Source organism: Schistocerca piceifrons, chromosome 1, assembly GCF_021461385.2.
Source record: "Schistocerca piceifrons isolate TAMUIC-IGC-003096 chromosome 1, iqSchPice1.1, whole genome shotgun sequence".
NCBI classification, from domain to species: Eukaryota; Metazoa; Arthropoda; class Insecta; order Orthoptera; family Acrididae; genus Schistocerca; species Schistocerca piceifrons.
This window is the reverse complement of record NC_060138.1, coordinates 763,238,316-763,310,404: the sequence shown is the minus strand read 5'-3', so window position 1 is coordinate 763,310,404 and position 72,089 is coordinate 763,238,316.

The following is a 72,089-nucleotide window of genomic DNA, read 5'->3' as shown; positions in this document are numbered from 1 at the left end:
AAAAATACGAATATGGACTAGTGATATTGAGGCATCTTTGAACGGGAAATGCTCATGGGAGCGTTAGTGGATAACAGATAATGTTCTGCGAAACGGACACGGATTGTCAAAAATCTGAATGTTGTGGGAAAACTGTAAACTGTGTAGAAAGAAGTGTATAGACGCAAAATTATCCTGATTGTCATTTGGAAAAAAAGGAACTAATAAGGCAGAAACTTGTGATCAGATTACTCTAGCACAATACGCACATGAGAATGAGTAATGAGGTATCGGCATTATTCTGAATGGGATGGAAACCATCTGATTTCATTTTATCATGCTTGCCTCGGAGCTAACGACTGCGGAACAGTCGTGTCTCAAAAAAATAAAGTTTATTCTGCAATGATTAACACAGAAGTTCATGAAATTTCGTGTCTAGATCGCAGCATTTTGCGAAACTGTAGCGTGCAAATTCCGTAAACCGGAGAAGAAACTAAATATTAGAAACGTGATGATTCAGAAAACTATAGAAAATTAAGTGAATAGATTAAGTATACAAGGAAATTGTAATGATAAATGAACGAGAAATGATCTTTATGAAAAACCGGTATAAAAAATTGTCCTTGACGGAAGTAACTGAGGGGCCAGACGTACTACGTGCATAGAGAATTTGCATAACAAAGAGAGAAGTAGACAGCTGATAAAGCTGACCGGAAGGTTGATTATCTTTGTAAATGACGATAGATCTGAAACGAAAGTGTTTGAAAAATGACTCTTAGTTACAAATGTTGGAGATGGGAAACTTTTTGTTTGTAATGTTGTACTATAGGCGAGCACAACATGAAAAGACAAGTTCAAAAATGCGAGATTCTTCTAAAATTACGTAAGGAAAATCTAAAATTCAGTCGTAGCCTCACGAATTGGACTTTCATTGTGACTTAAAAAACAATAATAGAGGGGCGTTTGAATTGTAAATAAGAGAAGAGGAAGGCCACATGTGGTCCAGATTATAAAACTAAGACGACGGGACATACTGCTACGTCACTATACAAGATCGACACCTAGGTGGATGAGGCTAAACTAATACTTTCGAAATTGAACCACTGGAGCAGTAAATACTTTTTACATAAATACATTAAATTTTTGATCCAATTTAGGACTATAATTTATGAGTTCTTGGAAGTTCCGGGATGTGGTATTGTGTCTAGGAAAAACGCGAAATTGCTTTCAAAGATATCTCATATAATTGAAACTATAAATCCCAGGTGTCTCAAAGTGAAGCCACAAGTTTAAAACAATTAATTGTTTAATCTTTTCCAATTTCTTCTAGTTGTCGCTGTTTACGATGATAATAAAGATTAATTTTGTAAAAATTTTAATATTTAATTCCATAGTGAAACCACCTCCTTAAGAAAAATTGATTGCTTGCTTTTTGCCAATTTTATTCTGGTAATTGTTGCTTACACAGTTTTGTGAAAAAATTTAAAATTATTTTTTTATTTTGGTGGGACTGAAAGGGTCTTAGGACGGTAATATGAGGTGTATTCGAAGCAGAGAGCTGTCATTGAGTTTCTTTTGGCAGAAAACCAGAGCATCGCAGGTATTCATAAGCGCTTGCACAATGCCTACGAAGACCTGGTAGTGAACAAAAGCACGGTGAGGCGTTGGGCGAGGCGCCTGTCATCATCGCAACAAGGCCGTGTACAACTGTCCGATCTCCCACGTGCCAGCCGGTCACACACATCTATCTGAAATTCCTGCAGTGTTGGACTATGCAGACACTCTCATAGGTGAGCGAAGGATCACAGTCAGTGATAACACAAGGCCTCACACACATCTGTGCACCGAAGAGAAGGTCACGAAATTTCATGGAACTGTTCTTCCTCATCCACCCTAAAGGTGAGATCTCTCACCTTTCGACATCCGTCTGTTCTACCCAATGAAGGATACACTCAGCGGGGTGACGTGGAGTTGTTCATGTAGCAAGACATTGACTCCGACGTCGACCAGTAGAGTGGTACAGGCCCTCCCAATGGGGTGACATAAGTCCATGACATTGTACGGAGATTATGTTAAAACGTAGGATTTTGTAACCAAAAGAGTGCGGAATAATGTGTTGCTTTGGAATCCTTAACAAGACCGACCTGATTTCACAAAAAAAGTGTTGCAATACTTGCTGAACGCCCTCGTACAAGAGTATACCGCTGGAGTGACCTGCGCCACCTTCTGGAATAAAACTGGCTGAGCACCGTTGGGACTATTTGGAATTTGCATTCCGTCGTCGCAGGAACTATCCTCACACCTCGTGTGACCTCCGCAGTGCCGCCGTCGAAGAGTGCGACAGCTTAGAGCAGTAACGTCTCGATCACCCTGTGACAGCGTGCTAGTGCGGATGTAAGCATGGAAGAGTTCACGTGATGCAACAGCTCGGTATTCAGAGCTACCCAGCGGCAGGTTTTGATATAACTTTCGGCCAATGATGTGCACTTTCGGTGTAATGTAATTTCGTAGCTAAATTATCTGTTTAGTGTCCTAAGGCTTACTCTTTCATTCATTGTCGCTTTCGGTACACGTTTGCAGACATGCTGATAGTGTGAAAGCTTTTTAGAAATGTAAGTAACTTTCGCATGATGTACCACTGTCAAATGGTATAGCACAATGAAACTTGGACCATACATAGAAAGAACTGCAGCAGTGCGATACAAGAGGCTACCGAAAGAAATACGAGGGTAAGTCAAATGAAAACCTTAAATATTTTTTTAAATATTATTTATTGTGCAGAAGTGGTACAAAGCTGTATCACTTTTCAGCACAATCTCCCCCACGTTCAATGCAAGTCCTCCAGCGCTTACAAAGTGCATAAATTCCTTTAGAAAAAAATTCTTTTGGTAAAATTTCCAGTGACACGTCAAAATCTAGAGGAAGATTTCCCGCCAACAGAGCTAGAAATTCATGAAGCCATCAAAACACTCAAAAACAGTAAAGCAAGTGGTGAAGACTGCATTACAGCAGAATTATTGAAGTGTTCAGAACCAAAAATCATAAAGGATCTACAGCTGCTTTTTGAGAACATTTGGAAAACTGAAAAGATTCCAGTTGAATGGAAAACAGCATTAATCCACTCGCTACATAAAAAGGGAGACAAACAAAATGTCAGTAATTGCAGAGGAGTGTCACTTCTGCCAGTGGCATACAAAATATTATCAAAAATTCTCCTCAACAGAGTGGTAGATACTTTAGACAAACAACTAGGAGAATATCAGGGTGGTTTTCGAAAGGGAAGATCCTGTGCAGAACAAATTTTTAACTTAAAGTCAATAATTCGCCATGGAATGTTAACCAGCAAACCAATACTAGTGTCATTTATTGATTTCAAGAAAGCATTTTATTGTACAGATAGAGAAACGATAGATAAGGTCATTAGAGAATTTGGTGTTAAATCAAAACTAGCAAAAATATATCGTGAAATACTAACAGGTACAATATCTAAAGTCAAATTTATGGGAGAAATATCTCAGCCTTTTGAAATAAAAACTGGTGTTAGACAAGGTGATGGTTTATCACCTTTACCGTTTAACTGAGTTCTAGAAAAAATTGTAAGGACCTGGAATTCGGAGCTAAAAAATCACAAAATTGAACCAATAACTCTGGGAAGGAAAACAAATGGAATTAAAGTAAACTGCTTGATTTTTGCGGATGATTTCGCAATACTTTCAGAAAACTTGACAGAAGCAGTTACTCAAATAAACATTCTGGAAAAATTAGCAAACAGAACTGGTCTCAAAATTTTAGCTGAAAAAACAAGCCGGCCGGAGTGGCCGTGCGGTTCTGGGCGCTACAGTCTGGAACCGAGTGACCGCTACGGTCACAGGTTCGAATCCTGCCTCGGGCATGGATATGTGTGATGTCCTTAGGTTAGTTAGGTTTAATTAGTTCTAAGTTCTAGGCGACTCATGACCTCAGAAGTTAAGTTGCATAGTGCTCAGAGCCATTTGAACCATTTTTTGAAAAAACAAAATTCATGACAAATATAAAAAATGCAACAAATACATAGAAACACAAATAGGTAAAATAGAGCGAGTAAATAAATTTAAATATCTTGGAGAAACTATACAACAGAATGGACTAGAAAAATCTGTAATAGATGTAAGAGTTAACAAAATGGAAAGAGCATATGGTTTGGCCAAAAATATTTACAACAAGAAATGTATGTCTAGAAAAACAAAACTAAAACACTCCACCACAGTGGTACGACCAGAATGTTTATATGGATCTGAATGCCTAACGATGAACTATAAGATGGACAAACTAGAGGTACTGGAAAGAAGGATTATTAGAAAAATAATGGGTGCAATGAAAACTGCAGATGGTTGGAAAATAAGAAGTAATGAGAAGATCTACAAAAATATAGAGAAAATTTCTGAAGTAATGGCCAAACGAAGATTAACCTTTTTAGGACATCTCTACCGACTGGGTTGAAATAGACTAACAAAACAAATACTCCTATATTTCTGGAAGAAGAAATGGACAATAGCATGGATTACAGAAGTAAGAAAAGATCTTTAAAGAAACAACATCAAAGAATCAGAAATAGCAGAAATAAACCGTTTTAAAAACAAAATACTAAATTTGGAAGGCTTTCAAAGCAGAAGAAATAAAAAATCGGGAACAACATGGACAGAAGAAAGGAACAGACTTCATGGGGAGAAAATGAGGGAATACTGGAAAAATAGGAAACAACAACAAAGGAAGAAGAGGAACTGAAGTTGTTAACGTGATTCTAGTTGGTCAATACGATTAAAAAAAAAGGAATGTCTAAAATATACTCACCATGTTAAAAGGTCATACGCATACCCATCGCTTCTAGTGAAAATTTACTCTTCAGTGAATGCAGTCAATACTGTGGCGAGCGAAGGTTAAAGAAGACCTACTCCATTCTTTAAAATTTGCGTGCATCTAAAAAGGAAAAAGAGAATATTTTTTAGTGAGGGTACGCTAAAAGTTTTTAAAAAGGGCCGGACTGGCGATAAAACATTAGTCGCGGCACTGTGTAAATTACTATGAGGAGTGTATCAGGTGGCTGTGTCTTACAGTATGACGGCAGGGCAGCTCGGTGCAGGGCAAAGCAAAAGACGCCCGCACGAACGACAAAGGGAAAGTAGGTGGCTGGCGGAATAGAAATCATCCACGTGAACAGTGTGACGTCTTATACTCATAACTAACAGCGCTAGGTCACTATCTTTAGAAGCGAGAATAATACAGAATTTTATTACGTATTAACACCTAATATACAAACAATAAAAATTAGACAGGATACTGTGGTGCTTTGATTCCAGTTGGTTATTCAGCGTGACTGTGCGTTTTCGTTTACGTATCTAAAAGATTCTGCTTCCTCTAATTCAGAATATGGCTTTTTATTTTTTATAAAGTGTTTTTAAATTTTCTGAAGGGCTTGTGATGCTGTGCCCCTCTTTGCGTGAGTGCGTTGTTAAAACAGATCGAAAAAATTGGCAGACATATGAGATCTAAAAACACTATTTCAGCGTATTTTACGTTTTCAGATCCAGGCAGAAAACTGAGGAACAAGGAAAAAGCTGTGGTAAATAAATGTAATGAAGCGGGTATATACTGCATTACACGCAATGATTGCCCTAAAAAATGTATAGCACAAACCAGTAGGTCATTTCGAATAAGACTTCAGGAACAATTAAAACTTAAATAACCCACGATCTACATCTGTCCGAGCTTAGCGGCCGGCCGCACACCGCTGTGACTCCTGCAATGTTCGGACAAACGAGGTGATCGACGGCTCACAATCAAACACCTCGCTGCACAACTGGACGTCTCTATAGGTAGTGCTGACTCACTCGTATTCAAAGGTGTTCGCCCGCTGGATTCCTCCACAGCTAACAGATCATAAAGAGCAACGAAGGACCATCTGTGCGGAACTGCTTGCGGGTTACGAGTCTGATCTTGACAATTTTTTGTCGAATATCGTCACAGGTGATGAACCTTGGGTTCATTAATTCGAACCGGAAAAACGGCAATCCATGGAAAGACGCCACACCCCATCTCCTCCGAATAAAAAATTCAGTCACACCCTCAGCAGGTAAAGTTATGGCAAGTCTGAAGGGGTTATTCTGTTTGCTGTCCTCTCTCATGATGCAACGATCGACTATGAAGTGTACTGCGCTACCCTCAGAAACTGAAGAAACAACTTCGGCGTGTTTGTCGTCACAAAAATGGAAGAGAACTTCTCCTTTCCCATGACAACACAAGGCGCCACACAAAAAAAACCCTGCAGTCAGAAGAGAGATATAAAGGAACTGATCTGGTCCGGGATATAACAAAGGCTGTTACGAAAGGCAGTGATCAGCTATTAATGTACGTTTCAGTGCTCTAGGATTTGACGGTGGTGCCTCTATCACAAAATGCAGATAAAAATGAAAATACATCGGAACCAAGGGACTCGTTCGAAACTTTCGCACTTTTACTGTTTTAAATGATGGCAGCGTTTGGCATAAGTGTAGTCGTTGGGATAAGGGTAATTGTGGGAATGACGTGAAAACATCTTTAAAAATTAACCGAACTACATGAAATAATAATCATGAATGTATGATACACCCTTGTATGTAAATTTCCGTGCATTATTGCTTGTAATTTCTAACTTTCGACCACAATATTTACATTTACGCATTATTGAAGAGAAGTTTAACGAAAAAAAAAGAATGTGAAATGCAAAGTAGTAAACAAATGCGGAACGTATAGGCTAGAACGTAGTATTCGCTTCTTACGTGGTGTATCACTAACCCCACGATAACCTCTAACTGTATTTTGAGATTATAATTGCACTGAGTACTTTATGTAAGCACGTAGTAACAGTAGGGGGATCACAGTTCAAGGGGACAATGACAAATGTGTTTGTCGTTTCGGAAAGTATATTCGTTTAGAAAAGGCGACTTGTACGAAGGGCAGAGATAATAGTCTACGACAGTAGTCACGGTTATTATCTATGAGAGTACTATACACAAATTATCCAGTTGATAAGTACTTTAAAACAAATAAAGTGACATTTGTTATAATTTAAAAAGGGAGTGTCTTATCCGCGATTAATAAGTTAGCTTTGTAAATGAAAGGCATGAAGCCGGACGTCCATGATGCCATTTTGTCTATAATAGCTAAAAGTCTCTTTTATATTTAAATTTTCTACAAATAGTAATTTTTCCGTAAATACGGTATACAATGTCAGACTACGGTTAAAAAACCTTTCTAATGATACCTTATTCATACCTATACGATTAGTACATGTTGAGAAAAAAGAATATTGAGTTGAGAAATAAGGTACATGACTAGTTCAGTACGGCAGTGACGAAATATTTTTGTTGCATGGGATGCCCTGAAGAGCTGGCAGCGTAAATCGAACATTCCATAGATTGGTCTGACAAAAATTAAACATAATAGTTCGCTGACAAACAGTGCTATTAAACTACAGGTAACATTAAGTAGTTTACAAGAACAGTTAATTTCGGCGCAAGCATTGTTCATTGACCTGATAATATTCAATATCAAATCTTGAGATATCCATCAAACTGTGGTGAATATAAACTCCATAAGATCCTGAAATGAATGTGGTTAAAAAATGTAAAGCCATTGCATATGAAAATCTCATATTTTACTAAGTACTCGAAATGATTATCAAACTTAGACTTCAGTGGTGGTCCGGCTGTAATAATTACATTCGGAAACGAATTTTGTGTTCCGTACAAGCAAAAGTGTGGATGATACGCAAGTGTACTTCACAACACATACGCTGCTGATCATCTTTACAATAATTATTTCATTTCGGTATACATAGACACTGAAATTTTTCACCGACAGTAAATATAATTAATGGTACTTCAGAAAACTTTTGTGCTAGGCTCATAAAGTTAATGTCTGAGAGGTAGCTAAATGCTACTGTATTACATATTTATCGAATATACGATGAATGTACTCATGTAATACAATATACCGATTATCTGTTCTTATACAGGGAAACCACGAGAAACGCAAGCTTGAACATAAATGCAGATACTAGCTAAGCCTGCACGTTGCGCTGTCGCATTTGACCACGAACGGCACCTACGCTGTGTCCTCAATATGTTGCGTCTGTTGTCTGAACACTATTCTGTGCATTATGTCGGAGCGAAGTGAATTATAACGTGGCTAAATTGCTGGTACTCTCATGGTGGCTGCTTCCGTGGCCAAAGTAGGCGAAGTGTTTGGTGTTTCAAGAGGCACTGAATCGAAGAACTATACCGCATATCGGGAAAGCGGAGAAACATAATCCGGTGAGTCACAACGCGAAAGAAAGTGTGTGTTGGGTGATGGTCACAGACGGTCATTAAAGGCGATTGTGACGAAAAATACGTGGACGATAGCGAAAAAAGGGCTGAATGTAGCACTCGCAAACTCTATCAGCACCAAAACAACACGAAAGGAGTTCCATAACCTGGGTATTGTAGGGCGAACGGCAGTTCCAAAACCACTCGTCTGTGATGCAAATGCCTGTGATAGGAAAACTTGTGGACAAAGTCACGGAACCTGGACTACGGAGCAATGGTAGAAACTCACTTGGTCGGATAAGTCTTGGATCGCATTGTCTCCAACATCTGGCTGAGTTTACGTCCCAGAGTGAACCATAGCGAGGATTTAGTGATGATTTGGATACTGATACCGAGGTATTCCATGAACCCTGTAGTTACTCTGCAAGGTCACATTACTGCCAAGGATTATGTAATAATATTGGCTCGTTAGGTCCATGCAGGGGTAGAGCTGTTTTTCCCGTGTTTATGCTGTGTTCCAACACGACGGAGCCCCCATCCACATTGTGGGGTCTACTCTTTGCTTATAGGGGGCTTAGAGGATATTGCGTTCACAGAATGCTATACAACAAATTCAAACAAATAACCTTAGCAGTTTTATTTCTAGAAAGAAACTGGCGGTACTTAACTTTAGTACAGCAAATATCGCTTACGTGAGGCGACATGGTTCAAATGGTTCAAACGGCTCTGAGCACTATGGGACTTAACATCTGAGGTGATCAGTTCCCTAGAACTTAGAACTACTTAAACCTAACTAACCTTAGGACATCACACACATCCATTCCCGAGGCAGGATTCGAACCTGCGACCGTAACGGTCGCGTGGTTCCAGACTGAAGCGCCAGAACCGCTCGGCCACACCGGCCGGCCAAAGGCGACATGAAACCAGTACAGTTCTTGCTATACACCGAGCCCCAGGAAACACTTGAAACGGATCACGACAATCTGACAGCGTGGCACTAATCACGTTGTAGCCTTGGGCCGATCCGAGTAGCCGAGGCTAGCAGGAACGTCGCTTTTATTCACGTCCTACAGGGGGCGCGCGTGGCGCGGCGCGACCCAACTTCGCGTACCATTGGCCGCCGTTTCCTCACCGCCTTCTCTGGTCTTCCGTTCCGCATCTTCGCTCCGGCGTTTGTGGTTACGCCAGAACACACATAGCTCGCATCATCCAGGACTGCTTGTCTGGGGCCTGGCCACCACTGTCAACGTATGTCAATATTATGATCGCTATCCACCTCCATCATCATTACCTGAAGTTGTAACTACAAGGGTCACTCCAAAAGAAAAGCACACTATTTTTGTAAAAATACGGTTCTCATTCTGCATGTGTGAAAGTTTTACAGATACATCCTTCCTGCTTGTTTTCAAACTTAGTTCAACCTGTTCCCGTGAGTGCGCCGTCACAGCATGTCTTTAAGATGGCTGCTACACTTGACGTTCGTTAGAAGCAACGTGCTATCATAGAATTCCTGTGCTGTGAAAACGAGACAGTGGGAAACATCCACAAGATGTTGAAAACGGTGTATGGAGATGCTGCTGTCGATCGCAGTACAGTTAGTCGGTGGGCAAGCAGGTTACGTGATGAAAGCGGGCACGGCAATATTCAGGATTGTTCTTGCAGCGGCAGACCTCGTACTGCACACACTCCGGACTATGTGCAGAGAGTTAACGAATTGGTGACTGCTGACAGACGCATCACAGTGAACGAATTGTCACACTACGTTGGGATAGGGGAAGGAAGTGTTTGCAGAATACTGAAAGTGTTGGCGTTAAAATAGGTTTGTGCCAGGTGGGTTCCAGGACGTTGACAGTGGCTCACAAAGAAACAATAAAAACGGTATGCGGCGAACTTTTGGAACAGTAGGAGAATGGTGGAGATGAATTTTTTGGAAGAATTGTGACAGGTGATGAAACATGGCTCCATCATTTTTCTCCAGAGACGAAGGGGCAATCAATGGAGTGCCATGATGCAAATTCACCCAAGAAATAAAATTCAAAGCCACACCTTCTGCTGGAAAAGTTATGGTTTCGGTATTTTTCGATCCCGAAGGACTCTTGCTCGTGGACATCATGCCAAGTGGAACCACCATAAATTCTGGTGCATATGTGACGACACTGTAGAAACCTCAAGCTCGACTAAATAGTGTTCGACCACATCGGCAAAAGCAGGATATTTTGCTGTTGCACGACAATGCACGGCCACATGTCAGTCAAAAAACCAAGGAAGCGATCACAAAACTCGGATGGATAACACTGAAAAACCCGCCTTACAGTCCTGACCTGGCTACCTGTGACTACCATCTCTTTGAGAAACTGAAAGACTTTCTTCGTGGAACAAGAACAACTCCCCACGCTGCCAAACAGTGGCTTCAACAGCTTGGTCCAGAATTTTACCGTCCGGGTATACAGGCGCTGGTTCCAAGATGGCGTAAGGCTGTTGAGAGGGATGGAAATTATGTGGAGAAATGAAAATATTTTTCTTAAAGGATGTATCTACACACTGTAAAACTTTCAAACATGTAGAATAAAAGATGGATTAAAAAAAATAGTGTGCATGTCTTTTGGAATGACCCTCATATTTTGCAGTAAGAACAGTATAAGATTCCCTTGAAAACCATTCGAGACGACTGGAAACTGCTTTGAATGCCAACACGTTCTGAACACCGTATTAGGCACGGTAATGTGTTGTGTCTTTTGTTTCCATATTTTTCTTCACATGTAAAACAATTGAAAGACTGCATCAGAAAAATAATCGCAATATTAAATTCAATACACAGACGGATGAATGGAAATCGTCTTACAATATCAACAGACAAATAAGTTGTGTTACTTTACACACAACGTAGAACAGTAATGTCCCAAAACATTCTTGAAATGAAACACATAATTCAAATCAAAAGTCGCAAGGAATATCCGAGAGTATGGATTTAACTGGCTGTGGAAAGGAAATACTGTTAAAGTGTAAAGAGGGGCCAACGTATCTCGAGACAAGTCCAGGTTGACGTGGGGAGCGAAAGGTGACACACAGACTATCGGTTGCGCCGGCCGAAGTGGCCGTGCGGATCTAGGCGCTGCAATCTGGAACCGCGAGACCGCTACGGTCGCAGGTTAGAATCCTGCCTCAGGCATGGATGTATGTGATGTTCTTAGGTTAGTTAGGTTTAACTAGTTCTAAGTTCTAGGGGACTAATGACCTCAGAAGTTGAGTCCCATAGTGCTCAGAGCCACTATCGGTTGTATGTTACTGGTCTTCATCGAAAATACCTGTACTCGTACAAATGGCTAAATATGAAGCGCTATGAATATGCGCTGGAATTATGAAGGTGACGCCTACGTACCCAGTACCGGTGACGGCCTTAGAATCGCAGTTATGTTTGTGCCGCAGATACCTACTAAATTGGTGATCAAACATGACCAGTTGACTAGCATTCGTGTCATTAAAGTAGTCAGCAGTCTAGGTATATAATGTTCAGAGACCCGTTCCAACACATTGACCTCAACATCAAAAAAACATCTCATTCACTATCGTAACCTTCAGTGTTATCAGGCTTAAATCAAGGATGAGTGTGAACTACATGATAATTTCTACACAGAACCAGCTTTCGCCGAGTACAGAAGGATTGCATTCCAACTTTGCTAGCAGTCGCGCAGTTATTTAAATCCAATTACAAATCAAAAGCAAAATATTGTGTATGTTCTACAGTATTAATTTCTTTTATTAACCAGATGGTTAGATCAAAAAAATTATGGATTTGTTCCCAGTCTCTATTTTGAAATGAACGTGTTAAAGTTGACTGCTTAAGTTATGAAAATATGTGCGAAGCTATCTTGTAGTGACTGTGCACATTTACGGTGCACAATACAGGGTGGTCCATTGATCGTGGCCGGGCCAAATATCTCACGAAATAAGAGTCAAACGAAAAAACAACAAAGAATGAAACTTGTCTAGCTTGAAGGAGGAAACCAGATGGGGCTATGGTTGGCCCGCTAGATGGCGCTGCCGTAGGTCAAACGGATATCAACTGCGTTATTAAACATAGGAACCCCCAATTTTTATTGCATATTTGTGTAGAACGTAAAGAAATATGAATGTTTTAATTGGACCACTTTTTTCGCTTTGTGATAGATGGCGCTGTATTAGTCACAACCATATGGCTCACAATTTCAGACAAACAGTTGGTAACAGGTAGGTTTTTTAAATTAAAATACAGAACGTAGGTACGTTTGAACATTTTATTCCGGTTGTTCCAATGTGATACATGTATCTTTGTGAACTTATCATTTCTGAGAACGCATGCTGTTACAGCGTGATTACCTGTAAATAGCACATTAATGCAATAAATGCTCAAAATGATGTCCGTCAACCTCAATGCATTTGGCAATACCTGTAACGACATTCCTCTCAACGGCGAGTAGTTCGCCTTCCGTAATGTTCACATATGCATTGACAATGCGCTGACGCATGTAGTCAGGCGTTGTCGGTGGATCACGATAGCAAATATCCTTCAACTTTCCCCACAGAAAGAAATCCGGGGACGTCATATCCGGTGAACGTGCTTCGACGACCAATCCACCTGTCATGAAATATACTATTCAGTACCGCTTCAACCGCACGCGAGCTATGTGCCGGATATCCATCATGTTGGAAGTACATCGCCATTCTGTCTTGCAGTGGAACATGTTGTAGTGACATCGGTAGAACATTACGTAGGAAATCAGCATACATTGCACCATTTAGATTGCCATCGATAAAATGGGGGCCAATTATCCTTCCTCCCATAATGCCGCACCATACATTAACCCCCCAAGGTCGCTGATGTTCCACTTGTCGCAGCCATCGTGGATTTTCCGTTGCCCAATAGCGCATATTATGCCAGTTTACGTTACCGTTGTTGGTGAATGACGCTTCGTCGCTAAATAGAACGCGTGCAAAAAAACTTTCATCGTCCCGTAATTTCTGTTGTGCTCAGTGGCAGAACTGTACACGACGTATAAACTAGTCGCCATGCAATTCCTGGTGCATAGAAATATGGTTCTTTGTAGTTTTTTCGTTTGATGCTTATTTTGTGAGATATTTGGCCCGGTCACTATCAATGGACCACCTTATATATATTTCCACTCAAAGGTTCAAATTTGTCCAGGTATATTACAGCCAAAAATGGACTATGTGGGGACCTCGTTAATAAGTCCCATGTTTATACATAAATCCTTGAAACTGTGAACAGTTTTGTACTAAGCAGATGTGAGTGGCCAGTCTCTAGTAATTCACTTCCATAGGGTTGACATTAGGCCTGTACATCAACTCTTTTAGAATATCAACTACCAGCACGTTGGAAAACAAACTAAACTGCAGGTTGCACTAATTCAGCAGCATCTGGTTTGCAGGGTTTTATTTTATGTACAAGGACCACTGAGTTTGAAATACTATGTTTTGGTCTGAATGTACATCTGTGCTCCTCAAGTCACTACAGAGTGTCGGGGAGAGGGTACGCTATGTAACAGTATCACTCCAACCCGTCCTTCCTATTCCATTCGTGGATGGCACTAAAGAAGAAAAATACAGTACTCAATCAAAAGTATCCGGACAACAAGTAGTGAGCGTTACTGTGAGGTGTGTCCACCCTTCGCCACAGTAAAGGTTTGAAATCTGTTGGGGACACTTTCTATGAGGTGTCTGTCTGTGGATGAATAGCAGCCCGTTCATGCTCACGATCCGAATGGAGAGAAAATAGTGATGCTGGACTGTGGGGTCTTGAACCAAGTCGCCATTCGAACTCACCCAGAAATGTTCAGTTGGGTTCAACTCGGGGCTCTGGACAGGCCAGTCCAGATCAGGAATGTTACTGTCCACAAGTCACTGACTCGTAGTTGCTGCCTTATGACGGGGTGAATTATCGTGCTGAGACAGTCATCGTCTCCTAACTGTTCTTCTATCGCACGCAGTACACAATGCTGTTCATAGCGTTCCTCATCTAGCGTTTTCTTAAGCTGAATAAGGGAACCGCACTAACTAAAGAAATCTCCTCAATACTATAAAAACACTTCTTCCGTGCTTCATTGTTGGACTGTACATCATGGCAGGTGAAGTTCTCCCACACCCTTATATCGCATTGCCACAGGGTACAGCATTATTCGTCACTCAAAATCACTTGTTTCCGGTCATCCACTGTCCATTGGCGTTTTACCACACTAAGCGTCGCTTAGCACCGACATCTGAAACGTGTGGCTTAGGAGGAGATGCGCAACCGTTGTACAGCATTATTTTCAACTCCTATGCACAGTCATAGTGCTAACTCGATTGCAGGTAGCACTCTGGAACTCACGAGTGATACCTACCGCTGATTTCATGCGACCTTTTTACTATCATCCACTGTAATACTATAAGACCCACGTCCGTCAGTACACGAGATCTTCGTGGCCTTTTTATTAGCTACAGTTGTTCCTTCCCATTTTCACTACAAAATCACATCACCAAAAGTCAACCTGAACAACTTTAGAAGGTTGAAATGCCCGTGATGGATCTTTTACTCAGGTGACGTCCTATAACTAGCCCACTTGCGATGCCACTGAGTTCTACTGACCGCCCCATTTTGGGGTGACTGCAAGCCTACTGACAACACAGTGCTTCCCACAACGTTATGTACTGGCGGGTTCGCCTCTCTTGACATATAGTGGTCAACTTCGTATTACATAACGGTATCCGGATACCTTAGATCAATTCTTCTAATTTGAGCGTCGTGATCATTACACAAGTTATACAGGGTGGTCCATTGATCGTGACCGGGCCAAATATCTCAGGAAATAAGCGTCAAACGAAAAAACTACAACGAACGAAACTTGTCTAACTTGAAGGGGGAAACCAGATGGGGCTATGGTTGACTCGCTAGATGGCACTGCCATAGGTCAAACAGATATCAATTGCGTTTTTGTAAACACGAACCCCCATTTTTTATTACATATTCGTGTAGTACGTAAAGAAATATGAATGTTTTAATTGGACCACTTTTTTCGCTTTGTGATAGATGGCGCTGTATTAGTCACAAACATACGGCTCACAATTTTAGACGAACAGTTGGTAACAGGTAGCTTTTTAAATTAAAATACGTTTGAACATTTTATTTCGGTTGTTCCAATGTGATACATGTACCTTTGTGAACTTATCATTTCTGAGAACGCATGCTGTTACAGCGTGATCATCTGTAAATAGCATATTAATGCAATAAATGCTCAAAATGATGTCCGTCAACTTCAATGCATTTGGCAATACGTGTAACGACATTCCTCTCAACAGTAAGTAGTTCGCCTTCCGTAATGTTCGCACATGCATTGACAATGCGCTGACGCATGTACTCAGGCGTTGTCGGTGGATCATGATGGCAAATATCCTTCAACTTTCCCCACAGTTAGAAATCAGGGGACGTCAGATCCGGTGAACGTGCGGGCCATGGTACGGTGCTTCGACGACCAACCCACCTTTCATGAAATATGCTATTCAATATTGCTTCAACCGCACGCGAGCTTTGAGCCGGATATCCATCATGTTGGAAGTACATCGCCATTCTCTCATGCAGTGAAACATCTTGTAGTAACATCGGTAGGACATTACGTAGGAAATCAGCATACATTGCACCATTTAGATTGCCATCGATTAAATGGGGGCCAATTATCCTTCCTCCATAATGCCGCACCGTACATTAACCCGCCAAGGTCGCTGATGTTCCACTTGTCGCAGCCATCGTTGATTTTCCGTTGCCGAATAGCGCATATTATGCCGGTTTACGATACCGCTGTTGGTGAATGACGCTTCGTCGCTAAATAGAACGCGTGCAAAAAATCTGTTATTGTCCCGTAATTTCTCTAGTGCTCAGTGGCAGAACTGTACACGACGTTCAAAGTCGTCGCCATGCAAACCCTGGTGCGTAGAATTATGGTACGGGTGCAATCGACGTTGATGTGGCATTCTCAACATCGACGTTTTTGAGATTCCCGATTCTCGCTCAGTTTATCTGTTACTCATGTGCGGATTAGCAGCGACAGCAGCTAAAACACCTACTTGGGCATCATCATTTGTAGCAGGTCGTGGTTGACGTTACACATGTGGCTGAACACTTCCTGTTTCCTTAAATAACGTAACTATCTGGCGAACGTTCCGGACACTTGTATGATGTCGTCCAGGATACCGATCAGCATACACAGCACACGCCCGTTGGGCGTTTTGATCACAATAGCCGTACATCATCAACACGATATCGACCTTTTCCCCAGTTGGTAAACGGTCCATTTTAACACGTCCGCCCTGACGGAATGCTACGTGATACCACATACTTATACGTTTGTGACTATTACAGCGCCATCTATCACAAAGCGAAAAAAGTGGTCCAACTAAAACTTTCATATTTCTTTACGTACTACACGTATATGTAATAAGAAATGGGGGTTCCTATTTAAAAAAAAACGCAGTTGATATCTCTTTGACCTATGGCAGCGTCATCTAGCGGGCCAAGCATAGCGCCATCTGGTTTCCCCCTTCAAGCTAGACGAGTTTCGTTCTTTGTAGTTTTTTCGTTTGATGCTTATTTCGTGAGATATTTGGTTGGTCACTATCAATGGACCACCCTGTATATATTAGAGCAAGCAGTGTGTTTATTGACTCATTTTGGTGCTTAAATAGCTCTGAGCACTATGGGACTTAACATCTTAGGTCATTAGTCCCCTAGAACTTAGAACTACTTAAACCTAACTAACCTAAGGACATCACACACATCCATGCCCGAGGCAGGATTCTAACCTGCGACCGTAGCAGTCTTGCGGTTCCGGACTGAAGCGCCTAGAACCGCACGGCCATTGCGGCCGGCCATTTTGGTGCTTGGGCTCGTTGAATATTTTCAGTATTTTTCTTAGAGACACCCCTCATCTTTCTTGTAATGTCTGCTACTGTAGTTTGTAGTGGGACAGTCACACGCCGACAGAACAAACCCATTCTCCTCTGAACAGTCTCAGTCTCTTCCCGTTAATACCGTTAGCCCTACGTAGTGATTCTTCCAGGCTAACGAACAATACTCAAAAGTTGACCAGACGAAGGTTTTCTAAGCGAACGCTTTCATGCGTGAATTCTACATCATAACTTGTCTTCTAAAAACGACACCTGTGTTCCTAACGTCTGTGTTTATGAGTCTCTTAGTACTTGAAGGTTATCAGTGTTTCCAGTGACTGCCGGTCGATCGCTTAGTGAAACTACATCGGAACTTCTCCTCTATTTACGTGCTTTACATTACATTAATTATATTTGAAGTCAGCCGCCAATCTTTGCGCTAGGAACCGATCATCTGTGAGTGTCACTTCCCTGGACACAACTGTTTCGTCTGCGACTTTGTTCCGTTAACTTATGTTACCTGCGATCAAAACATTTTAGGGTCATTCGACGCATCAGCATTTACAATCTTGCTTTCGAATTCACTGAATACTTCTGGCAGAGCTACTCTTACGCTGTAATGAGATTGTTATACACTGACGGATAAATACTTGATCAAGTAATCGGAAGCGCTTACGTGAATGCACGTACATGAAGTCTGTATTATATACTTCCACCGATGAGGGAGCCATGTGGCACGGTGATTAGCACGCTGGACGCGCATTCCGGAAGCTCAAATGGTTCAAATGGCTCTGAGCACTATGGGACTCAACTGCTGAGGTCATTAGTCCACTAGAACTTAGAACTAGTTAAACCTAACTAACCTATGGACATCACAAACATCCATGCCCGAGGCAGGATTCGAACCTGCGACCGTAGCGGTCTTGCGGTTCCAGACTGCAGCGCCTTTAACCGCACGGCCACTTCGGCCGGCATTCCGGAAGCCAGAGGTGCGAATCCTCACCCGCCCATGAACATTTAGTTTTTCCATGGATTCTCTAAATCACTTATATCTTTATGAATCCTCTGAAAAGGACATAAATGATGTATTTCCTGAGATTGTACTCATTGTCATACGACAGTGTATTCGACGATACGCTAAATCTTTAGCTTCCATTCTCTTGTTTCGAAACCAAAGCCGCTTGTTCTTTACATAGCAGTTTCTCTGATGCCTCACGAGGCTGAGTGAATCCAGTTTTAGTCCTCCTATGAGGTGAAACGGGGGATCGGATTCAGATCCTTCGTGTGCCAGATTCGCGGCTTGTTTAGCTATGTCAGCGTTCCAGTAGTTTCCAATGAGCTCAACGATATGAAGCAATCGTTAAGATCACGGCCAATCTTAGTACCCATTTTGTTTACTCTAATGCACATCCGAACTGGACACCAACATGAAAGAAGTAAGGCTTAAATCCCACTCGAGAAACGGTTCAACATTTGTGTAGTGTTCCCAAACCATCTCTTTCGTTTCCTACTGAACACATGACACTGAACATCTTATGTTTATAATTAAAGGGAATCTAACGCCACTGCGTTAATGCTGTGCCGATTAACGCAGGAAAAAAATTAGTTCAAACTTTGACACCAGGAGCAAATCTTGCACTGAACAGAATCTCGTCGACGTCTCCGGTGCTCTTACTGAACGAACTATGTAAGCATTTAATAATAAAGTTAACGTTATGCCTTTCTCGCCCGCCCGGTTGGCCGTGCGGTCTAACGCACGGCTTTCTGGGCGGGAAGGAGCGCCTGTCCCCGGCACGAATCTGCCCGGCGTAGTTGTGTCGCGGTCCGGTGAGCCGGCCAGTCTGTGGATGGTTTTTAGGCGGTTTTCCATCTGCCTCGGCGAATTCGGTCTGGTTCCCCTTATCTCAGCTACACTATGTCGGCGATTGCTGCGCAAACAAGTTCTCCACGTACGAGTACACCACCTTTGCTCTACCACGCAAACATAGGGGTTACACTCGTCTGGCGAGAGACGTTCCCTGGGGGTTCCACCGGGGCCCGAACCGCACAGTAACCCTGGGTTCGGTGTGGGGCGGGGGGGGGGGGGGGGTGAAGTGGACTGCGGTAATCGTCGTGGGGTTGCGGACCACTGCGGCTGCGGCGGGGACGGAGGCTCTCCGTCGGTTCTAGGTCCCCGGTTAACATACATAACATAACATGCCTTTCTCACTTTTTGCATCTTTTCCGCACGCGTGCCTTCCCTAATCCATTACACCTGCAAATATTTCTGAAAGTCTTTCTTGCGTTCATAGCTTCAGATTTGCACATAGTGGCCCAAATTGGAATTAATTTTGCAAGCGTGAATCGGTTCTTCCGTTTTAAAGCGTTAGAATGTGTACCAAGTTTCGCTGTCATACGATGATTACAGCCCACACTGGACCTCTGTGAGTACCTGCATTTTAATTGTAACCACTTGGTGCTACGGCCAAGCTCATATGCTTTTCGTACGCGAGGAAAATATTCCTATCTTCATGGATCGACGAGGGAAACATATTTGGGTCTAATTGGCTTGGTTGAGAATTAAACTTGGCAGCATCCCTCTTCGAGGTGCTGCTGACCAAGTTCAGTTCTCCACAAATATGAATTTTTAATGTGCAGAATCTCATCACAATTCGCGTTTCTTCCACATTGCTTCTTTTTCTAAAACTCTGTTGTAATGCAATTTTGTTTCGCAGAAAGTTATGCATTCGAATGAAAAATTCTGTCTGAATTTAAAATAAGTAACCTTTCTAGAATTTTATTGATGCCACGAAGAAAGTGCTTTATACGCTTTCGCCATTTACTTCATTGGGTATCACGTTCTAACAGATTAATAGCGAACGTGCTGTATACCACTCGACGCCGTGCAGCTGATATCTGTAGTATCGATCTGGGCACGATTATCCGTCGGAATGTTGTGTAAAAAGATAAGGGCGCATTTATATTTGTACAGCTAAGCCGTAATTGCTTTAACTACATCCAATAACGAGTTACTGGATTTCCCGCTTAGTCATAAAATGTATGTAATCGCACTGGCGATAGCAACGAAATTACACTAGACCCATATTAGAAAAGCTGCGTTCCACTAAAACACAGCTGCAGTTTCTCATTCGATCCGTTTATTTCTCTCAGTACCGCTGAAAGCTAAGAAATGTGCTGTTATTTCGTGTCTGAGTTGTAGGCTCCATAAAGTACGAAAAGAAACTTGACTTTATTGCCCAGTAGTTTTCCAGTTTTAGCTATAGCTTTCGTTTAGATTCTTCTGCCCAGAGCCTGTCTTATATTCGTCTTCACGTGTGCAACCTCTGTGCGATTCGTTTTCTAGCAATTATTCTTGTGCAGTTTCTCCACAGCATTTCTTTCATATCAAAAATATGTAGGTCGTCGGATCCTACGTCATCTTAATATCTGTTGATTTCGTTTTTCTGGTCATTATATAAAAAAACTGATCAGGATGCTTGCTTACACTGTACTCTGCGTTGCATTTTGACATCTTCCAGAAATGTGATTTCTTAATGAAGAGGAAAAGTAAGAAATAACAAAATAAATATTGTTTCAAACGTTGGATGATTCCTTGCAAAACTGTCGGTAATATACGCACATCGAAGGATATAAGGTAAATCGCTTGTCAGATTTTTAAATGTGTGACGTTGCTCTTCTCTTAATACAGCTGTGAAAAAACAACTAGAAGCTGATGAATGCTTTGAGAAGTTATTTCCTTATGATAGTACATTCTTTAAAATAAGTATATGCAAAGCAAGAATTTCCGTTATTGTTTTCAACTGCTTGGCAAGAACAGTTCTTCCTCGTGTCCTATTCAGTTTTTATTACTGCTGTTTCATACTTACAAACTTGCTACGTAGGATTTGTTTTCAGTAGAAAACTATGTCATATGGTTCAAATGGCTCTAAGCACTATGTGACTTAACATCTGAGGTCATCAGTCCCCTAGACTTATAACTACTTAAACCTAACGACATCACACACATCCATGCCCGAGGCAGGTTTCGAACCTGCGATCGCAGCAGCAGCGCGATTCCGGACTAAAGCGCCTTGAACCGCTCGGCCGCAGCGGCCGGCAGCGTTTAGCTACAGGACATTAAAATTTGTTGTTGGTGTATTCTTTACCTTTGCCCCTTGTTCATTAATGAAAACTAGCCTCTGCTGGTTCAGTCATTGATGTTGCTTGCCGAACTCCTTTGTTGACAATGTTAAACGTTCGTAAGCGGAATAGTACAGCTGGAACACTGCCCAGATTCACAATTGTTGGCCGTTTTACTCGTAAAGCGATCACGGCGGTAGTTAGGATAACTAAGATAATGCCGTACAGTACAGACAGTCGCAAGTGGAAATGAGTAAGAATAATTAGCTACTCAAAAACAAACATTTTTAAGAATAATTTAAAGGAGAGGACCTAGGATGAAATTTATAAGGAACTTAAGTCTGACATAAAATTTGATGTATGCCCTTATAAATTCATAGCACGAGGAGCGTTCAGTAAGTAATGCAACCGTTTTTTTCTGAAGACAGGTTCTTTTTTTTCAGGATTCCAGTACACCATATTATCCCCCGTTCTTTTAGCTGCAAAATCCTGTTTTTCAACATAATCTCCGTTCAATGCGACGGCCTTAGCCACATTACTGGAAGGACGTGTGCGGTGGCACGGTACTACTCTACTGGTCGACGTCCTCGACATTCACGGACTGTTTCCTCCTGAGTGCGTCCTTCATTGTGGTAAACTGACGGAGACCAGGCTGTAGGGTGGATGAGGAAGAACAGTCCAGCGAAGTTTTGTGCGCTCGTTTCGGGTAGCGCAATTTTGTTCAAAATGGCTCTAAACACTATGGGACTTAACATCTGAGGTCATCAGTCCCCTAGACTTAGAACTACTCAAACCTAACTAACCTAAAGACATCACACACTTCCATTCCCGAGGCAGGATTCGAACCTGCGACCTTAGCAGCAGCGCGGTTCCTGACACGCAGACTCGTGTGAGGCTTTGTGTTGTCATGCAGAAGGAGAAGTTCGTTTTCATTTTTGTGGTGACGAAGACGCTGAATGGTTTCTTAAGTTTCCTGAGAGTACCACTATAAACTTCGGAGTTGATGGTTGCACTCTGATGGAAGACATCAATAAAAATAACCCATTCAGAGTTGCAGAAGGCGGTCCCAATGACTTTAACGGCTGAGGGTGCCGTTTTGACCTTTTTTTCTTCGGAGGAGAGGTGGAGTGGCGTCACGTTATGGATTTTCTTTTTGTTTTCGGTTAGAAATGATGAACCCATGTTTCATCGCCTGTTAACTATGTTCGACAGAACAAGCAAGCAATTGCGCGTAGATGGCCCTTCGTTGTTCTTTACTGTCTCCTGTTAGGCGACGAGGAACTAGGAGCGCCCACCTTTTGAGTACTCCAACTGGTGGACGAGTGTGCCAGCACTAGAGACAGATATGCCCAGCTGTGCTTCAAGGTGTTTGGTTGTGATCCATCGATCACCTCGAAAAAGAGTGCCCAACATTCCAACATTGCAGGAGTCACAGTGTGGGGCCGACCGGCATGCGGGATATCAGACAGGATTGCATGACCTTTTTGCGACGACGACAGACACCTCGTCCAACGACTCATCGTGCTTTTAGAATGAGATTATCACTCTACAGCGGAGTGTGCGCTGATATGAAACTTCCTGGCAGATTAAAACTGTGTGCCGACCGAGACTGGAACTCGGGACCTTTGCCTTTCGCGGGCAAGTACTCTACCATCTGAGCAACTTTCTTTCAGGAGTGCTAGTTCTGCAAGGTTCGCAGGACAACATCTGTAAAGTTTGGAAGGTAGGAGACGAGATACTGGCAGAAGTAAAGCTGTGAGGCCGGGGCGTGAGTCGTGCTTGGGTAGCTCAGTTGGTAGCACTTGCCCGCGAAAGGCAAAGGTCCCGAGTTCCAGTCTCGGTCGGCACACAGTTTTAATCTGCCAGGAAGTTTCACATCAGCGCACACTCCGCTGCAGAGTGATAATCTCATTCTAAAAGCACGATGAGTCGTTGGACGAGGTGTCTGTCGTCGTCGCAACAAGGTCATGCAATCCTGTCTGATATCCCGTATGCCGGTCGGCCCCACACTGTGACACCTGAAATGTTGGAATGTTGGGCACTCTCTTTCGAGGTGATCGATGGATCACAACCAAACACCTCGAAGCACAGCTGGGCATATCTGTCGCTAGTGCGGGCACACTCGCCCACCAGTTGGAGTACTCAAAAGGTGGGCGCTCCTAGTTCCTCGTCGCCTAACAGGAGACAGTAAAGAACAACGAAGGGCCATCTATGCGCAATTGCTTGCTTGTTCTGTCGAACATAGTTAACAGGCGATGAAACATGGGTTCATCATTTCTAACCGAAAACAAAAAGAAAATCCATAACGTGACGCCACTCCACCTCTCCTCCGAAGAAAAAAAGTTCAAAACGGCACCCTCAGCCGTTAAAGTCATTGGGACCGTCTTCTGCAACTCTGAAGGGGTTATTTTTATTGATGTCCTCCATCACAGTGCAACCATCAACTCCGACGTACAGTCGCGGCCGAGCCGCCTCAGCGGTCGGACGCCACAGCGCAGCGTGCTAGGCGTTTCCACTCGCGTGTGTTTACGTTGTGCGCCTTGTGATTTGTTAGTATTTGTGCAAAATGGAGTCTCAATTAAGGAAGTACACTTTAAAGTTCAGCTTTAGTTTCGATGTAGTGCGTCGGGAGGTTTACGAGTTTGAGGATTGGTTTCGCGACAAGTTTAAAGTACCTGTAGAAGACTGCCTTGGGATGGGATAGCCGGCCGCGGTGGCCGTGCGGTTCTGGCGCTGCAGTCCGGAACCACGGGACTGCTACGGTCGCAGGTTCGAATCCTGCCTCGGGCATGGATGTGTGTGATGTCCTTAGGTTAGTTAGGTTTAAGTAGTTGTAAGTTCTAGGTGACTGATGACCTCAGAGGTTAAGTCCCATAGAACTCAGAGCCATTTGAACCATTTTTTGCTATTACTCACGCCGGACTGGGACTTAGGGTAGTTAAAGTGCACTTGTTACCCTTTGAACTCGACTTTAAATACATCTAGGAGGCCCTCTCCAAGTACGGTACCGTGTACTCAGTAACCGCCGTCCGTTGGGGTGACAATATGTACTATAAAGTTGACAAAGGGGTGAGAACTGTCAGGATTGACTTAGAAACTCACATTCCGTCTTTCGTTCATATGTGCGGTTTTAAAGCTCTAGTAGTTTATGAAGGGCAACCACGCACATGCTCTGTTCGTAACATGTTCGGCCACCTCAGAGCTCAATGTCCGCGCAGGCGACCTGTGCAGTTGCCAGCCGAGATAGGCCCGGACGGCTAGCCGCGTGCGCAGTATGCCATCGTAGCCAGCCGTTTGTTTACTGGTGCCGGCATTATCGCGAGCTCTGCCGATGACGCGATGTACAGTACCGCGCACGACACATCTTCCGTCACACATTCCGGTGACGTAGAAATGTCCGACGCTCCGGCAGGTCATAATATCAACACGGAATCGCCCATCATTCCTGAACAGAGTTCTGCCGAGGGCGAAGCTGCAAAGGAATCTATCCATACCGCAATTGTAGATGAACCCACAGCGGAGAAAGAAGGCACTTCCCACGAGCTGTCGGAAAACATCCGTTCTGTCACCGCCATTCCTTCAAGTGAACCTTTGCACCCCGACCCCGTGAACACCCAACAGGTGCCATTACAGCCTGCTGAAAATGTCGCAGTTCTTGCAGATTCACCAGATAGCCAATTAAATACCAATCTTACGCATGCAGCTTCAGGTTCCAGGAAAGCTAAAAAGGCAGATTCTGATGCACCAAAAGATGCCAAACGCAGGGTGTCACCTGATAAAAAGAAACCGCGCGTTGCTCGCGACGGTGCTACACAGACTGCAAAACAGTTGAAGCCTGTGGCGCAACAGGTGGCAGCAAAATTAAAAAACAGCCAACCTGCTACTCCAGAAACGCCCCCACCCGACGGAGTAGAGCCTATGGAATCTGATGACAGCCGGCAGCAGCCTCCGGAACCTTCGTGGGGTTCGGACGATGAGACAGACCGCAACGAGGGCCCCTTATAGGTGTTTGTACTGCTGTAGTGGTGTGTGTATGTGTATGCATAGAGGTGGTGGTATTTCCCAGCTTGCGCAATTTCTGCCTCAATGACTGAAATCTTTACGTATAATCTGACGACCATTAACACGAACAGAATCCAGACCGATGTAAAACTTCGAGCGTTTACCGACTTCATCCGCCGAACGAACATAGACATTGGGCTACTACAGGAAGTTTGCGTGGAACCGACAGTAGCTGGTTTTACTACTATAGTAAATATTAGCAAAGAAGACCATACTGGGACCGCAATTTTATTACGAGACGGCATCCCCCACTCAAATGTAGTACGGCTCATTAAAAGCAGAGGCACCGTCTTTATAGTTAACGGTATTCATATTGTCAACTTATATGCACCATCCGGGAGCAACCGCCGACAGGAACGGTCCTCTTTTTATAAAAACGATATACCCTTTTTCATTGGTGGACATGCTGAGAACTGTATTTTAGGCGGAGATTTTAACTGCGTTCTTTCACCAAAGGATCAAACGCCCAACTTTAATAAGTGTACAGAGCTCGACTGTCTTGTGCAAGGACTGAAACTACTAGACAGCTGGGAACTTATACACGGCGATCGCGTAGCATACACGCACGTCACCAGTAATTCTGCCAGCAGGATCGATCGGATTTATGTCTCCCCCGCTCTTGGTCGTAGGGTAGCCAACAGTGATATCGCCCCCGTCAGCTTTTCAGACCATAGCGCACACCAGTGCTACGTAAACCTCCAACTCCCACAAGTAACTCGTGGGAGGGGTTATTGGAAACTGAACGCTGGCCTGTTGCAAGACAGAGAGCTGGACGAAGAGATAAAACAGGTGTGGGAGCAACTACAGCGCACGAAAACCAGGTATAGGTCTATCACCGAATGGTGGCTCCATAGTGCAAAACCTAAACTTCGGACAATGATTAAACGCTATGCGTATCAGAAGTCGTACTGGCATAGGCAGACAATAGAATTTTATTTTTATGGTCTTCGGGAATTATACCACTGCGCTGACATCACAGCCGTTGACACCTACTGCCGCATCAAGAAATATAAAGCTAAGATTATGACCCTCTATCGCCAGCAAATGGAAGTCACCATACGTAGGTCACAGCCCAAGGACATCGCCGCAGATGAGACGGCTTCCCTGTACCACACCTTACGAACTCTGCGGCGAGAGAAAGCCAACCTAATTGAAGAAGTAGAAGATGGAGCGGGAAATGTCTTTACTAAACAACGGGACATCGCATCGCATATATACCGCCACTTCAGCGACTTGTATAACAGACAAGAGGTTGACGACGCACTCTGCGACGAAGTTCTCAGGGACATCCCTTCTGTCTTATTACACGAGGACATTGAAACTCTAGAGGCGGCTTTCAGTGAAGAAGACTTAAAACAGGCAGTCTTCAGCGCTGCAAAACGGAAATCCCCTGGCCCCGACGGTCTCGGCGCAGAATTTTATCAGCACTATTGGGACATCCTGGCTCCAACGTTTCTCCAAATAGCTAATGAGATGTGGAGACTTGAATCTGTTCCAGGCGAAGTGAGGGAAGGCTTTATTGTACTTTTGCCAAAACCAGGAAACAGTCGGAAGATCCAAGGCCTCAGACCAATTACGCTACTCAACTCTGACTTTAAAATCATAACGAGGGCAGTGAAGCAGCGCGTGCAACCGGTACTGAACAAACTCCTTGGAAAACATCAATATGGAGCGGTACCTGGCCGAAGCATAATATCAGCTGCCTGCGATCTCAGGGAAGTGATATGCACATTAGCGCACACTCAAGAGCCTGGGGCGTTGGTTTTTCTCGAGTTTGAAAAAGCGTATGACCGCATCAGTCACGAATATCTGACTAAGGCACTGCCGAAGATGGGTTTTGGCTGCCGTTTCGTCACTCTGCTACATCAATTAATTTCCAACGCCACGTCTCGTGTGTCAATGGTCACTTAACGGACACAATAACGATCAGACGATCAATCCGACAAGGATGCCCGTTATCGATGGCGTTCTATGCCATAGCTGACGAGCCTCTGCTTATGACCATAAATCAGAGGTCTAAAGGAATCACCATTGGAATGCAGAAGATGGCATGTATTGCTTACGCTGATGACGTCTGCTTAGGTGTAACTTCAGAGGCTAATCTACTGGAGATAGGACACATTGTCAACACCTTCAATGCGGTCACCGGCGCGAACTCAACAAGAGGAAGACGACGTTGCTACACATAGGGTGCGGAATCGGTGATGTCACCCATATCGACTGGTGTGCAACGAAAGACCAACACAAATCTCTTGGCGTTTATTGGTGTGCGGTACCTGATGTTATGGCCACCAAAAACTGGACAGATATGTTGCACAAGATTCGAGCAACAACCTGTATTTATTCTGATAGGGAACTGGATCTCTTGCAGAAAGTTCATACAGTTCGCATATCTGTAGCGAGCTGTATGTATTATTTAGGCCAAATTTTACCGGTTTTAGATCACCTCGCAGCCAGTATACAAAAAGCATTCTGTTGGTACGCGCTAAGGAGACATATATTTAAAGTCAGCCTTGAAACATTAACCCTACCATCGTCGAGAGGGGGACTTGGTCTCATTAGTACCAAACCAAATGCCGGACATTGTTAATTAACCGCACGAAGAAAATTGTCACCCAAGACACATCGAGTTTCACGAGGACCCTCCTCTCAATCTGGAGGCCATGCAGTCTAAGTCCACCTATAAATGAGACCACGATACCGATCACTTTTCGCCACATCCGACTATATTATAGTGAATTTAGTTACATACGTTCCGCAGACGGCATCCATCCACCGTATACCAACACCAAGATATATAGCTTCCTTACAACCGACGGCAGAACCAACAGAATAACCCAAAAATATCCGCAAATCCAGTGGAATACAGTCTGGAGAACTGTCCATAGTCACGTATTGCCTTCAAGGGTCGCATCCTCATGGTACTTAGTTATCAACGACAAGGTGCCCACCAATGAAAAATTGCACAGGATCCACCTAAGCCTCACACCGAACTGCGACTTATGCGGCCATGTGGACACGATGGCCCACCGGTTAACCTGTAGTACCGCAGGGCCGATCGTCGCTCATATGCGGAGCAAATTAGCGATCATCGACCGTACTGTACCACAAAATGTGGATCCAATGGAATTACTCCGACCGCAAAAAGTACGATATCCACGCAGGAAACACAACGCGGCCATATGGATGTTAGGCCACACCATTGCCTTTATCATCAACATTCGCCGTGCATCACTTGACGACTACCTCGCGTACTTGGAATATCAACATGCACTGATCATATGACACAGGGATTATGCAGACACGTATGGAAATATGTTAAAAATTATGGTGATGGGTATGTGAACACCCCTCGGATTGCACGTTTACGCACAGATCCACGACGGCACGGACGAATTTCGCGAGTGACTGCATCAAAGTTATGAGACGACACTTTTGGGTAACAACTTTGGAGAAAATGATGGAGTGAAAGTGTCGAGATCCGACACGGAAAATGAGATATCCACTTCACGAGAAGACAAACCTTGAAGAACTCACCACGTGACATTCTCACCGTGGAAACTGAGTCCCGTATTACCACTTTAACTAATTTGTCTTCCTTTGATTTATTAATTTTGAATATACTTTTTCTTTTTTCACCCGGCGGAGAGCCGCTTTAATTTCACAAGAATGAATCCTGATCATATGGAACAATAGAGGTTCATTGATCCAACAAGATACTTGGTAATACTTTTCTTTACTGGAGAACATTATTTTTCACTTGCACTCGGATGTCTTCACCTTCACGGCACCATTTCATTTCTCTCGGATGGAGTTTATTGGTTTCAATTGGCAAGAAGCCATTATTTACGATAAAAACAAGGAAATACATAACTAAACTTCAAGGCAGAAGAAACCGACGCCGTGGAAGGCGATTTTGGTGAGCGTCAGGTCAGGCTGAAGAGGAGGGAAGGAGGCAAAAAAAAAAAAAAAAAAGGTTAGAGTCTCGATCGGCACACAGCTTTAATCTGCCAGGAAGTTTCATATCAGCGCACACTCCGCTGCAGAGTGAAAATCTCACTCTGGAAACATCCCCCAGGCTGTGGCTAAGCCATGTCTCCGCAATATCCTTTCTTTCACGAGTGCTAGTTCTGCAACGAGATACTGGCAGAAGTAAAGCTGTGAGGACCGGGCGTGAGTCGTGCTTGGGTAGCTCAGTTGGTAGAGCACTTGCCCGCAAAAGGCAAAGGTCCGGAGTTCGAGTCTCGGTCGGCACACAGTTTTAATCTGCCAGGAAGTTTCATCGTGCTTTTGTTCACTGCCACGTTTCCGTAGACATTATGGAAGCGCCTATGAATGTCTGCGATGATCTGGTTTCCCCCAAAAGAAACTCTACGATAGCTCTCTGCTTTGAACGCACCTCCCTTATAGATGCCATTTTGAAGGCTACATATAGCGCCAATACCAATCGGAACTTCTGGAAATTATGGGGGCTGAATCGGGAATATTCTACGACAAATTTCGCATTTTTCAGTCGAAATTGGTCAAAAAAATGAGTTGCATTACTTATTGAAAGACCCTCGTATTATCTGGAGGTAGTTTTCCGCAAAGATTAATCAGAAACGACGTTAAACAGCCATGTAAAACCGGTGGATCGCCAGAGGGTTTAAAGTATCTTGTGAAAGTAAAAGGGAAGTGTATTTGATGGTAAGAAGAAACGAATTTCCAGCAGTACTTGCACACTACGAAAACTACTCATATTTATTAAGATAAGTTATTACATATCAAGGAACGTATACAGTATGTTAGAAATCTGTAATTGCGACGATAGGATTAAGTGGATATGGAATACAGTGGAACGAGAGACAGGACAGTAGGCTATAGAACAGGGTAATATAAATATTGATTTAAATGGAATGACTACAAATGATGAGACAGGACAGCGGGCTACAGAACAGGGTAACTGATTTAAATGGAAGGACTACAAATGATGTGACAGATAGCGATATGTTTAATAAACGTGTCTCAAATATAGTGGAAACTACAGGGGTAAACAATTCAAGAGCAAAAATCAAAGCAGTTGTTAATAATTCAACTTCCATAAAAAACAATCTAATGGATATCTCAACCACTTCTCCTTCTGAAATTAATAAAATTATGTATTCCCTCAAAAAATAAAAGTTCATCTAGATATGATGGTGTTACCAACACAGTGATAAAGACTTGTTCCCGTATAATAAGGAATATCTTTTATGAAATATGTAGTGCATCACTAACTCAGGGCATTTATCCAGAGATATTGAAATATACTATTGTTTAAACCCTCTATAAAAATGTGATATGAGAAATGTCAATAACTGCCGACCCATTTCCCTAATGACAGTATTTTCCAAAATTATTTAAAAGGTAAAGTGTTCAAGAATAGTATCTCATCTGAGCAATAGCAATATCCTCTCTAAATCACAGTCTGGATTTCAGAACAGTTCTTCTATTGAGAATGCCATTTACAAGCATTAAATAACAAAGCAGCACCGGTTGGTATATTCTGTGACCTGCGTAAGGCATTTCGCTACGTGAGTCACAGTAATTCCCTAGATAAACTGCAACGAACAATGTCATACCTAACCAAAAGGATGAAGAAAGTTGTACTTAATAATTCAAATTAAATAAGCAGGGGAGATTTTACAGACTGGTTACAAATAGCTATCGAGCAAGGTGGCGCAGTGGTTAGCACACTTGGCTCGCAATTTGGGAGGACGACGGTTCAAACTCGCGTCCAGCCATCCTGATTTAGGTTTCGCGCAATTTGCCTAAATCGCTTCAGGCAAATGCCGGGATGGTTCTTTGAAACGGTCCATTTCCTTCCCCATCCTTCCCTCATCCGATGAGACCGATGACCTCGCTGTTTGATCGCCTCCTCTAGATCAACCAACCAACCAACCAAGAAACAAACGACTTCCGTCCTTCCACAAGGCTCAATCTTAGGTGTACTATTGTTACTCATATATATAAAAGATCTTCTGTCTATTATTTAAGCGCAATTTGTTCTTTTTGCCGATGACACTGCATTTGTAATCAGTCCAAACATATAGCAACAGAAGAAATTGTAAATAATTGTCTTAAAAGTATTATTGAGTGGCTTTATGCGAATGCTGTCACTCGCAATTTTCAAAGAGACACAACATATTCGGTTCTACATATATAGATTCACTACATCAGTGATAAATGTAGCACATAATAAGAAAATAATAAATATGTTGGAAACATAAAAATTTTTCGGTTTTGACATTGGTGACGATTTAAAATGGAAGACGTATTGTAACATGTAAAGCAACTTGGTTCAGCCCTATTTTCACTTCGAATCATTGCAAATCTTGGGGAGAAACAAATCAGTAAATTGACATAATTTGCATATTTTCATTCAATAATGTCAATTAAGGACATGGGACCTGGATAATCTGAAAGAACTAGAGGTTATAGCGGGTTTCAGAGGGAACATTAGGATACGATTGACAAGAACCGGGCGAAGGAATATAGTAGAAGAAGAATTGGTAGCTTTGAGAGATGAAATAGTGAAAGCAGCAGAGGATCAAGAAGGTAAAAGGACGAGGACTAACAGAAATCCTTGGGTAACACGAGAGATATTGAATTTAATCAATGAAAGGAGAAAATATAAAAATGCAACAAATGAAGCAGCCGTAAGGGAATAAAAAGTCTAAAAATGAGATAGACAGGTAGTGCGAAATACCTAAGGAGGTATGGATAGAAGACAAATGTAAGGATATAGAAGCATACATCACTAGGGATAAGCCTACAGGAAAATTAGAGAGACCTTTGGAAAATGAGAACCTCCTGTATGAATATCAAGATCTCAGATGGAGAACCAGCCCTAAGCAAAGAAGGGAAGCAAAAAGGTGGAAGGAGTATATAGAAGGTCTATACGAGGCAGATGCACTTGAGGGCAATATTATGAAAGTGGAAGAGGCTGTAGAGGAAGATGACATGGGAGATATGATACTGTGTGAAGAATTTGACAAAACACTGAAAGTATTAAGTCGAAACAAGGGCCCGGGAGTAGACAACATTCCATTAGAACTACTGATAGCCTTGGGAGAGCCAGCAGTGATAAAAGTCTTGCATCTGGTGAGCAAGATGTATACGCCAGGCGAAATACCCTCTGACTTCATGAACAATACAATAATTCCGATCCCAAAGAAAGCAAGTGTTGACAGGTGTGAAAATTACCGAACTGTCAGTTTAATAAGTCACGACTTCAAAATACTAACACGAATCCTTTACAGAAGATCGGAAAAACTGGTAGAAGCCGACCTCGGGGAAGATTAGGTTGGATTCCAGACAAATGTGGCAACACGCGAGGTAATACTGACCCTACGAGTTCTCATAGGAGATAGGTTAAGGAAAAGCAAACCTACGTTTATAGCATTTGTAGACTTAGAGAAAGCTCTCGACAATGTTGACTGGAATACTCTCTTTCAAATTCTAGAGGTGGCAGCAGTATAATACAGGGAGCGAAATGCTATTTACAATTTCTGCAGAGACCAGATGGCAGTTACAAGAGTCGAGGGGGCACGAAAGGGAAACAGTGGTTGAGAAGAGAGTGAGACAGGGTTATAGCTTATTCCCAATGTTGCTCAATCTGTATATTGAACAAGCCATAAATGAAAAAAATTAGAATAAGAAGGGTGAAGAAATAAAAACTTCGAGATTTGACGATGACATTGTAATTCTGTCAGAGACAGCAAACGACTAGGAAGAGCAGTTGAACGGAATGGACAGTATAAGATGAACATCAACACAAGCAAAACGAGGATAATGGAAAGTAGTCGACTTAAATCGGGTGCTGCTAAGGGAATCAGATTAGAAAATGAGACAGTTATAGTAGTAAATGAATTTTTCTATTTGGAAAGCAAAATAAGTGAGGATGTTAGAAGCAGGGAGGATATAAAGTGTAGACTGGCAACGGCAAGAAAAGAATTTCTGAAGAAGAGTAATTTGTTAACAACGAGTATAGATTTAAGTGTCAGGAAGTCCTTTCTAAAAGTATTTGTATGGGAGTGAAACATGAACGATAAACTGTTTACACAAGAAGAGAATAGAAGCTTATGAAATATGACGCTACAGAAGTATGCTGAAGAGTAGATGGATAGATGACGTAACTAATGAGGAGGTGCTGAATAGAATTAATGAAAAAAGAAATTTGTGGCAAAACCTGACTTGAAGGAGGCATCGGTTGATTGGACACATTCTGAGGCGTCAAGGAATCACAAATTTAGTCTTGGAGAGAAGTGTAGGCAGTAAAAGTCGTAGAGGGAGACCAAGAGACAAATACAGTAAGAATGTAGGATCCAATAGTTTTATGGAGATGAAGGAGCTTGCATTGGATAGAGCAGCAATTCAAACCAGTCTTCAAAATGAGGAACACAACAACAACGTGTATATGGCAATACGCTGACAGTAATCAAGGTTGTCTTCTTTTTCTAAAATATAGATTTGAGTTAGGAATTCTTACCCACATATTCCACATTGGAAATTCATCTACAGAATAGAAGTTGTCAAGGAGCAATTTTTTTTCCATTTTGTTTTCAAATTTAACTTTGCTGCCTGGCATTTTATATGATTAGACAGGTGATCAAAAATATTGATGGCAGCATGGTACACACCTTGTTGCGGTGAAGACAGCCTTAATGTGGATTAATGTATGTCGTTTTTTCTTCTGGGAGCGTAATTATGTTCATCGATATTCCTTTTAAACTGCAGTGGATTATTTATCTTGTTGATGGAATAAATATACTTTGAAGCAGTAGAAAAAAAACCTAATTCCTTAAACGGATGTCTCCAAGATGATTGTGGGTGAGCACCACGTATTATTCTTAACGCACATTTCTGAGCAATGAAAACGTTCTTTGTTAAACATGAATTACACCAGAACATTATTGCATATGACATTGTTGTTGTCTTCGGTCCAAGGACTGGTTTAATGCTGCTCTCTATGCTACTCTATTCTGTGACAGGTTCTTCATCTCCGCGTTGTTACTGCAACCTACATCCTTCTGATCTGGTTACTGTATTCGTCTCTTGGTCTCCCTCTACGATTCCCCCCTTCCACTTCCCTCCAATACTAATTTGGTGATCCATTGATGTCTCAGAATGTGTCCTACCAATCGATCCCTTCTTTTAGTCATTTCGTACCACAGATTTCTCTTCTCCCCAATTCTATTCAGTACCTCCTCATTAGTTACGTGATCTATCCATCTAATAGTCAGCATACTTTTGTAGCACCATTTTTCGAACGCTTCTATTTTCTTCTTCTCTAAACTGTTTATCATCCATGTTTTATTTCCATATATTGCTACACGCCATACAAATACTTTCAGAAAGGACTTCCTGACACTTAAATTTATACTCGATGTTAACAAATTTCTCTTCTTCAGATATGCTTTTTTGCCATTGCCAGTCTACATTTTATATCCTCACTACTTCGCCCATCATCAGTTATTTTGCTCTCAAATAGCAAAACTCATTTACTACTTTAAATGTCTCATTTGCTAATGTAATTCCCCCAGCAGCACCTGATTTAAGTCGACTACTTTGCATTATCCTCGTTTTTGTTTTGTTGGTGTTCGTCTTATGTCCTCCTTTCAAGATACTGTCCAGGCCGTTCAACTGCTCTTCCAAGTTCTTTGCTGTCATTGTCAGAATTGCAATTTCATCGGCAAACCTCAAAGTTTTTATTTCCTATCCCTGAACGTAAATCATAATAATTCAAAATTTTCTTTGGTCTCCTTTATTGCTTGCTCAGTGTACGGGTTTAATAACATCTGGGATAGGCTACAAGCTTACCTCACTCCCGTCTGAATCACTGCTTTCCTTTCATGCTCCTTGACTCTTATAACTGCCATTTGGTTTCCGTCTGAACAAGTTGGAAATAGCCTTTCGCTCCCTGTATTTTACCCCTGCCACCTTCAGAATTTCAAAGAGAGTGTTCCAATCAACATTGCCAGAAGCTTTTCTAAGTCTACAAATGCTATAAACGTAGATTTTCCTTTCCTTAACCTATCTTCTATGAGAAGTCGTAGGTTTAGTATTGCCTAGCGTGTTGCTGCATTTCTCCGGAATCTAAACTGATATTCCCCGAGGTCGTCTTCTTCCAGCCTTTCCAATCTTCTGTTAAGAAAATTTCAACCATGACTTACTAAACTGATAGTTCGATAATATTCACACCTGTCGGCAACTGCTTTCTTTGGGATTGGGATTATCATATTCTTCTTGAAGTCAGAGGATATTTCTTCTGTCTCATACATTTTGCTGACCAGATGGAAGAGTTTTGTAATTGCTGGCTCTCCCCAGGCTATCAGTAGTTCTCATGTAATGTTGTCTTTTTCCGAGGCCTTATTTCGACTTAGGTCTTTCAATGCTCTCTCAAATTGTTCTCGCAGTATCATACCTCCCATCTCATTCTATGTCCTCTTCCATTTTTATACTATTGCCTTCAAGTTGATCTTCCTTGTATAGACCCTCTATGTATTCCTCCCACCTTTCCGTTTCCCGTTCTTTGCTTAGGATTGGTTTTCCGTCTAAGATCTTGATTATCATACACTGCTTTGCCTTTCTCCAAAGACCTCTTTAATTTTCCTGTAGGCGGTATCTATCTTTCCTCTAGTGAAATATGCTTTTTAATCCGTACATTTGGCCTCTAGCCATTCCTGCTTAGCCGTTCTGAACTTGCTGTACATTTGATTTTTTAAAAGTTTGAATTCCGTTTCGATCGCTTCACTTGCTCCATTTTTCTATTTTCTGCTTTCATCAATTAAATTCAGTATGTCTTGTGTTAATCAAGACTTTCTACTTGGCGTTGTCTTCTTACTTATTTGAGTCTGAACTACCTTCAGTATTTCATTTCTTGAAACTACCCATTCACCTTCTACTGTGATCCTTTCCCGTGTACCAGTCATCCGATGCCTAATACTCCTTCTGAACTTTCAACAGCCACCGGTTCTTTCAACTTATCCAGGTTCCATCTCCTTATTTTCCTACGTTTTTGCAATTTCTTCAGCTTTAATATACAGTTCATAACGTGTAAATTGTGGTCAGAGTCCGCAGCTGCCCCTGAAAATATCTTACAATTTAACATCCGGTTGTGAAATCTCGGAAATGATGCAGTATTGAAAGCACGGTATTCAAGAACATTAGCTGTTGCCGTAAGGCCAGCAGTTTTTATGTGAAGCCGGCCGGAGTGGCCGTGCGGTTCTAGGCGCTACAGTCTGGAACCGAGCGACCGCTACGGTCGCAGGTTCGAATCCTGCCTCGGGCATGGATGTGTGTGATGTCCTTAGGTTAGTTAGGTTTAATTAGTTCTAAGTTCTAGGCGACTGATGACCTCAGAATTTAAGTCGCATAGTTTTCAGAGCCATTTTTTGATGTGAAACTCACGCCTTGTTCTCCAAAGGTTGGCCCACTTAATACAACAATGCTTCATTACTGTCAAACAGGTAGAAATTACAATGCAAGAAGCCTTCTGACAGGAAGTTTTTTATTACCTTTATCGCATGTATGAAGACTGGATTACTAGTTCCGATTACGAAGCTGCCATCTTCAGATTCACAGAGTACAGGTTATGAAAAAGTGCTGCGCGATAAACAGCACCTTTGCATTCGTACCATCATGACGGACTCGTAATAAAAGGAGAGTAGAATATTAAAAAATATACCTGTGTCTTCATGGCGAAACAGAGTAACACATGTGTCTGGGTTGGCTGCTGGCTGCCATATCTGAAGATGGCAGCTAAGTCTTGTCGAAGCTAGTAACCCAATGTACGTACAGGTGGTCAAGACAATAAAAAAACTTCATATGAGAAGCTTTCTTTACATTGAAGTAACTGATCGCTCTCCAGCCTACAATGTCAGGTATTTATAAAGTAGGAATTAACTGCTATTATTGATTATGCGTAGATAATTATTGGACGAACGACCACATACGGAATACATGAGCAAGGTAGTGTCCAGTAATTGATTCGTGGTTTCGCAGATACGTGCAGTTTAGGGATAGGAGACTAGCTCCTTGAAGATTAATTTGCATCGCAGCTTGTGGCTGGTAATATTGTGCAATTCGTCTCATTGTCAGTCTTCTGTCTACAGCATAGCTTATAGAGAGCTCAGGGATCAGCCGGGAGCAAGTGGTTAGGTAAAGCCTTATCTTAATTACCAAGAATTTCCAATGGGGATTTAGGTCTGTGCAGTGCTTAGTTCCACTTCCCATTATAGTTTCAAGCGATTTTGCCTCTAAGTATGGATAATTCATCTGTGGTTTTATTGTTCTTTATGGAATCTTTTTGAAATCAAAAGTATTTTCATACACAGTTGTATAAATTTATCTCCATCATAGTGTATTGCAATCATGCACCTACAGCCTCCTCTGATTTCTTATATTGATGTTGACAATGTGGATCAGTCTACAAGTATAGGAATTCAAATTTCCTCAACTACATTTGAATTTGTGACGGATATTCGTTTCCTTCCGGTTTTGAACAAACAATGACAAACGAAGAGAGAAGCATCAAGTACTATCATATTCGTTTGTTGTGTGAATGGCCAAACAAATTGTTGTATGATGTATAAATTAGGTCTTGATAACAGAGAGTTGTTCCATCTCTTTGTTACATACTGTAAATTCTATTACGGTTTGCTTTCTCATATACAGGAACAGTATAGTAAAAAGCGAGTAGTTATAGCAAAGGCAGGGGTTTCTGACTGCCAAATTATTTGAGAAAAGATGTGAGTAGTCCTGCTAATGAATTATATTGTATAATTTCTTCCCATAAAAATATGGTTTCATCCATCTGCAGTTAAAGTACAGAGTGACAATTATTGAAGTATATGAAAAAAAGAACGTAAACTGGTTGCAAACTACGGCATGCTCACACTTTATTCAACATATCAATGTCACTACAGATATTCAGATGTAGGTTATGACGTGTTTGATATGCCTACCGTGATTGGTGATGATGTGGCACAGACGAATAGCGAAATTCTGCACGATGCTCTTAAGAGTCGGAACATCGATGCTGTCGATGACCTCCTGAATGGTTGTTTTTAGCTCAGAAATAGTTTTGGGGTTTTTGCTGTCCACCTTGTCTTTCATATACCACGCAAAAAGGAGTCGCATGTGCTCCCCAGGACATCACTCTCCTGCTTCGATGGGGTCGAGCTCCCTCTTGCATGAACCACATCTCGTCGAAATCAGGTCACTTTGGGGATGAAATCTTCTTCAGAACCTTCACGTACCGTTCGGTAGTCACCGTGCCATCAAGGAATATCGCACCGATTATTCCGTGACTGGACATTGCACACCACACAGTTATCCGTTGAGGGTGAAGAGATTTCTCGATCGTGACGAACCCATCTAAATGAAAGTGGGGTTCGTCGCTAAACCAAACCATGCATGCGCATACAAGTTCCCATCATGCTCCGCTGCCAACAGTGCAGTTTGAACGTCCTAAAGCAAACCGTTCAGAAGTTACGACGATTTTATTTTACGTAGTTCACCCTGTGTGCATACAATGTCTGTCCTGGCAGTTCCGACAGTGATTTTGTTTCTGGCGTATATGCGACGTCAGTGCAATAACTACAGCGGAGGCTCGAACTAACAGCTGTAAACAATGGTTGTGCACTCGATCAGTCAAATACGAGTAGCCATTGTTAAATGAGGGTCTTGAGGCCACCTGTGTCAACAACGTTGTGTCACAAATCGCAGTGGAGCAACCAACTGAACATCTCGAAATCAAGTGTTCCAGACTTCTCCGGAATGTTTTATCGATTAGAAAACTGTGTGGGAAGTTTGTCCTGCACAACATGACTCCCGCACAAAAATAATGTCTCATAGATTCATGCTGCGACTTAATTAAAATGCCAAACGTGGACGATCCTTTCCTGGAAAAAATCATCCTGTGTGATGAGACCTGACGTTGTCAATACAAACCTGTTGTTACACGACTGTTTTAGTCAAAACTGCCACGTATCACATCAAACCCCATTAAACTGATAATCTCTGCCAGTCTGAATTAATTCCCAACAAAGAATGAGAGCACGAGTATGGTCAGAGTTAACGTCAATGATTGGAATGTCTAACCACTAAATTTCCATATTAATTTCTTAATCTGGAAGATTGTTTAAATGTATGGTTGGGAATCCTACTGACTATTTGTTGGGCATGGGCAGCAGGCCAGGGGAGAGCGAGTCGACGTCCGGCCGTTAGGGGATCCGCAGTCGTCTTCAGAGGACAGGCACCGACACTGCGACAGGGGGAGCGGAGCCTGGTGGAAATTGAGAACAACTAAGCTCTGCTGGAGAGGAATCATCTGTGTTTGTGTCCTAAACGGTGGAAAGCTGTTGTGTACTGTTTTTAATGTGGGATGTCCACTGACGTCCACGTCATCAGTTGACAAAGTTAGGACCGTAATGTCCTGCGCGCTACAAGAAGCTTAAATTCTGCGAACCACTAAACCCAGAACGGTGCAAACGTAAGTTCTCTGAAGTGGAGTGAGAGAAAAGCCAGCCGCCGCTTTTGTGCTTAAGAGGCTTGGCTCTAAGTTAACTGAATTGCTGTTGAGTCTGCTGAAAGACAGTAAGAGCAGCTACCACTGAATAATGTAAATATATTCTGGAGTGAGAGAACAGAACTCGCTTGTGTGTACATGGGGAAGGCATGATGGGCAGATATGCGGAATAGGGCAGATGTCTGGAGTCTGTAATCTACCACCTCCTTCCTTATTCCATCTATTGTCCACATTAGTCTTTTATTAAGATTTGAGAGGAGCGAAGATTACAGTAAACCTTATGGTTTACATATCTTGTCATGTAGAGTTGGCTCCATGCTTCTTGTCTAGGGGTCTGATTCTTGAAGCTGAAAATGTCACATTTTAAGTGCTAACGGTTGGATTGATCTAAATAAATTTGAAGAAAGAGGCATGCTTACGACTCTCACACTCTGCGAAAATAACCGTATTCCACAGGGTTTACAATTTTTCTTAACAAACGAATTTCTACTAGTTATTGTTACATTATTACTTTCGATTATTATTTAATAAATGAAGCCAGAAATAAACATAGCAACCAGTAAAGTATCGCGTAATTAATAACATAAATTTTAAGTTTACCAATAGTTCGTAATTTCAAATGTTTCTAAAACAATAATTTTAACTGTAGATTCAGAACTAGTACTTATCAATTATAACATAGGGACTAAAACATTTTATAAAGTAATTCATTTTCATAAATTTTAGCTTGAAATATAACATATTATGTATAAAATAATGTGTAAAGTTTCAGAAAAGCAACTGAGGTGATACTGACTTGTCCAAAATTAGAAAAATAATACTGGTATCGACAACTACTGTTGATGAGGATGTCTCGTTACAAGGCAGAGATTGCCTATTTCTCAGCTCCTACACTAAAAATCGCCACTATTGTCTAACTGCATTATAACAGATTGCGGAGGGAAGATTTTTGTATTGTTAGAACAGATCTTGCTGGACGCAACTTGCAAGAATCAGTGTCATTGGAGATCGAAATCGTGCACAGAGCTGACACTCAATATACAGGGTAAAAATTCCGCTTCTTGCTGGGAGAACTCTGTAGAGATTTGAGTTTCCATGGGATGCTTCAGCTGAGAGTGGGACTTCGTTTCCAGTGTGTGAGGGAGAACAGACACAGACTTCGGTGCAGGCCAGATGCCTTAGAACTGTACAGCCACTACAGCGGCAGCTCACGGGCAGCGGCAATGATAAGTATGTAGCGTTTGCAAATTCTGATGCATTCAGACTTTCGATTAATGTTAGGGCTTTCACATTTTTAATTCAAGTACGTTTATTCGCAGTTGCGAGCTGAACATGTGCTCAGTCAAGATTCTTACATGGTTCATTATGTAGTTCTTTTTTTCCTCTCTGATTAAAATTCAGCAATCATTGTGCGACTTCAACGAACTTAGTTGTTTCCCCAAATGTTATGTTGTCTTTGACGAATTCACCTCAGACATATTACCCCATCTTTGACACGATATTAGTATTTTAATTCCATTACAACCGACGTTAATAATTAACGTCACTAGCAGTTTCCTGTCTTTGTGCACTTAAGTTTAACTTGAAGTCCTCTGGGAGTGTGATGAACTCCCTTTTTTTATCGTCTGGAGAGTTACAGCATCCATGTTTCAAGTAGTGAGGTTACGGCTAGCAGGATAGCTGTCTGTTAGACGGCTAGTGCTGAGCTACAGCGGTTTGAGGAGCATGATAGTGAACTCAGGTTGGTGTCTTTGCTACAACATCCACTCAGACTAAAGCCGCCGTATACCCCTGTAGATGTCAGGGAGATCTGTACCGGATGACCATACAATAATGTGAATTTGATTTCAGGCGTTGCACAAAAGACAACTTAATGAACTGAATGTATTTAACAGGGGTGGCCCTAGAACTGTCGAAAAACAACAAAGTGCACAAATTTACATGAATGATCCATGCATCGACGACATAACCAACATTCTAGCCAGTGTGATACGTGAGATGAGTAGCCCACAGAAGGTCTTTTCTGACACCTTCGCATGGCTGGATCGACATTTAGTGTGTTGTACTTAAAAGTGGGGAAGGGGGGACGGAGACTCTGTAGAACACCTGAAGCATTAAACCACCATCTTAGCTTTTCTCTGCTTTCTACACTCCTGGAAATGGAAAAAAGAACACATTGACACCGGTGTGTCAGACCCACCATACTTGCTCCGGACACTGCGAGAGGGCTGTACAAGCAATGATCAAACGCACGGCACAGCGGACACACCAGGAACCGCGGTGTTGGCCGTCGAATGGCGCTAGCTGCGCAGCATTTGTGCACCGCCGCCGTCAGTGTCAGCCAGTTTGCCGTGGCATACGGAGCTCCATCGCAGTCTTTAACACTGGTAGCATGCCGCGACAGCGTGGACGTGAACCGTATGTGCAGTTGACGGACTTTGAGCGAGGGTGTATAGTGGGCATGCGGGAGGCCGGGTGGACGTACCGTTGAATTGCTCAACGCGTGGGGCGTGAGGTCTCCACAGTACATCGATGTTGTCACCAGTGGTCGGCGGAAGGTGCACGTGCCCGTCGACCTGGGACCGGACCGCAGCGACGCACGGATGCACGCCAAGACCGTAGGATCCTACGCAGTGCCGTAGGGGACCACACCGCCACTTCCCAGCAAATTAGGGACACTGTTGCTCCTGGGGTATCGGCGAGGACCATTCGCAACCGTCTCCATGAAGCTGGGCTACGGTCCCGCACACCGTTAGGCCGTCTTCCGCTCACGCCCCAACATTGTGCAGCCCGCCTCCAGTGGTGTCGCGACAGGCGTGAATGGAGGGACGAATGGAGACGTGTCGTCTTCAGCGATGAGAGTCGCTTCTGCCTTGGTGCCAATGATGGTCGTATGCGTGTTTGGCGCCGTGCAGGTGAGCGCCACAATCAGGACTGCATACGACCGAGGCACACAGGGCCAACACCCGGCATCATGGTGTGGGGAGCGATCTCCTACACTGGCCGTACACCACTGGTGATCGTCGAGGGGACACTGAATAGTGCACGGTGCATCCAAACCGTCATCGAACCCATCGTTCTACCATTCCTAGACCGGCAAGGGAACTTGCTGTTCCAACAGGACAATGCACGTCTGCATGTATCCCGTGCCACCCAACGTGCTCTAGAAGGTGTAAGTCAACTACCCTGGCCAGCAAGATCTCCGGATCTGTCCCCCATTGAGCATGTTTGGGACTGGATGAAGCGTCGTCTCACGCGGTCTGCACGTCCAGCACGAACGCTGGTCCAACTGAGGCGCCAGGTGGAAATGGCATGGCAAGCCGTTCCACAGGACTACATCCAGCATCTCTACGATCGTCTCCATGGGAGAATAGCAGCCTGCATTGCTGCGAAAGGTGGATATACACTGTTCTAGTGCCGACATTGTGCATGCTCTGTTGCCTGTGTCTATGTGCCTGTGGTTCTGTCAGTGTGATCATGTGATGTATCTGACCCCAGGAATGTGTCAATAAAGTTTCCCCTTCCTGGGACAATGAATTCACGGTGTTCTTATTTCAATTTCCAGGAGTGTATTAATCCAGTCTCGAAACTTTTTGTACGGACGAGGTATCTCTGTACCTGTCCTTAGGAATCTTGGTGGGAATATACGACAAATGCATCAGAACTATTTCACATATGACTAAAACAATGATTCTCTGTAGTTACTAAGTAGCGTTTTAAGCGAACAGTGTCGTCTGTTATCCAATAACGTCCATGTAAATTCTCTGGGTATCTTCATAAGAACTTCAGACAGTAGTAGTAGTTGCTTGAGATACATTGTGAAGATTCCTAACACTATAACAATACAAACAGTAAGTTGCAAATAAATTTTGTACACGGTTTTCTTAAAAGGCATACTGCACATTCCAACTACTCAGCATTCACTATTCTGGCTTCGTGTACTCTTCCCATGAGTTAGTTATTTGAATACTCCACAGATCATAACTGCGAGCTTATGCTATGATGTGGAACATGTTGATTAGGTTACAATTATAATCAACGAAAAATATGGGTTCCTACTGACGAGTATCGTCATTATTTTAAAAACTAGCTTTATTTTTTATCAGTTGTGATTTATACGTAACTATATTCTGTGTAGTAGGATGAGCTGTCAAACAACGGTAATTTCAGTTTCCGTTTGAAGTTCTGCATAGGATGCGACAATTCCTGGTGTAGGATTCCAGAGGTACGTGGTACCAGGTGTCTATGCGCAGGTCACGTAATTGTTGTACATTACGGACCGGCGGTTTGTGGGCATGAAGCCGGCGCCCGATGGCGTCTCACAGATATTCCATCAGGTTTATTCCGAGAGGATTTTGTGGAAATGACACCAACCTAAGTTCACTATCATACTCCTCAAAGCGCTGTAGCTCAATTCTAGCCGTCTAACAGACCGTTATTCTGTTGGAAGACGCCACAGCTGTCAGAGAAGAGCTTAAGCATGATAGGCTACAAGGAACTGCAAGATGGCTACGCAGGGGTGCCTACAAGACAAATGTAAGGATGTAGAGGCATATATCACTAGGGGTAAGATAGGTACAGCCTACAGGAAAAATAAATAGACCTTTGGAGAAAAGGTAATCACTTATATGAATATCAAGAGCTCAGATGGAAAACTAGTTCTAACCAAAGAAGTGAAGGCAGAACGGTGGAAGGAGTATATAGAGGGACTATACCAGGGCGATTTACTTGAGGGTAATGTTATGGAGATGGAAGAGGGCGTAGATGAAGATGAAATGGAAGATACACTGCGTGAAGAGTTTGACAGAGCACTGAATGACCTAAGTTGAAACAAGGCCCCGGGAGCGGACAACATTCCATTAGAACTACTGATGGCCTTGGGAGAGCCAGTCCTGACAAAACTCTACCATCTGGTGAGCAAGATGTATGAGACAGGCGAAATACCCTAAGACTTCAAAAAGAATATAATAACTCCGATGCCAAAGAAAGCAGATGTTGACAGGTGTGAAAATTACCGAAATTTCAGTTTAATAAGTCCCGGCTGCAAAATACTAACACGAATTCCTTACAGACGAATGGAAATAATGGTAGAAGCCGACCTTGGGGAAGATCAGTTTGGGTTCCGTAGAAATGTTGGAACACGTGAGACAATACTGACCCTACGACTTATCTTAGAAGATAGTTTAAGGAAAGGCAAACCTACGTTTCTGGCATTTGTAGACTTAGAGAAAGCTTTTGACAATGTTGACTGGAATACTCTCTTTCACATTCTAAAGGTGGCAGGGGTAAAATACAGGGAGCGAAAGGCTATTTACAATTTGTACAGAAACCAGATGGCAGTTATAAGAGTCGAGGGGCACGAAAGGGAAGCAATGGTTGACAAGGGAGTGAGACAGGGCTGTAGCCTATCCCCAATATTATTCAATCTGTATACTGAGCAAGCAGTAAAGGAAACAAAAGAAAATTTTGGAGTAGGAATTAAAATCCTTAGAGAAGAAATAAAAACTTTGAGGTTTGCCGACGACATTGTAATTCTCTCAGACACAGCAAAGTACCTGGAAGAGCAGCTGAACGGAGTGGACAGTGTCTTGAAAGGAGGATATAAGATGAACATCGACAAAAGCAAAACGAGGATAATGGAATGTAGTCGAATTAAGTCGGGTGATGCTGAGGGAATTAGATTAGGAAATGAGACACTTAAAGTAGTAAAGGGGTTTTGCTATTTGGGGAGCAAAATAACTGATGATGGTCGAAGTAGAGAGGATATAAAAGGTAGACCGGCAATGAAAGTGTTTCTGAAGAAGAGAAATTTGTTAACATCGAGTATAGATTTAAGTGTCAGGAAGTCTTATCTGAAAGTATTTGTAGCTATGTATGGAATTGAAACATGGACGATAAATAGTTTAGACACGAAGAGAGTAGAAGCTTTCGAAATTTAGTGCTACAGAAGAATGCTGTAGATTAGATGGGCAGATCACGTAACTAATGAGGAGATACTGAACAGAATTGGGGAGAAGAGCAATTTGTGGTACAACTTGACTAGAAGAAGGAACCGGTTGGTTCTGAGGCATCAAGGGATCATTAATTTAGTATTTGAGGGAAACGCAGAGGATAAAAAACGTAGAGGGAGACTAAGACATGAAGACACTAAACAGATTTAGAAGGCTATAGGTTGCAGTAGTTGCTTGGAGATGATGAAGCTTGCACAGGAAAGAGTAGCATGGAGAGCTGCATCAGTCCAGTCTCTCGACTGACGACCGGAACAACAACAACAGGATACAAGTGGCCCGCAATAATGTTTATGTATTCCACAGTTGTCCTCCCGACCGATGTGGCCGAGCGGTTCTAGGCGCTTCAGTCTGGAACTGCGCGACCGCTACGGTCGCAGGTTCGAATCCTGCCTCGGGCTTGGATGTGTGTGATGTCCTTAGGTTAGTTAGGTTTAAGTAGTTCTAAGTTCTAGGGGACTAATGACCTCAGATGTTAAGTCCCATAGTGCTCAGATCCATTTGAACTATTTGAACAGTTGTCTTGGTGCCTTCAGTTACCACCATAGATTCCATAGAAGCCCAAGTGAATGTACCCAGTGCCTGTTCGAGAACATTTTTCCCCACGTGCGACATATCATTCGCTCCCCCACCCCGACGTCCACACAAGTGACTTGCCACGCGCCCCCCTCCCTCAAATATGATTCGCCGTTACTCGGGCTGTTGGTAACACTCGCAGATTCTGCAGCAGGGGCACCTCTGAGCGCCCCTCTCAGCTAGGCGCCACGAGCGGACGCTTGCGTTCCTTGGTCCTCGAACCGGCCATGCCTACAGCGTAATACTGCCACCAGCGGCCTGCGTCGTGACGCTGTGCATGTTTCCAGCTGCCGTTCACCTTTATGACGACGTTTCAGGATACAACTATCGACCTGGTGCAACAAGAAGCGTGTTTCATTCACCCTGGCGACACGTTTCCTTCGATCCACGATCCAATCTCGATGATAACGTGCTCTCTGGAATCGTAATCGACGATATCGTTGGATCAGCATGGGAGTACATAAAGATCGGATGCTGCGGAACCCCATGTTCGATAATATACACTAAACGGTGTGTTTAGAGACACTTAGGTCTGCAACAACATTGTACTCTGACGTCAGATCTGCAATATATCACTGCCTATCCTGTTTTACAGAAGGGGCAGGACATCAAGTTCCACGTTCTGCGATGAGATATGGACGTCCCGTATATTTTCGTCTTCTACAGATGTCACCTTTTCATTGGCGCTTACTACAGTGGAACGCGAACAGCCGATCGCCTTCGTCGCCGTTTCCGATATGCTCGTTTCTCTGAGTCATAACATGCTCCCATTTATCAAAGTCGCTTATGCCTCTGCATTTCCCGGTTTGCAGCCCTTATGGCCGCTAGAATGATTCTCAATTCATTTCTGCTCCGCTTATATTCTTTCCTTACCGCCGTCTCGCATCCCCATTACTACCAGGCTACGTTCAGATTCGTGGTGGCCTGTGGTCATAAAGTTTCGCTCATCTGGATAGCTAATCTACTATGAGGCTGTTGTCAACATGCCCAAGAATACGATGTTTAACTTTGTTCAGTGAAGCAACTTGATGACGATGTGACACAATTGTTGGGGAAACTTCCCAGAAATTTGAAATCATTCATTTTCACTAACAACTTTCTAGTATTTCTCAATTCAATAAACTTTACCAACAGCCATGTAGTTTTGGTTATTTTATTTTATAATCTTGACTCGTGCAAATCTAGGAGTGACACCCTCGGATACATATCTCGTTATAAAGTCAATGGCAGTTGTTGTTGCCATTAATTTAATTTTGTTGCTGATCAACTCACGGCCTTGTCCCAACACCTGGTATGGTGTTGGGAACATACCAGTTGTTGGGACACGCCCGTGAATTCATCAGCAACAAAAATTACGGCTTGATATCGAACTAAACACGATACAATTAGTAACGGAGCATAAACGCAGATCGAACAAGACCTAGGAACGAATTCTTAACGAACCATCCTTTCTTTCACCTTAATCAATTTAGGTTATCGACAGGAAGCCACAAGCTGGATAGCAGGACGGGGAAACTGATACCCTATTCCGCCCAGCACCAGTCCTCTGAATTAGCCGCGATACAACCTCACTCATCTGGAGGCTACCCATATAATGACGAAGGTGGTCCAGTTGTGTTTTGCTAGAGGTAACCCTGTAGCAGACCTCCGGCACATGAACTGACTTATGTTGTTGTTGTTGTGGTCTTTAGTCCTGAGACTGGTTTGATGCAGCTCTCCATGCTACTCTATCCTGTGCAAGCTTCTTCATCTCCCAGTACTTACTGCAACCTACATCCTTCTGAATCTGCTTAGTGTATTCATCTCTTGGTCCCCCTTTACGATTTTTACCCTCCACGCTCCACTCCAATGCTAAATCTGTGATCCCTTGATGCCTCAGAACATGTCTTACCAACCGGTCCCTTCTTCTTGTCAAGATGTGCCACAAACTCTACTTCTCCCCAATTCTATTCAATATCTCTTCATTAGTTATGTGATCTACCCATCTAATCTTCAGCATTCTTCTGTAGCACCACATTTCGAAAGCTTCTATCCTCTTCTTGTCCAAACTATTTATCGGCCGTGTTTCACTTCCATACATGGCTACACTCCATACAAATACTTTCAGAAACGACTTCCTGACACTTAAATCTATACTCGATGTTAACAAATTTCTCTTCTTCAGAAACGCTTTCCTTGCCATTGCCAGTTTACATTTTATATCCTCTCTACTTCGACCATCATCAGTTATTTTGCTCCCCAAATAGCAAAACTCCTTTACTACTTTAAGTGTCTCAAATTCCATCAGCATCACCCGACTTAATTCGACTACATTCCATTATCCTCGTTTTGATGTTGTTGATGTTGATGTTCGCCGGCCGGAGTGGCCGAGCGGTTAAAGGCGCTACAGTCTGGAACCGCACGACCGCTACGGTCGCAGGTTCGAATCCTGCCTCGGGAATGGATGTGTGTGATGTCCTTAGGTTGGTTAGGTTTAAGTAGTTCTAAGTTCTAGGGGACTTATGACCACAGCTGTTGAGTCCCATAGTGCTCAGAGCCATTTGAACAATTTTTTGTTGATGTTCATCTTATATCCTCCCTTCAAGACACTGTCCATTCCGTTCAACTGCTCTTCCAAGTCCTTTGCTGTCTCTGATAGAATTACAATGTCATCGGCGAACCTCAAAGTTTTTATTTATTCTGCGTAGATTTTAATACCCACTCCGAATTTTTCTTTTGTTTCCTTTACTGATTGCTCAATATACAGATTGAATAACATCGGGGAAATGCTGCAACCCTGTTTCACTCCCTTCCCAACCATCATTCAAAATGGTACAAATGGTTCTAAGCACTACGGGACAACAAAAAAATGGCTCTCAGCACTATGCGACTTAACTTCTGAGGTCATCAGTCGCCTAGAACTTAGAGCTAATTAAACTTAACTAACCTAAGCACATCACACACATCCATGTCCGAGGCAGGATTCGGACCTGCGACCGTAGCAGCAGCGCGGTTCCGGACTGAAGCGCCTAGAACCGCTCGGCCACATCGGCGAGCTCTGAATCATTCTACACTTGTAAACTCCTTTTTGACTCACCCTTTATTAAAAATTTCATGAAAACAATGATTATAGGAAACAATAAGTGTTACATTAATGATACATCAAGAAAGTAAATACTCAAGCATTTAAAGTATCGCCAGCCGCGGTGGTCTCGCGGTTCTAGGCGCGCAGTCCGGAACCGTGCGACTGCTACGGTCGCAGGTTCGAATCCTGCCTCGGGCATGGATGTGTGTGATGTCCTTAGGTTAGTTAGGTTTAAGTAGTTCTAAGTTCTAGGGGACTGATGGCCACAGCAGTTGAGTCCCATAGTGCTCAGAGCCATTTGAACCATTTGAACCATTTAATGTATCGTAATCTACAATACTTCGCAAAAAAGCTATTGTGGGCAGTTCTATTACAAAACTCAGGCAGCCTATCGCCCCTCGAATGATCCGCTTAATTACCTGATCCTAATCCCATAGAATACGTGACTATTTGTAACAGCAGGTGAGAGATACCAGTCAACAACGGCGCAGATTGGTATCTCTACCGGATCTAATCACCGATGAGTAGCTTCAACTAGTATGGCATACCCAACAGGCCATTATGGAAGTTAGAGGAGGTATCTGACGGTATTAGAGTGATGTCTCCCGGGGTGACCAACTTTCCTGTTCCGCCTCCTTATTTTCGGTACGTGCCGTTTATTCATTAGCATTACATCTACATCTACATTTATACTCCGCGAGCCACCAACGGTGTGTGGTGGAGGGAATTTTACGCGCCATTCTCATTACCTCTTCCTTTCCTGTTCCAGTCGCGTATGGTTCGCGCGAAGAACTACTGCCGGGAAGCCTCCGTGCGCGCTCGAATCTCTCTAATTTTACATTCGTGATCTCCTCGGAAGTAGGGGGAAGGAATATATTCGATACCTCATCCAGAAACGCACCCTCTCGAAACACGGACAGCAAGCTACACCGCGGTGCAGAGCGCCTCTCCTGCAGAGTCTGCCACTTGAGTTTGCTAAACATCTCCGTAACGCTATCACGCTTACCAAATAACCCTGTGACGAAACGCGCCGCTCTTCTTTGGATCTTCTCTATCTCCGTCAACCCGACCTGGTACGGATCCCACACTGATGAGCAATGCTTAAGTATAGGTCGAACGAGTGTTTTGTAAGCCATCTCCTTTGTTGATGGACTACATTTTCTAAGTACTCTCCCAATGAATCTCAACCTAGCACCCGTCTTACCAAGAGTTAATTTTATATGATCATTCCACTCCAAATCGTTCCGCACGCATACTCCCTGATATTTTACAGAAGTAACTGCTACCAGTGTTTGTTCCGCTTTCATATAATCATACAATAAAGGATCCTTCATTCTATGTATTCGCAATATATTACATTTGCCTATGTTAATAGTCAGTTGCCACTCCTTGCACCAAGTGCCTATCCGCTGCAAATGTTCCTGCATTTCACTGCAGTTTTCTAATGCTACAACTTGTCTGTATACTACAGCATCATCCGCGAAAAGCCGCATGGAACTTCCGACACTATCTACTAGGTCATTTATGTATATTGTGAGAAACAGTGGTCCCATAACACTCCCCTGTGACACGCCAGAGGTTACTTTAACGTCTGTAGACGTCTCTCCATTGAGGACAACATGCTGTGTTCTGTTTGCTAAATACTCTTCAATCCAGCCACACAGCTGGTCTGATATTCCGTAGGCTCTAACATTGTTTATCAGGCGACAGTGCGGAACTGTATCGAACGCCTTCCGGAAGTCAAGGAAAATGGCATCCACCTGGGAGCCTGTATCTAATATTTTACGGGTCTCATGAACAAATAAAGCGAGTTGGGTCTCACACGATCGCTGTTTCCGGAATCCATGTTGATTCCTACAGAGTAGATTTTGGGTTTCCAGAAATGACATGACACACGAGCAAAAAACATGTTCTAAAATTCTACAACAGATCGATGTCAGAGATATAGGTCTATAGTTTTGCGCATCTGCTTGACGACCCTTCTTGAAGACTGGGACCACCTGCGCTCTTTTCCAATCATTTGGAACTTTCGGCTCCTCTAGAGACTTGCGGTACACGGCTGTTAGAAGGGGGACAAGTTCTTTCGCGTACTCTGTGTAGAATCGAATTGGTATCCCGTCAAGTCCAGTGGACTTTCCTCTGTTGAGTGATTCCAGTTGCTTTTCTGTTTCTTGGACACTTATTTCGGTATCAGCCATTTTTTCTTTTATGCGAGGATTTAGAGAAGGAACTGCAGTGCGGTCAGGTTCCCAGGTAGATGCCGTGTTCCTTGACTTGCGCAAGGCGTTCGATACAGTTCCCCACAGTCGTTTAATGAACAAAGTAAGAGCATATGGACTATCAGACCAATTGTGTGATTGATTGAAGAGTTCCTAGATAACAGAAGGCAGTATGTCATTCTCAGTGGAGAGAAGTCTCCCGAAGTAAGAGTGATTTCAAGTGTGCTGCAGGGGAGTGTCGTAGGACCGTTGCTATTCAAAATACATATAAATGACCTTGTGAATAATATCGGAAGTTCACTGAGGCTTTTTGCGGATGATGCTGTGGTATATCGAGAGGTTGTAACAATGGAAAATTGTTCTGAAATGTAGGAGGATCTACAACGAATTGACGCATGGTGCAGGGAATGGCAATTGAATCTCAATGTAGACAAGTGTAATGTGCTGCGAATACGCAAAGGAAAGACCCTTTATCATTTAGCTACAGTACAGCAGGTCAGCAACTGGAAGCAGTTAATTCCATAAATTATCTGGGAGTAGGCATTAGGAGTGATTTAAAATGGAATGATCATAAAAAGTTGATCGGTGCTAAAGCACATACCAGACTCAGATTCATTGGAAGAATCCTAAGGAAATGCAATCAGAAAACAAAGAAAGTAGGTCACAGTACACTTGTTCGTCCACTGTTTAAATATTGCTCACCAGTGTGGAATCCGTACGAGATAGGGGTGATAGAAGAGATAGAGAAGATCCAACGGAGAGCAGCGCGCTTTGTTACAGGATCATTTAGTAATCGCGAAAGCGTTACAGAGATGATAGATAAACTTCAGTGGAAGACTCTGCAGGAGAGACGCTCAGTAGTTCGGTACGGGCTTTTGTTGATGTTCCGAGAACATACCTTCACCGAGGAGTCAAGCAATATATTGCTCCCTCCTACGTATATCTCCTGAAGAGACCATGAGGATAAAATAGAGATATTAGAGCCCACACAGAGGCATACCGACAATCCTTCTTTTCACGAACAATACTAGACTGAAATAGAAGGGATAACCGGTAGAGGTACTCAAGGTCAGGTGGCTTGCGGAGTGTGGATGTAGATGTAGATATCGTAATCTACAATACTTCTCAAAAAAAGCTATTCTGGGCAGTTCCATTACAAAACTCAGGCAGCCTATCGCCCCTCCAATGATCCGCGTAATTACCTGATCCTAATCCCATAGAATACGTGAGCCGGCTGGAGTGGCCGAGCGGTTCTAGGCGCTACAATCTGGAACCGCGCGACCGCTACGGTCTCAGGTTCGAATCCTGCCTCGGGCATGGATGTGTGTGATGTCCTTAGCTTAGTTACCTATAAGTAGTTCTAAGTTCTAGGGGACTGATGATCTGAGAAGTTAAGTCCCATAGTGCTCAGAACCATTTGAATCATTTGAACCAACAGAGTTGTGGCTTCTCTTCCTCGTCGAATCGAGGCCATTATGGAAGTTAGAGGAGGCATCCAACGGTATTAGAGTGATGTCTCGTGGGGCGACCAACTTTTCTGTCCCGCCCGCTTATTTTAGGTACGTGCCACTTATTCATTAGCATCCCTTGCGAAACATTGTTGACGAAGCGTACGAGCGTGGAGACACCTGTCGATGCCCCGTAGGCAGCGACAGGGAGAGGGAGCTGTTGCTAGGGCCGGGCGCCGGGCGCGGCCCACGAATTCCCGGCTGGTCGCGAGGTCAGCGGCGGGCGCTCGCTAGCGCGACTGCGGCTCCGGCCGAGGCACGTGCGCGGCCCCCACCGCGCCGCCCCTCCAGCCGCGCCGCGCCGCACGCCGGCCGCCGCCGCCAGTCTGCCTGGCTGCCGCCTCCGCGGTGCGCTGCGCCACGACACCGCGCCACACTCGTGTTTGTTTACACGCCGGACAGCTGCAGCGCGCACTTGTTGCTCGCGCCAGCCGCTCGCTCCGCAAGCGCCGCCGCCATGAGGAAGTACGTCGTTACGTCCGGACCTGCCAGAGGTAGGGCACTCTAGCTGTTGGCGTATTTCGGCCCGTTCTAAGGTAGTTGTACCACCTGTAAGCAAACAGCTGGAGTCTTCTCCTACCTTGTACTCCAACCTTATACAGGCTGTTACAAAAAGGTACGGCCAAACTTTCAGGAAACATTCCTCACACACAAATAAAGAAAAGATGTTATGTCGACATGTGTCCGGAAACGCTTAATTTCCACGTTAGAGCTCATTTTAGTTTCTTCAGTATGTGCTGTACTTCCTCGACTCACCGCCAGTTGGCCCAATTGACGGAAGGTAATGTTGACTTCGGTGCTTGTGTTGACATGCGACTCATTGCTCTACAGTACTAGCATCAAGCACATCAGTACGTAGCATCAACAGGTTAGTGTTCATCACGAACGTGGTTTTGCAGTCAGTGCAATGTTTACAAATGCGGAGTTGGCAGATGCCCATTTGATGTATGGATTAGCACGGGGCAATAGCTGTGGCGCGGTACGTCTGTATCGAGACAGATTTCCAGAACGAAGGTGTCCCGACAGGAAGACGTTCGAAGCAATTGATCGGCGTCTTAGGGAGCACGGAACATTCCAGTCTATGACTCGTGACTGGGGAAGACCTAGAACGACGAGGACACCTGCAATGGACGAGGCAATTCTTTGTGCAGTTGACGATAACCCTAATGTCAGCGTCAGAGAAGTTGCTGCTATATAAGGTAACGTTGACCACGTCAGTGTATGGAGAGTGCTACGGGAGAACCAGTTGTTTCCGTACCATGTACAGCGTGTGCAGGCACTATCAGCAGCCTACTGGCCTCCACGGGTACACTTCTGCGAATGGTTCATCCAACAATGTGTCAGTCCTCATTTCAGTGCAAATGTTCTCTTTACGGATGAGGCTCCATTCCAACGTGATCAAATTATAAATTTTCACAATCAACATGCGTGGGCTGACGAGAATCCGCATGCAATTGTGCAATCACGTTATCAACACAGATTTTCTGTGAACGTTTGGGCAGGCATTGTTGGTGATGTCTTGATTGGACCCCATGTTCTTCCACCTATGCTCAATGGGGCACGTTATCATGATTTCATACGGGATATTCTACCTGTGCTGCTAGAACCTGTGCCTTTACAAGTACGACACAACACGTGGTTCATGCACGATGGAGCTCCTGCACATTTCAGTCGAAGTGTTCGTACGCTTCTCAAAAACAGATTCAGTGACCGAGGGATTGGTAGAGGCGGACCAATTCCATGGCCTCCACGCTCTCCTGACCTCAACCCTCTTGACTTTCATTTAAGGGGGCATTTGAAAGCTCTTGTCTACGCAACCCCGGTACCAAATGTAGAGACTCTTCGTGCTCGTATTGTGGACGGCTGTGATACAATACGCCATTCTCCAGGGCTGCATCAGTGCATCAGGGATTCCATGCGACGGAGGGTGGATGCATGTATCCTCGCTAACGGAGGACATTTTGAACATTTCCTGTAACAAAGTGTTTCAAGTCACGCTGGTACGTTCTGTTGCTGTGTGTTTCCATTCCATGATTAATGTGATTTGAAGAGAAGTAATAAAATGAGCTCTAACATGGAAAGTAAGCTTTTCCGGACACATGTCTACATAACATATTTTCTTTCTTTGTGCGTGAGGAATGTTTCCTGAAAGTTTGGCCGTACCTTTTTGTAACACCCTGTACACACGTTGCATCAAAATTAGTAGCCAAAAGTGACACGAGTAAAAGTACACGATAATGGAAACAGAAACGCTCCAGTAAACAGGTTTGTTCGTTTTCCAGTAAGCGTCATTCCACAAACGAGCCGTCCGCGAGATAACTGCCGATGTGTGGTTACGATCCATCACTGACTTCAATATGAAACATTGTTCTAACTTCTCGTGTTCTTTCGGCGCTGCTGATGGTCATGATTTGAGTCTTGCTGGGTTTTCAGTCGGATAATGGTGTCTCACTGGCACAATATTTTATCAGGTACGCCGACGAAACATTGAACCAGTGAGACACGATCATCGGGCTAAAAACCTGGGAAGATGTAATTCATCAAATATAATCCTAGTTAGTAAAAATGTGTTTGAAATGCATACTTTTCGTTTAAGCCCCCGCCCCATTTCGCTCAAATTTCACCTATGAACCGTTGGCCGTACAATGCAATACATTTGTGACGTGGACCCGGCACATTTTCTACGAGTCATTAACTTCAGTTTTGTTTAATTTTATATTAAACACGAACTCTGTCACTGGTGACGCACATTCCTCTCAACAAGTTTTCCAAGTCCTCCTGGTTTTCGTACAGAAGGGCTATGTCGCCTGGGGACGTTAAGATTGGTATATTCTGTCTATGGTGAACTTCATTGCCTGATGTTTTTGTACATTTCTTTCAGATTTTTTTCACATGCCAGCAGATAGCTGCGTAATTCGCTGCACCCTTTCTCACATGCATTTTAAAAGAAAGTGCCTTCCTTGATTACACATTTACGTTTCTCCCGATTGGTTTTCTAGATATTGCAGATTATTTGTTTGCCTCTTTACGCCACCATCATTCTTCCCAGATTAACGAACATCTTATCCTATATGACAATATCGGAGAGTATGTATAGGTCCCCAAATACGAGGGAGCTGTTCTGGTTCTCTGTTAGCCTTTTGCAAAAATTCTTTCCAGAGAAAAGTCAGCATTGCCTCCTGAACCATGCGCACCGTAACTCCCTTACCTTGTCCCTACGAGAAATAAACTTTATATAAATAAACCGAAAAGAGTAGAGAGTATTCTTGAGCTAAAAATTATGATCGTAAAAGCTATAGACGATATATGAAACTATTCCTTGACATTTCGTTTCCGACTTCGGGTGGTAAAACAACTGCTTCTGAAGGTGCCTGGCGCAGTCGAAGACGAAACGTCAATGTACAGTTTTGAACTATACTGACCACCGCCTCTCAGCTCGGAAGTTTTAACTGTAGTATACACCGGCCCTGAAAGCATACGTTGTACGACTACAGAATATAATTCCTGCGACAAAACTGGAAGGTGATATCTCCGCTAATACGAGGGGCGTTTGAAAAGTCCATGCAAAGTCCGAGAGATGGCACCACTGGCGCGTATAGAGGTCATGTTTAGTTAGTAGCATCTTTGGAAAGAACGCACACCAAGTTTCAGCCATATTGGTCTATTTCTTTGTGTTTGGCATTCGTGTGAATCAAGGAAGTCGAGTGATTGTCAAAAAATGGACGAAAAAGAATTTCGTGTGGTGATTAAACATTACTTGATGAAAGGCAAAAACGCCTCAGGAGACTAAAGAGAAGCTAGATAAACATTAAGGTGACTCTGCACCTTCGGTCAGAACAGTTTATAGGTGGTTTCAAAATTTTCTGTGTGGCCATATAGGCACAAGTGATGCTGAACATTCTGGACGCCCTGTGAAGGTTACGATTCCAGAAATCATTGATAAATCCATGATATGGTGACGGATAACAGAAGAGTCTAGGTGCGTGAGTTTGCTAATGCTGTGGGCATCTCGAATGAACGGGTACATAATATTTTGCATAAACATTTGGACATGAGAAAGCTATCCGCAAGATGGGTTCTGCAATTTCTCACGCTCGACCAAAAACGGAATCGTGTGAAGTATTGCAAGGATGGTTTGCAGCTGTTCAAGAAGAATCCGCAGGACTTTAAGCGTCGTTTCGTCACTGTGATGAAACATGGACACATTACTATACTCCTGAGACCAAAGAACAATCTAGACAATAGGTTACCAAGGGAGAATCTGCACCAAAAAAGGCGAAGTCCATTCCTTCGACCGGAAAGGTTATAGCGACTGTCTTTTGGGATTCGCAAGGGATAATGCTCATCGTCTATGGGGAAAAGGGTAAAACTATTACAGGTGCATATTATTCATCGTTATTGGACCGTCTGAAAACCGAGTTACAAGAAAAACTCCGGTGATTGGACCGCAAAAAAGTCCTTTTCCATCACGACAATGCACCAGCACACACCTCAGCAGTTGTGGTCGCAAAACTAATGGAAATAGGATTCCAACTGGTTTCACATCGCCCCTATTCTCCAGACTTGGCTCCGTCGGACTACTACTTGTTTCCCAATTTGAAGAAATGGCTGGTGGGACAAAGATTGTATTCAAACGAGGGGGTGATTGCAGCAACTAATAGCTATTTTGCAGACTTGGAGAATTCCTATTATTCGGAAGGGATCAACAAATTAGAACAGCGTTGGACGAAGTGTATAAGTCGAAAAGGAGACTATGTTGAAAAATTATAATTTATTCTAGAGAAGCTGCACGGTCTCAATGGTATCTGTTCTTTCGAGAACAGTTACTATCTTCATATATACAAATAAAAAAGTTTACGACAAACACTTAAGTAGTTTTAATTTTTGCATAGACTTTTCAAACACCCCTCGTACTTTGCTCTGAATTGCTTGATAACCGAGTCTAGTAGACGAGAGGTGGAGACGAGCGGAAGCGATAGTGCAACCAGGGACTTTGGGGGTGCATCTAAAATTACGTCAAACCACACTTCAGCGGTGTTACCACTACGAATCGAATCAGTGCAGTGTTTGAAAACGGCGTCTACGTTATGGAACTACATAAGTTACGCAGGACACTATTTATCACTTGAAATATTATTCTTGGCCTAATTTATCGTCAGATACTAAAAACAGGAGCTCTGGAAAACTGTGAAACTATGATCATCACGTAACACAGCCACCAATATGATGAACGGTAGGAAGGGCGCTTTTGTGCGTGTCTGACAAACACCAATCCAACCAACTGTCGGAAGCGACGCGGAGGATAACTCATCGAACATGTTACTCAGTTCTAGTAGTCGTTAGAGTATATGGCCTGACAGTGATAACATCCGCCTCATGCTAATGCGTCCTGGGTGTAGGGCACAACTGTCAGTCTTTCATCGATGTTCGATCGGTGCGAGTCGCGCCCAACTGCTGTTGCGGAAGAAGTTTGTTTGAGATGCTGGCTGGATTCAGTTGTGGGAAGCCTCTACGACGTTTTCTGAAAATCTTGCTCACTGTTCGAATACCTGGTCACAGAGTAGATTACCACCCACAATTAATATTCGCTGACAGTGTGATGGCACGAACGGTTAATGATGTCATTACGTTGAGCGTTTCTCGCAATTCAACTAACGTACCTAATCAGTCTAACAGTGCTCTAACATCTATATCGCCAGAAACTCTCAAATTTTCCACATTTGCTTACCCCAACAGGACGGACGAATACAATTCTTAATCCATGTGCTATCATACTGCAAACTACTTTCGTTTAGTGCGATATTAAGTGCTGCTTACCGTCAATTATCATTTAAACTGTTTCTCAAAGCACTTAGTGTTCTTAATAGCAGTGACGCAATCAATTTCAGTTTTTCTGCATTTGTCTAGTAATAAGTAACTACTGTTTCCGTTCGGTACAAGTACCGATTTACTGCCACCAGTACTGACACGCACCTCCCCATAATGTAAATATTGATATTCTGTTTTGTTATGACTGATCGGTAATTGCTCCTATTTTTCTCAGATAATATACAGGATGCCCACAAAAGAATGACCCGATATTAAACAGAATTATTTATTAGGAAGAAGGGCTTAACACCAACAAATTGCATACTAAATTACTCAGAAAAGGCAGTAGTTTATAAAAATCCATCATAAATGTTCAATATGTCCTCCATTGGCTGCACAGACGATATCTAGCATGTGATATCGATAGCTACGATGCCACGGCGTAGGTTCAAGTTCGTAGGTTGGCACTACGACACCGACCCAGACGACAGCGCCCTCTAGCCAGCGCTGTGCGGCTCTAGAGCGCCGCTCCAGATTCAGCCCATTTGATCCCGAGGAGACGGCCAAGCAACATTGTTTCTGTTTCATAGGGGGCCATTACAGACTGTGTTATTTCCGTTACTTCAATGGTAGTTTGTCCAACTACTAGTAGCAGTTAGCGTTGATACCTGTACGGCTTCGCACCTACGTGCTCATCTCAGTCAAAGTAAAACCACTTTTAATTGCAGTACCAAGTGTTCTATCTCACCTGCTCCTAGCATCCTACATTCGGCCTACCCTTCAGTTTTCAGGAGCAGACACACGCGCCGCCTTCCAGGCTGGATACAAAATAGCCGATAGCCGAATTCATCCCAAATTGAGCGTAAGGTGTCTTCTGTCACTGAAGCTACAGCAGCTGATATTCTGGTTTTTAGATCATCAATGTCACGAAGTAAGGGAGGAACGTAATCACATTGTTTAACATATCCCCACAGGAAGAAATCACATGGTGTTAAGTCAGGCCAAGAGTGTAAAGCCTGATCTCGCGGTCCTGTACGCCCTATCCAACATTGAGACACGTTGGCTTCAGGAAACTGCGCTCGTTGTTGTGCCAGTGCGGTGGTGCTCCATCTTGCTGATAGATGAAATTATCAGAGTCAAGTTGTGGGTATAACCAGTTCCTTAGCACTGCAAGATACGATTGTCCTGTTACGGTTTCTTCCTCAAAAAAGTAGGGTCCATAAACCTTGCTTTGCGAAACAGCACAAACAACATTCACTTTTGGTGAATCACGTGCATAGTGACATCTAGCGGATTTTTTCTGAAACTCCAGACCACGGCGATTACACCTAGCGCTGTTTCAGTCACATAGTGACATTTGTCTCAATATTATTACAAGTTAAAGTCTGGTCATTCTTTTTGGGACACCCGTATTTGACCGGCACATTTCGGTTCACGTCAATTAATCCGAAAATTTTCAGCTATGATTGTGGGCCTAGGTTGTTAAACATTTGAACGGAAGCGAGGAAGATAACGGTTTAATGTCGTGGCGACAAGAAAGTTATTAAGAATGGGAATCAATGTTACACTGTACAGTCACATTAATGTGATCACCTGTCAGAAGCCTGAGTATACACTTTTAGCTGAACGGACCGTTGCGAGACATGCTTTGTGCCCTCCAGGGAATACCACGGAAACCCACGGAAACATTCCACTGATCTTACACAACGACCCCCTCCCGCCTGGACCCTTCCGACGATTATTGCAGGATGTATGCTTTTAGACTTTTCACGCCGTACATGCCAACATCTATGTGCCGATGGAGCATCAAATGTCATTCATCTGGAAAGGCCATCTGCCGCCACTTGCGATACTGGCGTGCAAATTCCAGCCACCGTCTGCTACGAACACAGTGGATGCATGAACCAGGTATATGCTGCTGAGGCCCATACGCATTAACGTTCGCTGGACAGTCGTTGGGGAGACTCTGTTGGTAGCCCTTGGTACATTTGGGTGGTCAGATGCTCAACAGTTGCACTTCTGTTCGCCTGTACATGTCTCTGCAGCCTTCGTTCATCCCTGTCACCTATGGTCCGTGCTGTACCACACTTCACTCGGCGACGGTTTTGGTTAGCGTCATTTTGCCATGCACTGTATACCTTAATCACAGCGGCGCACGATCATTTTACAGACTTAGTAATTTCGGAAATGCTTCCACTCTTGGCCCGATAGCGAATAATCGTACCCATTTGGATTCCAGATAAATCGCTCCGTTTCCGCATAACGACAACGACTGCACCGTTTCTCCGTCCCCCCGACACGTTTTATACACCATCTACTGTCACTGCTGCCACCTCCCATCTGTGAGTGCTTATTCAACGTTGATGTCGAACATTCCTACAATGGACTGAGTCGCTTTCAGAAGCACAAGGAGGGGGGATTTGTACTCTGATTCTCCCGAACACAAGTCCAGTCACAGCATTCGTCTTTGATAAACTGGGAAAGTAACTTTTATACGGTACAGTGTCACTTTATTCCTAGATTCCTGACCCATGTCATGGTACCCTGTTTCTTCTTCTCATAAGATTCTGCCAAAGAATCCTTTCTTCCGGCCTGTGTGTGTGCTCTAAGATTGTCGCGTAGCACAGATGCGTAGCAGACTCCCACGTATTTCTACATATATTTACGCACGATCGTCCAACATACGCCGAGCATACGAATATCACAATGCTACTTTACTCCTGTATTAGGTCGGAATTGCCTGCACAGCATCGTAAGGTGCGTCTTTTTAATTGCGCTGACGAATGTCGGATAGTGGTCAGCGTATAGCTTGTGAAGATAGTTTACCTGCGTCTCAAGCTCGCCGTACCGTTGGAAGAATATTTCTTAAGCTCAGTTGATGTCAATCGGATCAACCTGGTTTCCGGAAAACTATAAAAAATTTGCAGCGGGATATCAGAAGTGGTAACGACGATGAAATGTTAACGACGTCAGAGATGTAGATCGCATACTGAGAGCAGTAACGGCATTAAAAAATCTTCATAATATATGTGGGCTAACAATAAGCCTTGAATACTGTTAAATGAAATAATATGTACGAAATATTAAGGGGAAATAGTGTATAGTAAAAGGAGTGAAAAGTAATCTGCAAAAATCAAGGGGGGATAATGTAAGTGGACGATCACGAAATACGCATTAGAATTAAGAAAGATGTGGGACAGGGTTTCAGCTCAGTGGTACTATTATCACCTTAGGTGTCGAAATAGCAGTGAAGGAAGTGAAAACAAATTCACAGAGCAAAAGTAAATGATCAAAGAAATCGATATTAATGTTAAATAGCTCTTCTAGAACACAGTAGGATCTATTGAATCGGCTCGACAGAAGACTGGTTCAGAATTTAAAAAAAAATAAAGAACGTGTTAAAAAAATCATTCCAAGAACGAGGAAAATGAATGAAATGTTGGCAATTTATTTTGAAGTTGATTTCAAGAATTACGGAATTTAATTCGCACGTAACGTATGGTTTTAGTCGAAAATAAGTTTATTTGTCTACCATGTTCTGTCCAAATCGTACATCTTAGATGACAGCTAATAGATACTGTCTTTGTTTCGTACCTAATCACAACATTTCGTTTTATTTTTAAATCGCTAATTTTCATGTGTGCTTTATCAGCAATTTATCTTTCACCATCACATCACGTTCACTTTTTTTAGTGCTGTCAATTTTGACACGATAAGTATTGCTGGAATTTGCAGCATTGCGTTTGTTTCCACTACTCACTAGCACTTCTCATAGTGTTTCCTTTCTCTGAAAAAGCATCGCAGAATTCTTTTTTACCCTCAATTTTTTCCTTTCAACTCGTTTTTAGGAAAAGTCACCTTCCGCTCAATAGTTGAGAAGCAAAGTTATTTTTCTGCACGTGACCTAGATACCCACCAACACTTTTACTATTAACATCATCTTTATTAATTTGCAGAGGTATTGTTCGGGTTTCCAAATATCTTTTCCTGCTGATAGTCTCTTATTTTAATGAATATTTATTCTGCAAATATGAGTACCATATTTCTGAACTATCAACTAAGAAAAAAAAACAAAAATTCATTGACACTGTTACCAGTTAGTTTTAACAACAAAGAGAGACCTTTGAGAAAAGTGTAGTGTGAAGATTTTCGAGACTCCTGTACCTGAAAATGACGCCTTATGTAACAAAAAGGCAAACCCCGGACGTGCTGATTTAGCCGTTGGAATTTTCTGTATGGTTGTTTAGCCTTCTACAATAAGGGTAAAACAGATTTCGAATATACCAGAAACAAAAGTCGACCAGGTATACGTCCAGAGGGTTTTCATACTCGTACTGCGAAACCATACGCAACACTCCAATGTATGTTAACGCGTCCAGGATTCAGTGCGATGGAAGACTGATGCATTTATCAGTAAAAGTGGAGGATGTTTTGAACATTTCATCAAAGAGAGAGTTTAATGTGATGTGTTGATACGTTCTGTTTCCGTGTACTACAAACAATTGCAGAAAATAACTTCTGACATGAAACTATATCGTTTACGTACCTATTTTCACATATATTTCTTATCCTGTGAGTGAAGATTGAGTCCTGAAAGGTTTACTGTGTCTTTTATTACACCTTGACTGTCAGTCTTTTCATCTCGGTATGCTATATACGAGATGGACACGTATCCTTTGAAACCACACGAAAGTGTAGCGCTTCACAAAGACATAGAACTTCTTACTAAATCTAGCAAGACACCCATGAGAATTTTATCGGTGCTAGGAATTATACTAAATACTGCCAAATTGAGGTACACTAGTGAGCGTCTCATGACTGCGTCCCAAAAGTAACGATGAAGATGATCAGGCATGCGTTTTGTATCTTTCCTTCTCAAATACAGTGATATTTACAGATTTGCTGAAGCAACTCGGCATGCCACTTTCACATAAGACTATAACGTAGTCTCTCAGAATCGTAAACAATGGTTGCTTTAGAAATGTTGATTTAAGCGACAGGACTGTGATTCTGTCCGTTGAATAACCACATCTAAAAAAGAACCTAATCTCGTTACGCTTCTCCATCGCGATACTGTGCCATGGTATACAGATGAAAATAAGACAGGTTTCCCACCTTTCTAAATCAAGTGTAAAAACCAGAGATGAAAATTAAACTTTGGAGTGAACAATATCAGTGTTATTACAGACGAGTTTAACTGCACATTCGTTACTGCATTCATGCTTCATACGTTATCAGAGTTTGTAGAGGACTCACCTTCATAATAACATATGAGACAATTTTCTTTGCCTCAGTGTTAACCGACTGTTACCGACACAAAAAACATCAATGTACAAGACTCTATAAATTAGAAGCAACGCGTAGAAATATTATGTAATAGTTTAGTGCAGGAATGCAACACTATTTCATGTTATACTTAGAAATATGAAATAATAATACGAAATAATAATGACAAATGTAACAGCCGTGCAATGACAATAAATAATGTAAAAAATATCCGTTTTCGATTTTGGAAACAACGTACGGTCTTGGCGATGGCAAATGTATTGTACGTTGCTGTTATCGTGTAGCACGTCTTTAGCTTTTGATACGCTCACAAGGAAGGAAATCTGGACAAACGACTGGCAGAACTAATAATAAATTTGGAGAGCATCTCACTTCGTTTCAAACATCAACACACTTACATCGGCGACATACTATTGTCTGCAGTAACTGGTAATTGACTCTTGAATAATAATAATAATAAAACTAGCACGTATCTGACTGATAACATCCTATCACACTACTAATCACTGGATGGGTTGAAATATTTATTTTGCATTCATTAGTGATTGTGAACTCATTTTAAATGATTGGGTAGTCTAAAGTAAAAAAGGGCTTAGTTGGGTTAGAGTCTTCTGTTTTAATCGTTCTGTGATTTGATAAATAACTAGGCTCTAATGCAAGTACGTCTATTTTGATGGGATTACACTAGTAAACATTTGAAATTACGCTGTAATGAAAGCAAAAAAAGGGCCGTTTTATTTAACGGAATGACAGCTAATGTGGTAAAATGTTATCAGTTCAGAATTTTTGATGTCGGTGGACCCTGCTGCAACTAATATACTAGAAAATTTATTGAATTTTATTATTGTGACTGAATCCTCTCTTACCGTTCAGGCTTATCTTTGTTGTATCTGTGTCGTCCCCTCACACCGTTCGTAGAGACGAGCTTTGAAGCATGGGAAAAACAACAAAACCGGACGCTGAAATGACTGCGATAGGGTAGGTAATAAAAACGTCAGACGACGGAGCAGATATACTTAAAATTTGGTCGCCCTTTAAGGGAAGAGGAGAACGGGAAGAAAAAGAAGCGGTAGATAGCAGTATGAGCAGATAACGTGGGAGGACAGTCAGGGCAAATAACAACGTGAGATAAGGCCAATGAAACGAAACAAAAATAGCGCTACACTTTCTAAATTAAAACAACAAACATCTGTCTGACTGGGCGTCTTTTTAATTAATTTCTTACCACCAAATACAAAAAAATTCTGTTTTGTTGTTTTCTTTAATTGAATAAAATTTCCACTTTCATTTTCACGAACATTCTTTAAAGCACAGTGATACTTTAAAGACGATGGTCCTTTAGTTACAGAAAACTTCAGTTTGATTCTCCAGTGTTTAATAACGGAGAAGGAAGGGACCGCAGAGTTCAGAAGGTAGGGTCAGGTTTTGTAAAGAATACTTGCACCAGGCATACGCATTAGAGATCATGTAAAAGAAATAAGGAAAACCACATTTAAATAGGATGGAACTGTCTCGCTAATTTAAACATTACCTGCATTATCGTCCATGGGATTTTATTATTGCTGATAAAATAGATTATAACAAGGAGGATGAAATATTCGGGAGACTGTAGAACATATTAGTCCTTTATCAGCGGCTTGGAGTCTGGTAGATGGAAATGTGCGTTTAACGTTTTCGATCGAAAAGTGTAGGCGGACATATTGCTTCCAGCCTTTAAAAGCTCTGTACAGATTTGGTATAGAATCGCGGAGGTCAACCGTTTAATGTCTGCTACGAATGACTGAAATTGTGCACACATCTCATTAAAGAAAGAGCTGTATTGGAATATGAAAACAATTTTCTGTGAAAACAATAGAATTCCTGTAGATTACTAATAGTATGGTGAAAAATTACTGCACTTGCCACAAAAAAATTAAAATGATTCGGTGAGACTCTATGTAAAAGCAAATAGAAACGTGCAGCGAAGTACTAAATTCGTTATGTACTAATAAAACCACACTGTTTTCTAATTTGTGTTCAGTAATGCTCTCTCATAACGGTTTTGTAATTTGTTTTCAGTAATCATTCCTCTATGTCTGATTCTACATACAAACTCCAGAAGCAACCGTAAAGTGCGTGACTGAGAGTACCTTGTACCACTAGTAGTCAGTTCCTTTCCTCTTCCATTCGCAAGTGCAACGAGGGAAAGACGACTGTCCAAATGCCTCTGTACGAGCCCCAGTTACTCTTGTCTTCGCGATCATTACACGAAATGTACGTTAGTGTCAGTAGAGTCGTTCTGCCGTCAGCTGCAAACGCCTTTTCTCTAAATATTCTCAAGAACGTCGTCTTCCCTTCGTGGTTTTCCATTCGAGTAATAGTAACGTCTTCATCGATCCTACTAGTTACAAATCTAGTAGCACGCCTGTGGATTGCTCCGATGTCTTCCGTTAATCCGAGCTGGTGGCGGTCCCAAACACTCTAGCAGTACTCAAGAGTGAGTCGCACTTACGTTCTATATGGGTTCTCCTTTATGAACGCACTACACTTTCCTAGAATTCTCCCAATAACCCGAAGTCGCCAATCCCCTTCCCTACTACCGACCTTACGTGCTCGTTCCATTTCATATCGCTTTTCAACGTTGATATTTAATCAACGTGAATGTGTGAAGCGGCTTACTAGTAATACTGTATTTGAACATTACAGAAGTATTTTTCCTACTCATCTGCTATAGCTTAAATTTTTGTACATTCAGAGAAAAATGAGATTCTCATCATTAATAGGTATACTGTAGAAAAGAGCTTTACTTGACGCACACTGACAAGACAGTCACAGCAACAGATCAATAACGAAGAGCGTGCCGAATCGGGAGCTGAGCACAGATCCACACTGGGCCATGACATAACTTTTTTCAAAGGTATGCTAATCCAGAATAATGCCTGTGAGGGTACTGGCAGACTGAACCTGTGGACCGTTTCTTGGTAGCTTAGCCCGCAACAGGGCTACCAACTTTAGGCAGGTGTCCAGGTTGAGTCCTGGTCCAGCTAACAATTTTAATGTCAGTTTGTTTAATTACAGTGCACAAGTCTTTGTAATTTCAGAAACATAATTTACTGTCCCGTTTGTGGAACAAAGTTAGAGCTCAAAAAAGAAGACTGAAGGCGGGGAATATTTTTTGAAGCGATGATCGCATTTTATATACACTCCTGGAAATTGAAATAAGAACACCGTGAATTCATTGTCCCAGGAAGGGGAAACTTTATTGACACATTCCTGGGGTCAGATACATCACATGATCACACTGACAGAACCACAGGCACATAGACACAGGCAACAGAGCATGCACAATGTCGGCACTAGTACAGTGTCTATCCACCTTTCGCAGCAATGCAGGCTGCTATTCTCCCATGGAGACGATCGTAGAGATGCTGGATGTAGTCCTGTGGAACGGCTTGCCATGCCATTTCCACCTGGCGCCTCAGTTGGACCAGCGTTCGTGCTGGACGTGCAGACCGCGCGCGACGACGCTTCATCCAGTCCCAAACATGCTCAATGGGGGACAGATCCGGAGATCTTGCTGGCCAGGGTAGTTGACTTACACCTTCTAGAGCACGTTGGGTGGCACGGGATACATGCGGACGTGCATTGTCCTGTTGGAACAGCAAGTTCCCTTGCCGGTCTAGGAATGGTAGAACGATGGGTTCGATGACGGTTTGGATGTACCGTGCACTATTCAGTGTCCCCTCGACGATCACCAGTGGTGTACGGCCAGTGCAGGAGATCGCTCCCCACACCATGATGCCGGGTGTTGGCCCTGTGTGCCTCGGTCGTATGCAGTCCTGATTGTGGCGCTCACCTGCACGGCGCCAAACACGCATACGACCATCATTGGCACCAAGGCAGAAGCGACTCTCATCGCTGAAGACGACACGTCTCCATTCGTCCCTCCATTCACGCCTGTCGCGACACCACTGGAGGCGGGCTGCACGATGTTGAGGCGTGAGCGGAAGACGGCCTAACGGTGTGCGGGACCGTAGCCCAGCTTCATGGAGACGGTTGCGAATGGTCCTCGCCGATACCCCAGGAGCAACAGTGTCCCTAATTTGCTGGGAAGTGGCGGTGCGGTCCCCTACGGCACTGCGTAGGATCCTACGGTCTTGGCATGCATCCGTGCGTCGCTGCGGTCCGGTCCCAGGTCGACGGGCACGTGCACCTTCCGCCGACCACTGGCGACAACATCGATGTACTGTGGAGACCTCACGCCCCACGCGTTGAGCAATTCGGCGGTACGTCCACCCGGCCTCCCGCATGCCCACTATACGCCCTCGCTCAAAGTCCGTCAACTGCACATACGGTTCACGTCCACGCTGTCGCGGCATGCTACCAGTGTTAAAGACTGCGATGGAGCTCCGTATGCCACGGCAAACTGGCTGACACTGACGGCGGCGGTGCACAAATGCTGCGCAGCTAGCGCCATTTGACGGCCAACACCGCGGTTCCTGGTGTGTCCGCTGTGCCGTGTGTGTGATCATTGCTTGTACAGCCCTCTCGCAGTGTCTGGAGCAAGTATGGTGGGTCTGACACACCGGTGTCAATGTGTTCTTTTTTCCATTTCCAGGAGTGTAGTTGACTAAGGTCAATTACTCCATAAGTTAAAATATTACAACATAAACAGATTCTTTTGCGCCATGGTATGTACGTGAAGTTGGTTATGTTTTCTATGGCGCCAGATGTCAGCGTTCTAAAAGCCAACGAGCTACGGCAGCCTTCAGCTGCTGTATCAGAACAATGCCCATGCCTCGCATGTGCTTCGAATTGACGGGTTAACACAACTGTTAATGTTTCGTTTATATGCCATAGGTTGGGGTTAACAAAAAGGAAAAATATACCGGTCTTTGATTTTCACAAGTTATTCTGCTTTCATAGACTGAAGTGAAAAACGTCGTGGATACCTCCTGATATCGTGCCCGACCTCCTTTTGCTCAGTAAAGTGAAGCATCTCGACACTGCATGGTCTCAACAAATCGTTGGAAGTCCCCTGCAGAAACACTGAGCCACAGCCTCTATAGCCGTCTATAACTGAGGAGGTGTTGCAGCTGCAGGATGTTCAGCATGAACTGACCTCTCGATTACGTACCATAAATGTTCGACGGGATTTATATTGGGCGGTGTGGGTGGCCAGATCTTTCGCTCGAATTGTCCAGAATGTCCTTCAAACCAATCGCGGACAGTTGTGGTCCGATCATATGGCACATTGACATCCATAAAAATCCTATCGTTGTTTGGGAGCATAAAGTCCATCAATGGCTGGAAATTGTCTCAGACTAGCCGAACATAATCAGGACCCTGTCCATTCCATGTAAACACAGCCCACACCATTATGGAGCCAGCACCTGCTTGCACAGTGCCTTGTTGGGAACTTGGGTCTATGGCTTCGGAGGGTCTGCGCCACACTTGATCCCTACCATTAGCTCTTACCAACTGAAATTTGGACCCATCTGACCAGGCCACGGTTTTACAGTGGTCTAGTGCCCAACCGATATGGTCATGAGCCTAAGAGAGGCGCTGCAAGCGATGTAATGCTGTTAGCAAAGGCGCGCGTCGGTCGTCTGCTGCCATAGCCTATTAACGCCAAATTTCGCTGCACTGTCCTAACGGATCTGTTCGTCTTAGTCCCACATGGATTCTGCTGTTATTTCACGCAGTGTTGCTTGTCAGTTAGCACTGACAAATATAAGCAAACGCGCCGCTCTCGGTCGTTAAGCGAAGGCCGTCAGCACTGCGTTGTCCGTGGTGAGAGACATTGCCTGAAATTAGGCATTCTCTGTATACTCTTGATACCGTGGATCTCGGAATATTGAACTCCCTAACGAATTCCGAAATGGAATGTCTCATGCGACCAGTTCCACTCACTTGCAAGTCTGTTAATTTCCATCTTGCGGCCATAATCACATAGGAAACCTTTTCGCATGGATCACCTGTGTACAAATGACAGCTTCGCCGATGCAGTGTTCTTTTATACCTTGTGCACGCGATACTACTGCCATCTGTATATGTGCATATCTTTATACCATGACTTTTGTAACCCCAGCGTTATGTTGTTGACGTGTTTATCTGTCCTTATGTCCATTTTGACTAACCGAGATTGCTAACTGTCCACCTTAGCCAGTGCTCGCATGCTGCTGAGACGAATAATGTGATCTCCATTGATGTAATTCCGCCAACGATAGAAGAAGTGTGACATAATCGGTAGTATTCTTTATGCTCCAGAATCTGTAGTGTTGTTCGTATACCTATGTTTTATTACGAGCAATACGTTTACTTGCATTTGATTTATGTATCAGTTGCTCTTCGTCAAGTCGTGAACCACTAGTGGCACTAAGAAACATAAGGTGTATTCACCTATTCACTGTTGGGCATGTGCTGCAATTTCTATTTGCAATTATTTGTAGAGTTGTGTTTCTACGGAGGAATGTGGAACGAATCCGGCATTTTTTTAAAAAGAAGTGTGGAAAATGTCTAAAAACCACGTTCAGCGTATTCTGCGAACCATACTAATGGTGTTAATTCGACTTGCTGATTCGGAGCGTGTGTGAACCACTTTGTCTGATAAACCAGTTAACTGCACGTTAACCGTTTGGAGTTCGTCGAGTCTACGAAAGAGTCGTTAATTGAAGAAAGTGCCTCTGGACAACTCCTGGAAGCATAAGTGTGGACGACGCCCATGTACATTCTGACGTCATCTACATCCACGTTTGTACATCGTAATAAGGGTGTACTAGTGAGTAAACAATTCATCACTAATATAAGTCAACCATCATCTACATCCACGTTTGTACATCGTAACATGGGTGTACTGTGACTAAACAATTCAGCACTAACATAAGTCAACCATCCTCAACTCAGAAACTCACCTCTCTGGAATTAACGATTATTCAGACAATTTTGATCGTTCCGTGATACACTTGTGGGAGGCAGTAAAAAGTGTATTACCTGACTGCACACACAAGATGGTTCCATACAATTTCAATCTCAATTTTGTTTTCTGATGTATGTCTTTCTACTTACGTTCCAGAATGCGAACGGCTGAATGTGTCATTATCACGTTTTTCTGGTTAAACAAACCTATGAGACTGGCAGCTTGTCTTCGGGCCCTCTCTTAGCTAAAGCCTGTTCCGTAAGGATCTCTCTTAGAGTAAAAATCCTCATATATGTGTCGGACGAAAGTTTTCTGAACAGGCTTTTGCTTGACTGAGTTGCGCTGTATTTTCTGTGAATTCTTGTGACGTATCGTAAAAAGGAATCTCCATGTCCAGTTGCAAACACTAGTTTTACTGTGCCACTTCTTATGATGAATTGTATCAAAATACATTTTCGCTTGTTCAAACAAGGAAATGTATTTCATTTGTTTGTATTGAATCCATAGGATGCGCCGCTCTAAGAATACCGTTCGACGACATAAAATGGTGCAAGATGTTACAAATACTCAGAAACATAAAGACATAAGCTATAGAGGAAAATGCGTAAAATACAGGGAAGGCAGCAAAAAAAGAACATTCCAAGTGTATTGAGAACGAGTGCATACATGGAGCTGCATTTTTCGTTAAGTCAAGGTGAGTTCAAATGGCTCTGAGCACTATGGGACTTAAGTTCTGACGTCATCAGTCCCCTAGAACTTAGAACTACTTAAACC